A 72,089-nucleotide genomic window follows, 5' to 3' on the forward strand; every position below is an offset into this window, starting at 1 on the left:
CTAAAGCTCTATTCGCAGGTAAGTAAAGTTTGGTAAAAAATCTAAACTATATATAAAAGATATAAGTGAATAAACCAACTGTTAGCAGGTTTTGATTAAATTCATATATCAGAATGAGTCAAAGTAGCTGATTATTGCAGAACATATATAATTAAGTGCAATGAAATCTCCTACTAGCACTAAGCAAATCTAGGACGTCCACATATAACATCACGGTACGTATACATCACAGACTGACATTGGGATGGGTGAATGTGTGGGAATATGTGATATAGACAGATACAACGGTGCTACAGTATGTGTGGGTACTGGGGGTAGTGGGGGAGGGGGGATGGGTTTGTATGATGTCCCGATGGTGTCCAATATGCTTAGTCCAAAAATATCCTGTATAGGGACCCGGGATGGTTGCTGCTAAATCAGTGGTAAACTGCTTGTTTGGAATGTTATTATAGCTGCTGGAGTCCGGCCGCAAAGATTTTGCCCCAAATTACTGTCTCTCGCTGGCCTCATTTTGATCCTATTTCATTCCCCTTTTCACATTACTCCAAAATACACTCCATACCCAATCATACCCTCCTTCTCACTCCCAAAACATTACCACCACCACCACCAGAAGAAACATTCTAATTAACACCACTCACAAACACACACAAGTCATCACCATCACCACTACTAGCAGGAAGAGCGCACCTTACCCCCCTTACCCCCATCCTCCTCATCCTCCTGGTACAATTCCACAGAAGCATCCTTGATTTCTACATCAGCATGTTGACTCGTGCTGCTCATCCCCACATTTGCAGAGGGCACAGAAATGGTGGAAGGAGGATCTTCTTCAAGTACAGTATTGTAAAGGTCAGGCTCACATATGGCAACCACAAACACACTTGGATTCTCCTTTGGGATCTTTGTCTTTTCGGAGTACACAGTTGGTTCCGGTGTCTTACTCGTCTTAACAATTTTAATTTTTTTTTGTACCTCTCCTACAAGCAGAAGGGCCTAAATCATCACAACTAGAACCACCAGTCATAAATAAAGGCCAAGGCCTAATCCTTTCCTTGCCACTTCGTGTAGTGAATAGCATATTGCCAATTTTTTGTTTCTCTGAAGCTAACTTAGCTTTAGATTTTTTTTTTCTTTGACAGGGTAAAAGTTGATTTTGCATGGCCTGACATAAGACCTGGTGCATAGATGACGTAGACGGCCTTGCATCGTCATCATGACTGCTGCCGTCAGCTACAAGACTGGTATGTGGATCCAGCTCTCCTGTCACGTGACTGTCCTCAATACTCACTTCAGTCTTAAAGCAGTGTCGCCATGCAATTATAGCACAGCTAAGTTGCGGCTAACGCACGCAACCACACAAAAAAAATAATTTATTTTTAAAACTGTGGGAGAGCACCCCTGAACAAGCAAGCAGCCCCTTGATAAATGACACAGGTAGCACCCCTGCACAGCTACATTGCTGATAATAAGTGTGGCTAACGAGCACACACACAGAAAAAAACACTTATTGATTAATGATTATTTGATTTATAATTTTTTTTTGGCACTTGGGGGAGAGCACCCCTGAACAAGGCAGCAACCCCTTGATAAATGACATAGGCAGCAGTAGTAGTAGTAGTAGTAGTAGCAGCAGTAGTAGTAGTAATAGTATTAGAAGCTGTAGTAGTAGTAACAGCAGTAGTAATAGTAGCGGCGGTAGTAGAAGCGGTAGTAGTAGTAGTAGTATTAGAAGCTGTAATAGTAGTAGTAGCAGTAGTAGTAATAGTAGCGGCGGTAGTAGAAGCGGTAGTAGTAGTAGTAGTATTAGAAGCTGTAATAGTAGTAGTAGCAGTAGTAGTAGTAGTAGTAGAAGCTGTAGTAGTAGTATCACCAGTAGTAGTAGTAGAAGTATTAGAAGCTGTAGTAGTAATAGTAGTAGCAGTAGTAGTAATAGTATTAGAAGCTGTAGTAGTAGTAGCAGTAGCAGCAGTAGTAGTAATAGTATTAGAAGCTGTAGTAGTAGTAGCAGTAGCAGCAGTAGTAGTAGCAGCAGCAGTAGTAGTATTAGTATTAGAAGCTGTAGTAGTAGTAACAGCAGTAGTAATAGTAGCGGTGACAGTATAAGCAGTAGTAGTAGTAGTAGCAGCAGCAGTAGTTTGTGTAGCATCAGTAGTAGTAATAGTATTAGCATCAGTAGTAGTAGTTTCATCAGTAGTAATAGTGTTAGTAGTAGCAGTAGTATTAGTAGTTTCATCAGTAGTAATAGTAGTATTAGTAGTAGCAGCAGTAGTAATAGTAGCATCAACAGTAATAATAGTAGTAGCAGCAGCAGTAGTTTGTGTAGCAACAATAGTAGAAATAGTATTAGCATCAGTAGTAGTAGTAGTATCATCAATAGTAATAGTAGCAGCAGTAGTAATAGTAGCAGCAACAGTAATAGTAGCAGCAGCAGTATTAGTAATAGTTGCAGCAGCAGTAATAGTAGTAATAGTAGCAGTAATAGTAGTAATAGTAGCAGTAGGATTATATTTTATAATGTATTTAGTTGATAATACCACACCACACATACAAGAGATAAAAGTAATAAGATTTAATATCAAACAATAAATATTTAATAAATACTGTACATTATTCTTAATAAATACAGGACATTTTCATTACAAATAATAAATATACATAAAATGACATTACACACAGTATTAATTTCCAGAAAACAATAAAGGAAGAAAAAGCCTGTCTTTGTTTTCAAACCAAGAGAGAGAGAGAGAGAGAAAGATGGGAGGGAGAAGAGAGGGAGGGAGGGGGAGAGAGAGAGAGGTAGAGAGATGAGATGTGGATAAGGAAGCTAAATAATATTACGAAAGGATAGTGGGGAAGGACAGCAAAAACAACCAGCCTAAAGAGATGGTTCAAATTATTCCAGTCTAGTTTCCCAACGATATCCCTTTTGAAGTGGATCTACAGGGCATTATTTTATGATAGGAGAGGAAAGGAATGATACAATTGGTAAATGCCGATATGAGAAGCAGTGTTGGTTGAGGTAAAATGATGAAGATATCAGTGGAACTATTTCTTGAAGATGCCACCGGTTTAGAGATGTGAGCAGCATATTCATATTTAACCATACACAATATTATAACCAGAAGATAAATTCTGGCAGAAGCATCACATAGTGATAATGAGACCTCTGTCTCACGTGTCCAGCAAGAGTACATGTTACGCCTCTTCTCTCTGAACACTAAGTAATATCCCAAACTCCGTAACCTGAGCATAAATGATTGCACGTGTGACATTCACATGTGTACAGAAAATTCAGTAGTGCATTAAGCATCTTGCAAAGAATGAGTCCATGGTCTTGCAAAGAATGAGTCCATGGTGTTCCCTTGTCATTGACTGCTCATCGACTGATTAACTTTCCTGAGGTGTGAAATCGCTGATCCAGAAAAGTCCTAGAATGGTGTTATGTCGATCGATCTGCCAGTCTGTGATGTTGTGGCTAACCCAGAGTTGTGCCTTTATCCTTTCTGTAGCTTGGATGAATTTCATGCCCGCGGAGAAGGATGAAGGTGGGCTCCTCATGGAGGACTCTTTGGTTTGGATATTTACCATAAGGAGTGGTTTCTCTTCAGAATTCTTCAGGACAGAGAGGGACACTGTCCTTTCTTCTTTGCAGTTGTCATTGTCAATACAGATTAACGCCATCTGAGAATACACGTAGTACAGACCGGATCTTCCCACCACTAGTTCATTATTTTCATACGAAAAATCATTGCCCACATAGCAGTTTTCAACATGTTTTTTGGCCCACTCCACTGTGGTTTTGTTTTCCAGCACAACTATGAACAGAAGACCCAGAACAATTACTTTCAGATATGTTGTTATATAAACTCGGCAGACTTAAAGGGCAACTTGACAAAATAAGGTCCATAACAGCCCTTCCCATGCTGCATCTGTAACCATGGAAGCAAATGTTTCACTGTACTGATTGTTTCCATGGCTACAGGTGTTAATATTGTTAGGGTTAGTTCCCAATACTGTAATTCATTATTCGACACATGCATTTGTGATTCTTTATCTAATGAATGGTATAGGGAACTGAACAGTATCCTGTGTATCTCTAGTGAAATTGGTAAGTTTATAAAACAAAGAATAAAGGAAATGGTCTGAAAAACTATCACATAACTATACAGGGAAAACAAATTTACATTTTTCCTACTCGACACCCCCAGCTAGTCTTATTAAATACTGCACTCTGTAATATATAATATGTATCATCCTTAGCATATGAATTAGCTTACACATAGTAAATAGGGTTCACTTACTAGTATCAATCCCAAGTTGAGAACTGCTTCTCTGTAACAAAAAAATTGAAAAAGAGAATAATTATAATTTAGAAATATCTGTGTTATGACACATACATACACAACCATAACATATAAAAGAGCTAAAGATAGTGCCAAAATAATAACACAATAACACAGAAAAGTGTGAGATCTATCTGACCTACAGTAATACTATTTTGCATGATAAGAACATAATAAGAAAGTTCACTGACCCAGCTTCACTTGCCCGCATAACATGGAATAGTTTGTGGTTAAGTGCCAATAAATCCCATTGCAACCTCTTAGTAACTATGAAATACTACCTAAAGAAATATGTATAACATATTTACTGTAAATAAAATGTGCCAACTGGGATGGCTTAGTTATCTTAAACATAGAACATTATCTGTTTGGAGACCCTGGTTCAATTTCTAGTGCTGGCTCATTTATGATTAAACAAATCTCTTTCTCTTCCCTTTTTTTCTCTAAATTATAAGCTCTAGCCAGCAATGAAACAGTGCCTGAAAGTAGGATATATACGGCTCAAGATAACATATAGAAAAGTGTTGCTTGCTATATACTATAAGAGAGCCATTGTCTCAGACAGTAAATTATATTATACAGTACATTTCAAGACATTAGGGTATATTTACTAAAGTGAGAGTTTTTAGAAGTGGAGATGTTACCCATAGCAACCAATCAGATTCTAGCTATTATCTTCTAGAAGGTGCTAGATAAATGTTAAGTAGAATCTGATTGGTTGTTATGGGAAACATCTCCATTTCTAAAAACTCTCACTTTAGTAAACACACACCCTGGGATCAATTTATTTTCCCTTGTCCTGGACTCAAAAACTAGATTGTAATTTTCAGTCCAGGATGACCCGCATAGAAAACTTAATCATCAATGTAACTATATGAACTATCATTTTCTCAAATAGGTATAGATGAATGTGAGTGTAATATTATACTGAATATGGCTCATAAATCTTTCTCTAGGAAACACTGAACATCCAAGTCGTGCAAATAATAGATGAATGTAACTAATAAATTATGAAGGACACTCACCGGTTGGGCTCCCTGTTTGATAGCTCTGGCACTGTATTCCAAGAGTGGTCTCTCCCAAGCCATGTATAAGACACAAAGTGACCCCACCACCACAGTAAGCAGCACTAAAGAAAACACAAGGCAGTAGTCCAGGCTGCGGCATCTCCTGTGTGTGGCCCCTGGGTTCTCTGGGTCTCCAGATCGGACTGGGGGTGACATGGTCGTCATGATGGCAGAAGAGATGAAAGCACTTGTGAGATGTGAGAAGTCTGTGTCAGGGAGTTCTCTTTTCAGACACTTATATGCACACTTGCATAGAGAGGAAGTTTGGCTGACAGCTGGGGTTTCCAAGACATAGCAAAACCATAAGAGCACAGTGGAGATTTCCACTATGTGGCCGAGAGAGAAAAAGAGAGAGAGAGAGAGAAAGAGAGAGAGAGAGAGAGAGAGAGAGAGAGAGAGAGAGAGAGAAAAACAGGTAGTAGGAGAGTACAGAAAAGAACAGTAATAGAGATGATGATGATGATATATTAATAATATCTATTATAATATTTTGGAAACACTGATAAAACTTGTTGCATATGAAATGAATGGTGCTCCAGCCAATCAGCTCCCAACTATCATCTGATTGAAAAATTACAGTTGGGAGCTGATTGGCTGGTGCACCATTTATCATACACAACAAGTTTTATCACCTTTTACAGCCATCCGTAATAATAATAATAATAATTATTATTATTATTATTATTATTATTATTATCAACATTTATTTATATAATACCAGCACATTCCATTGCAATTTACAGATGGTAATAAAACAAGACTTGGATAAGAGGGCCCTGCTTGCAAGATTACAATCTACAGGGAACAGGAATTTGATGCACAAGGAGAAGTGCTACCTATTGCAAATGGTCTAGCCAGAGTGCAGAGGTTCTTAGTGGGCTGTATGATACATATACAATTTGGTTGTGGTAAGAAAGTTTCGCCTCAACTTGCAATGCAGACATGAAAATGACCACTTGCATTTATTAAAGTTGGGGCACCTGTACCGAAGCTTCTGAAAAAGCTCTGTCCCGGGGAATGCCTGAAAGCATAGTGATAGCCACTGCATTGCCATGTTTGGCATTTTGCCACTGCCTACGTCAGTGGCCCCAGAGATCGGGCATGTTGACTGACTTCAGAATTAGGCTGCTTGTAGTCATTTGAATACACAGCTGGAAAAACAAATGTAAATAAAATAATATGATTGTTAAATCTTGAAATTATGTACGAGTAAAATCATTAAACATTATTACTGTCACATAGAAAGTTTTTGTCCTGTCTTTTCTTTAAGATCCGTAAATTAAATTTTTTTTTATATTTTAACATATATTAATTCAAATAAGACGTGTATAGAAATAGGAAAATAGGTGATTACAATATCTTACACTCCGTAGTTTCCAATGTTGGTAATAAGAGGACTTTTATTCTTGTGTTAAATCTTTTCCTTTGAGCACATTGAGGACACTGAAAATACTTTGGGGTATTGAGGTTTTGCAGGAGTAATGAGAGCACTTTCAATTCTAGAAACGTATCCATAGCTCCTCCCTCTCACACCCCAGTCTGTCAAAAGCACTTCAGTTATTCAGTGATGTTTAACCGAGCCCCGCAGGAGAGTACAGGATGAACACAAGCAACAACCTACCCAAGAACAACTCAAAGAAAAGGATTTAACGTAAGTATACAAATTCTGTTTCTATTCAGTGTGGAACATTGGGACCAACGTTAGGGGTATCCCAAAGCTGCCCATAGGAGTGAGTGCCTTAGTAACAGCAGTGCAAAGTCTTCCAAAACTGTAATTATTGAAGGAAATCACATGAAAGCTATAGAAACTGGTAAATGTATGAGCAGATGATGATAAGTCGGAAGCCCCATGCAGCAACTCAGTTGAAGCCAGTGCTACATAGGAGGCACTCACCAATGTGGTCGAATGATATTTTCAGGAATTGGCCGCCAAGCTCCTCTGTAAACTCAACTATTTGGTAGAATAATCCAACTCGCAATAAACTGCTTGGTGACCAGACAATCTCTTTTGAGTACCTTAGAGGACTAAAAGATCATCTGTTCATCATCATGTCCAGCATTTGTCTAGTATATATAAGTTCTGAAAGCCAAACATATCCAATGAATAAAGAGAGCCATCATCTACTGGAGACGGGATGTAGTCAGCATCCCGGCATGTGGGATGCTGACAAGCAAAATACTGGCTCCAAAATCCCGACAACGTCTGGATCCCAGCACAAGAACCCCAACCGCCGGCATCCTGAAGGTAAGTATCGGGCGATAGGGGGATGGTTAGGGTGCGGGGTTAGGGTTAGGCATTAGTGGGAGGGTTAGGTACTAAGGTGGAGGTTAGATTTAGGTACCAGGCAGGGGTTTAGGGTGCGGGGAGGGGGAGGTTAGGTTTAGGCACTAGGGGGAGGCTAGGGTTAGGCATCACGGAGGGAGAAGTAGGGGTAAGGGATAGTCTTATTTCCTTATGGGTGTTGGGATTCTGACTGTATTCTGACCAGTGGCATCCCGACCACCAGGATCTCATACCCAACCCACTGGAGACACATGACCCTGGTTCTCATGAAAAATGGTAAAAGAAGACTTAAGATGGGTACACACTTGTCCAAACCTCAGGAGATCAAACTCCAGCTCCTGCTGTTTAATCAATCCTTCTGTAGACCTGGTTGCAGATTCTATATACAATCTATGTGCACACACTTGTCCAATTTTTCAGCGGACTTCCAATCTGCATTATTATTATTATTATTATCCTTTATTTATATGGCGCCACAAAGGTTCCGCAGCGCCTTACACAGTACATAAATGAGCACACAAGTGAAACCATTAATAGTAATGCAAAACAATACAGGACAAGGACATGGCTTATACACATAGCTGCATAACACAAGCAGCAGGGCCTCAGCAGCCAAGTGTTAGGTGCCAATTGGGCAGTTAGGAGTAAATGATAATATAAGTAGGGGGAGGAGAAGCACACGAGGGACAAGGGCCCTGCTCATGAGAGCTTACATTCTAAAGGGGAAGGGCAGACAGACAGGGGTGACACAGATGGGGTAGATAGTGAGGAAGGAGCATGGAGCAGTGGGTTAGGATATGTGCTGCGGAATGTGTGCGTTTAAGATGATCTGATGTTATGTCAAAATTAAGTCCTTCATTCATCTATCTCTATGACAGAAAATAGATTTTGTTTATGTGTTATTTACTTGAGAGAAGGGCAAAATAAAGTTGTAGCACTTTCATTTTTGTGTGGTACATTTTAGCATCTAAATACATCCTGCTAAAAATGCAGCTATTATGGGACTGTCCCGCCATCCTAATAGTGAATACTTTAGTCCCAGCTGCTGGGTGCTATGCCATGCTCCTGTGAGTGGGTACATCTCACATGCTGTGGTCCCTCAGGATGTTGCTGTACCTGGGCCCAGAAAGTCTTTTGGCAGCTCTGGAGGTGACAGGCAGAACCAGGAAGGAATGGGGCTTAGTAGTGGGGTAGCAAGGCCATGGAGGGAGGGAGGTGGCTGAGAGTGGAGGAACAGGAAAGGCAGGGGAAAGAAGCAGATGGTTGGATGGGAGACTGATGAGAGAAAAAAGGGGAAACAGCAAGTGAAGGAGACAAGAGGGGGAGGATAGGGATGGATAAAGTAGAGGACTATGTGGACACAGAATAAGGTGGGTGTTTGAAGAAAGGGCATTCATGCTGTGGACAAGGTGATAAGCAAGATGAAAACTGGAGTGGAGGCTGTGTGATATAGAGACAGTGTGGATAAAAGTTGTTAAATGTTCAAAAATACAGGTAAAATAACAGCGCTGCTAATGTATGAGCACAGCTCCAAAAGTGAGTAGTGGGTGCAGGAATTAGTTATTAAAAGAATTATTAAAGTGGATAGCTGTGATGCAATGGAAAAAGGCAATACAGTACAAACAAGAGTTTCTGTAGTATGACGGCAAAAATTACAATGTACAGAGCCGATCCAGTCAGAAGTGTTTTGAACAACAACAGCAATCAACAAGAGCAGCACACAGATAAGGAAGTACTTGCAATGTCCAAGCAGCGAGTGCAGTAAGGAGTTTCCTGTATACAGCAGCTGCTGGTGAATTTGGTAATTCACATAAGTATGTTGCTTCATGTCGTTCAGAAAGTGTTCTGGTTTTGAGGATATTTTCCCTCAATTTTCCTCCAGCTTATCTCCGGCGTAACTCCATTTTAGTTATCAAATTGTAATTACATTTAGAATCTAATACTTTGAATCTAAAACTGACTATTGCAGCCTATGTCTATGTAGCCTAACTGATCACTAAAAACTAAAGCTACAAATATGTGTCTGTGTGCTCACTGATTGGGACCTTCCCCCAGTACTCAACACACATTAAATTGGGATACAATAAAGTCTAAGATAAACAATTTGTGAGAGGGGAGTAGTCCACTACAGATTCACAATAAATTCCTAACTTCCTATATAAAAATTGCTCCTAATATAAAAGTAGTAACAATTTACCTATGATAATTTTCCAAAGCTGTGGTTTTGCAGTCAACATAACAGTATCTTCATCTGCTGAAACAGTCTGCTCACCATACACACTCTTCCAATCTTTGGCAGACCAGCTGCCACTCACTGGGATGAATTGGGAGAATAATTGGACAAACCAGTTTCAGGAGTGTACACATTTCTAAATTGGTCTGGTGATTGGCAATCTAGTTTCTATTTTTCAACAGGTTTAAAAATCTTTTCACAAGACCAAGATTGTATGAAACCAGAGGTCTTGTGAGCGTACATACTCTACCAATGTCTGACAAACCAGTTGGTCTGAAGATGGATTGGATAAGAATTGGACAAGTGCCTGGTCTCATATTTAAAACTCTGGACATCACAAAGGTATGAGTTAGTTTGTTTCAAGTAAATTTACTAAGAATCGTGTTTGACTAAATTGTGTTTGTCGATGGTGTATGCAATCCTGTTTGTGTGAGTGTGTGTTTGATCCATAGTATTTGGACTTGAAACAGTAGACCTGCCTCTCAACAGATGGTTTAGCAGAAGCGCTGCACTTTTCACTCAAACACGGTTCTTAGTAAATTTGAGAGTATGCTTGAAACAAAATCACTAATGTCCATGCGATGTCCAGCGTGTTTAATACGGGGCCAGAGACGGTTCTTAGTAAATATAACCTTTAGTTGCTTTAGCACTTCAGATTTCCAAAAGACAAATGGTATTTAAAAAGACTCCATTTAGTCTTAGGCCTTAAAGAGAGGATGGAACAAAGGCCCTGATTCAGAGCCGGACGCTCTGACCAGAGCGCTCGCTCTGAATTAGGGCCCACCTCCATAAATATGGAGCGTCCTCCTGGACGCTCGTATAGCTGTGGGTCACCACCCACAGCATATACGAGTGTGCAGGGTGATGGTCGCGATGGTCTTGACCATCGTGACCATAGCCACTGCGAGCAAAAGCCTGCGGTTGAGTTTCTCAACCGCAAGGCCAGGAGTGATTTTGGCTCTTTCAGAGCCAAAATCACTCCCACTGACATCACTAGTGATGTCAGTGGGGCCGGCTTCTGACGGTAGGCGTTCCCTTGGGCAGGGCCGAAACTAGGATTTTTGTCACCAGGGGCAAGACAGTAATTTGGCGCCCCCCATGTAATTCCCCCTGCAGTAGTGCCCATATTATAATGCCCCCATAGTAATGCCCATATGTTAATACCCCCATAGTAATGCCCCTGTAGTGCCCACCATACAGTAATGCCCCTGTAGTGCCCATGCTCCCATATTAATGCCCCTGTAGTGCCCATGCTTTCATAGTAATGCCCCTGTAGTGCCCATGCTCTCATAGTAATGCCCCTGTATTGCCCATGCCCCCATAGTAATATCCCTGTAGTGCCCTTACAGTAATGCCCCTGTAGTGCTCATGCCCCCACAGTAATGCCCCTGTGGTAATGCCCCTGTAGTGCCCATGCCCCAATAGTAAAGCCCCTGTAGAGCTCATGCCCCATTAGTAATGCCCCTTATTGCCTATGCCCCCATAGTAATGCCCCTGTGGTAATGCCCCTGCCCCCATAATAATGCCCCTGTAGTGCAGCTTATTAAAAAAAAAAATACTTACCTTGTACCCCGCTCCTGCATCCAGCGTCGCGTCCGGTCCGCCGGCTGCTCCTTGGAACTATGGGGGAGATGTCATGACGTCTCCCCCATAGTGCCCGTGGGGAGAGCCGGAAGCTGGGGTTCAGAAGAGAACTCCAGCCTCCGGCTCTGGCTACACCGCGTCGATGCAGAGAAGGAGCCAGGCGCCCGCTGGTAATAAATATTACCAGCGAATGTCCGGCTTGGAGCCTCTCTGCAGTGCCGGGCTGGAGGTCACTGGCACCATATACAGCGGCTCACCCGGTGCACGTGCACCTCCAGCCTCCCCCTAGTTGCGGCCCTGCCTTGGGAACGCCTCCGTCTGGGAGTCACGCCCCCGGCATGCCCACCAAAGGGGGCGTGCTGTCAATCAACATCGACGGCACGTCCCCTTTGATCAGACACTACGAGCAAAGGAAAGTCCATCGCTTGTCGCGTCTCGCGCATGCGCACAACGGAGCTCCCTCCGTCGTGCGCATGCGCAGTGCATACCATCGACCCACTTGCGAGCGGACAGCCGCTCACGAGTGGGTCTGAATGAGGCCCAAAGTATTCAGCACCATCTTAAAATCCCACAGCAAAAGGTTCCACTGCCAAAGCAGGGCATTTAGACACCCTGCGATGACATTCATTGCCTCAGAGCATATTACATTATGAGGTTTCAGAACAAATGCAGGGAGCAGGAAGATGGGCATTGAGCATACCATAAGGAAGCACCTTGCACCTTTCTATGGAGGAATTTTTCATTTCAGGCACCCCACAAGCTGGATATATGTCCAGTTGGAGCAGCAAAGAGGCAGCCCCTTCAGCCTTGCACTTACATGCTGTCTAACAACAGAATTGCCAAAAGATGTCCATATGCATAGGAATATGAAGACTCTGGGATGAAGACCCTGAGAAAATCAGCTTTGAAGTTGTCTGCATCCAGAATGAACACCTCTATGATGGTGGGAAGATTTTACTCATCCCATTGCACAATTCAGTGGGTCTCTCTCCAGTAGACTCCTTGCAATTTTCTGGTAAATCAAGCTATTCTACTGCCTTTTTGTCACAAGAGATGGAATTCTCTTTCTAATGCTTAGATACTGACTTAGCACAAAGACTCGGCAAGAAAGCCAAAAACATTACCATTACACAACCCTGCAGACTTGTGTTGGTTGTCACCAGCATTCAATTCCATCGTTGAAAGTTCTCTACCCTCAACCACTGAGAAACTGATGAACTGATGGGGACAGACTGGTGAGCTGCCTGACCAGGTGATAAAGAGACTCACACTACTTCTAAATTAATTTGACCTGAAACTCCCAGAAAAGAAACAGTGCATACTGGACCACCTAGAAGGTCAACAATATCTTCCCCAGAACCCTCATGCAAAGATGGGCCAATGTCTGTTTGTCTTTGTGGTCTGGTGTCATGGTCTATTTTCTTCTTCAGTGCAAGTAGGGAAACACTAGATGAGGGAACCTCCTTGAACAATCAAATGTCAAATTTGTTTTCCACCATTTCTTGCCCCTGTTGGTGTTGGACAGTTGGCTTCAATTCACTAGCAGACAATAGATTACGGGTTTCTGTGTTTTGGGTATGTCACTAACTAAACCTATTTAGTGTGCTGTAGACCCTTGGAGAGTTAGGCCCATTGTCTTCCAGCTGCATGATATGTAGCAGTCCCTCAGCAGAGAGTTTCTGCTACAAAATGTATTTATGTCTCTATAACCACTGCAGAGTTGTGATGCTGGATATAATTCCAGCTCTCCTGCTTCTAACAGTCCTTATTGCAAAGTCTGGAGCAGGCAGAACATTGACTTTGGTTCATCTTTGTACAGAATCTATTTGTTTTATTAATTTTGTATTTTGTTTGTGTGTTTTATGCGGTGTGTCTCTTTTAGTCATTTAGTTTAGTTTATATTTTGTGGAGGCTAGTATTACTTGTTGCAGAATTTTTCCTGTTTCCAAAGCAATGTAAACCTATAATGTATACCTATAATGTATATCTTTAATTGTACTGAAAAAGGAAATAGTAGGGTTTTAAAGTTTTTATTGTATTTAATTATTGACTATTTACTACCCTGCTCTTCAGCTCAGGTAACTGGACCTGTGAGATCAAACTCTGGGCCCGATTCAGACCCGCTCGCTAGATGCGTTCGCATGCAACCACCAGCTGCCAAAGTAAGCAAATTCCGCGATCGCATGGCAAGGCATTAGCACGCCCACTATGTATTGGCGTCAGATCGCAGTGTGTATTTAGACGCCCAACAGCCTGTCTTAAGACGCCCACTTTCCCTTAGTAATACACGTCATCTTCAGGAAGTGTATGCAACCATCTGTAACATCGAGTACTATTGGACCCGTATGCAGCACTTGTGGCTGACCATACCCTACCGCAAGCACTACGAGTGCTTCACTGTGTAATTCAACCATGTGAATTATGCACGCCTCTGAAACGGCGTTAAGACGCTCAGACATGCCTGCGTTCACACCATCACTCAGCCGTTTCCATCGACCAACACGTTACCACCCACAAACGGCTTGTCCTGTCAATCAGTCTAATGAGGCAACTGTGTACAAGGGGCGATCGCTTAGCGATCGCATGGACTGGTTTGCGCACGCGCACTGCGTTGTATACGCATGCGCACATGGCAAACATCGGCTGGCTACGTGCGAATGCTTCCTAGCGAACGGGTCTGAATCAGGTCCTCTGTTCCATGGACTTATCTCATCACATAAAAGCCTATCTTTGAGCAACAAGAGCTGACTACCTCAGTTTTTACTTTTCCTCTCTTGGTCCCTGAATAAAAGGGGGCATGATGGATAGTCATCATTGGCACTTTTGGCCTCAAACTTTGTTTCACCTTAGTGCCAAGCACCAGGGTTCGACTGAATGAAAGGGAAGGTGGTTGGGACAACACACAAACATGGAATATGGTCACCAGATGTCCTCTTGTCTCTTTGGTAAGTAAATGGTCATAATCTCCATATGTGCAAAGAAACACACAACAATAGCACACCCACACAGTAGTACTATACTGACCTCTTTACACTAGTGTGTACTACCCACAACAACATGACTACTCATCAAGTACTCGTATATCAGAACCCTAACCCAAGTTGGCCCTGTGAATCACAGCAATACAGGCTGGGTGGTGTAGTGTTCTTCCTCACATGCTACTCTTATACTCCCCGGCAATGCATTAAACCAGGCAATGCAGTAATTACAAAACAATGCAACATTACAGTATAAGACAATAAGCGCAGTATTACCTACAGTATCACAGGAAAATTCAGCGCAAAGGGGCCTACACACTCACCAACTCAGGCCTACTGCCCACATAGCTTTGGTCCTAATGGCCTTTGTAGCTCGGGCCTACTACCATCCTAACAAGGACCAATACAATGCTATAGGGCCTAATGCTTTTTGTCACCCGGGCCTATTGCCCACCTAAAAATGGGCCAACCATGACATGCAGGGCCTAATGCCAAATGCATGCAGCAGCCCGACAATATAGATAATTTTCAAAGGGTCCCCAGTGGGGCCCTGCTCCTGCATTTGTGGAACCAGCCCTTGTTCAACCATGCTATCCACTTGGTCTTTTTCAGAGGTGGGCCAACTCCAACTCCCACCACCTCACGGCTTCCTAGAATCTTCACCTGAGGCAGGCAAATTTTCACCGCCTCAGGGCTTCCGGTATCTTCATCATTTGATCCTCACTTGGGTAGCAGCAGCCTGCTTAAGTTCTGTTGCAGTGGCCACAGTTAGCCCAGGACTTCTGCTATCTTCTTTGCTACTTCTTGATTCTTCAGTCATTAGGAGCTCCTCCCATTCTGCCATCAAACTGAGCCCCTACACTTCGGACTGGCTAATATAAGCCAGCGCCAGGGGGCAGGCAATGATGCCATGTGCTGTGAATGGCCACAGCTCACAGCCAACTTGGATTTACACAGTGGCCATCCCTGATTGGTTCCATTGCAAGAGTAATTGAACTGCCACAATCCTCAAAGATTCAGGCCCACCACCAATTTTTACAGGCATCTGCCACCACTGCACCCATAACTGCTGCCCATTTTTGTGGTATTGGCAGGCAGGGACTGGATCTGTATCTCCAGGATCCAGGCTCACCACCTTGCTCGAGAGCCATGCCAGGTCCCTCCAGATCTGAGTTAGAAGAAATATCTCTGAGATCTCTGCTCATTGGGCCTGGTTCAGAGCCGTACACTATAGCACAGCTGTTGGAGGTGTCTTAAGTAAAAAAAGATGCCCATTGGTGACTTCTCTGATCCACTGCATACAAAAACAGAATCAATCTGTCAGGGCCACTGGCTTGGACACGCCCCCAGTTTCTGGAATACTGTCTGTCGCCGCCCCCTCGCAGACATCGCAAAAACAGATCTGCACATGCCCAGTGCGGCTCATGCCCATTGCACAGGTCTGCAAACATCAGAGATGTAAGTAAACATAGAATATAAAGGCCCATTCTCAGCTCATTCTCCACTCTTTTTTGTATGCATGCAGGACCCAAGATTGCGCATACGCAGAAACACTTTTTTTAAATTTAGCCCTTTGTACTGGACATCAATCTCAATTAAACCATTGGAGCAAGTATTAGAGCATCTCCAGGCTGCAAGATATGGCACCCCACCACACCAATTTGCAATATCATCAGAATTATCTGGCTCTGTTCTCTTGCATGTTTTAAGTCGTAAATTTCAACCACAGTTTATACAAACCTCTTGCCATGAAATACAGATAAGGAGACCTGCCAATGAGCCAATTTTAGTAGCTAATAAATTTACATCCTGGATATACAGTATTATACCATAGATCATAGGTTTCCAAACTCGGTCCTCAAGGCACCCTAACGGTCCAGGGTTTAAGGATATTCATTGTTGAGCACAGATGGTTAAATAAAAAGACTCAGGTACTAATTAAGTCATCTGTGCCTAAGAATTGTTAACCTTAATAGTGTTCACTCTAGCTCCGGCAGGCAAGGAGCTAGAGAGGGCAACATTGTGCGCCCAAAAAGGGGGCGTGTTCATAAAAAGGGGGCATGTCTATAAGACGCATCCCCTTTTCGTCATACTTGGGGGTGTGCCCGGAGCTTACGGACATGCCGGGCAGCCCCCAAGCGCTGCAGAAAGGGAGAATAGATGCCGGGCGCATGTGCCCGGCATCTATTCTCTGGTGGTGACCGGGTTCACCGCATGTTTCTCCACCCACACGACACTGCGTCCCGCGGGTGAGAATGGCACCTGCAGGCTGTGAGGGCAGGGTGCTTTTTGTCCTCCTCCTGGAGGGCAGGGTGCTTTTTGCCCTCCAGAAGGAGGGCAGGGCGCCGCGCCCCACTAAAACAGCCAGCGGGAACGCTACTTAAAACTTGGACCGTTAGGTTGCCTTGAGGACTAAGGGCCCGACTCTGACCCGCTCGCTGGGAATCGTTTGCACGCAGACTGCCGATGTTTGAATTCTGCGCATGTGTACGCATTGCAGTGCGTGTGCGCTAACCAGTCAGAGTAATCGAGAAGAGTTCACTCGATGCGCATAGACAGCCTGGCTGACAGGGGCAGGCCGCTAGAAACGGGGGAGTGGAGGTGTGAATGCAGGTGTGTGAGAGTTTTAACACCATTTCAGAGGCATGCATAATTAACAGGCAGCGTCATAGTACATGTCACATAGTTGTTTTACACACTGAAGCACTTGCAGTGCTTGCAGGAGGGTATGGTCAACCACAAGTACTGCATTCGCTTCCAATGGTACTCGATGTTACCGATGGTTGCAAACACTTCCTGGAGATGACGTGCACAAGTGAGCATCTTAAGACAGGCTAGTGGGCATCTGCATACACAATGCGATCACACGTTAAGACATAGTGTGCATGCTAATGCATTGCCGTGCGATAGCCTGCCTTGCTGTGAGTTGGCACAGATATGCATACACTGGCTGTGTGTGAACGCATCTAGCAAGCGGGTCTGAGTCAAGCCCTACGTTTGGAAACCTAAAGCATAACATTAAACAGTCATATATATTGAAGCACAGATTTAAAAAAAAAAATACTCAAGTAAGCATAATCAACTAATTTTATTATTTATTTTACATATTTAATTTATTCCATATAAAATGTTATTGTATAATTTTGTCTATAGTAATTATGTGGTCAAAATGATTAGCAGTACATTCATTATTAGCTACAACCTACATCATAACACATACACATCATCATGAAAAAAAGGAAACAGCAAGTGGAAAAATGACCGATTTCCTACACCAAGTAAAGGAGGAACTGAAAACAGTTTTTGCTAAGAAATGGTCAAATATGATATTACTCTTATTCATTTTTAATACAAAGGACTTGTATGGCATTTAACTGCTTCAAGGACATTTTATTGCATGATTTTAAAATATTTTTGTCCTGATTATGTTATGGATCCCTAGATATTAGGCAACATCTATTCCTTATAATTACTAGCATTGTGACATGTGATGTGTTTATTATTTGTCTGATAAGATGCCATGTGAAGGGGAAGGATGGCATATTTATGAATATCCCATTATGACTGCAAGCAATTGATCCAAAAGGCAGATAAAGGAAAAATGATGAAGTCTTATACATTCCGTGCTTACCCTTATCACCAACATTGGGTTGGCCTGAGTAGCGCCCCACCAAAAGAATGTTGTGTCTCACAAACAGGATCTTGGCTAAATGGTTTTGACATAAAAAGTCAAGGAAAGGGAGTGGGCAAGATAAAGATAAATTGCTTCATTGTCTATTCCTCCATCTTCTTGCATCTCCCCACAAACAGATTCATGTAAATGAGACTGTTTTCCCCTATTTTGTTTATAAGAAAATTATTTGCCTAAGCCTATCATTGTACTTTATGTTATTCTTATTACTTTTGTACACGTATATTTTAAGCATTGTATCTTATAGTAAACTTAATTTAATTAAGATTGGTCTCTGTGATTCTTCTGGAATCCATTTGGCCTGTAGATTCGACTTACAGTATCCATGCTACATATTTGTACAACAGGTTATTATTTGGGTAATGATAACTGGGACCTAATTATAATTGCATAGGAAGATTGGAAACTTCCTGCTTGCAGTGTGTCACTTCTGAAATCTTTTTTCTTTTTCTGTGCAACTTAGACGCTCTGCCACATGTAGCAATTCCTGCATTATAGCTGCATCTAAAATAACATACATTGTAAAGGGCATTTAGGAATAGTATTATTGTCTCTAAGGAATTAGTATAACATTGCAAATTAAGCATTAATGCTAAGTAGAACAATGCATTGTGTGGCTTACTTGTATATCAGTCCTAAGTCTTTTGCTCTTTTACCAGGTTAGCATTTGAGTCACACACACCAGGTGCATGCAATGCCAACACCAATGTCCAGAGTACCCATGCATTGTACTTTTGTCACATTAGTGGTGTGAATAAGATGTATATTTTGTACAAAAGTGTGTGGTGGGACGCATTGGGTCACGATTTGAGGACAGCTATATGTGGACACATCTGTAGTTATGAGTGCAGCAATACAGTACAGTCCAGAATACAAATGTAAGAGTGGTAGACCCAATCAGCAGACAGACGTCTGCAGGAATGATACAGTTGTGTAACATTACTCCAGGGGTGTGCATTACCAGTTTATCCTGCAATACAGCAAGTTCTATGGCTAGGGGTATGGCAAGTCCACCAGCTTTTAGAAAGGATCCATTTCATTTCTTAGGTGCCCATACATGGACAGATCTGGTAATTCAGTGCAGACACTGGGTAACCTAATCTGTGAACTTTGTGAACACCTGGATAAAGATGAAAATGTTTGCCAGTTAAATGAACAGACATAACCTAAATGTAAAGAGTTCATGTCTTTCCTGGTTTGCCGATGATGCCATACAGATGTGTCCTCATACACTGTTGCCCAAGTCATGGAAAATTGGAAAATTGCCTCTCTCTGTGTGCCAGGTTCCATACGACACAGCCGTAATGAACGTCTTTCTCGCTCAAAATGTGCATCCTGTACGCAAAAAATAAAACAAAAGGCAGCAAAAAAACTACTGTGGCGGCATACTTGCTGACATATGAGTTTTCCTCTCTGGGAGAAGCCCGGGGAGGAGAAGTAGGTGGGAGGGTTTGGGGGTGGAGCTGGATGGTCACCGCATTAAGCCCTGCCCCTTCATGACAATTTGCCATGAACAGCACATATTTAAATAAGGGGCAATGCCAAAATGATGCGGTTCTCATAGAATTGCGTCATTAGGTCACACCCCCTACTCGCGGACCCGCTGGTCAGCAAGAAAATTTTTCTTATTCTGCCCACTACACTTGGAAGTGGCCAGAATGCGGGAGAAGTGCCCTAACCTCTGCGGTGTGGGGGTTACCCAAAAAATCGGGAGCCTCCCACAACTTCCGGGTTAGGCATTTATGTGCCCTGTGGCCAGTTTCCAGGAGATTTGTAGAGCGATGCTAGCGCCGTCACAAGACTCTGGAGAGGTAATTATATAGTAAATGGGTGCAGGGTGAATGGTGTGGGCCCCCATGGACCAAGGGGCCCGTGTGTATTGCAACCTTGCACCCAATACAGATACGTCCCTGACTAGTTGACTACCCCTGCTGTAGCCTCATTACACCACCCTGACAGTGGTCGTCAGTGACATCACATATTACATTATTTCTTGAAAACAGAAAGTGTGCGAAAGTGAAAGAGACGCCACTTTCTGCTTCCATGAGAAATGGTTCTTTCAGCTTTCCGCTCCGGCTGTCTTTGATGTGCTCACATGCTGTGTGGTATCTTTTTTCCTGTTTTCTTTCAAAGTTGAAACTAGCAATTTTTGTTTAGCAGGGTCTTCGTTTTCCAAGAAAAGAATAATGAACAGCGATGTAAACTGGTAAACAACAATAAAAAATAAACCTCACACATGAACCACAAACTCTTTAGTGTTTGTTTAATAAGATTACAAAATCAAAATCATTCGCTCAGTTCTTCTAGACTCACTACCCTACTACTACCCTATCACTTAATATAATGCCACGAACTATCACCCTGTTTTTCAAGTGTCAAAACGTTTCATCTTCATATTGTAAATAGCCCAAAATACCCAATAAAGAATAAAAAATTCCTCCCGTGGTGCTCAGAAATAGTGGCCTGTAGTGACCACGTTACCACGGTGTATTCATAGTCTGTAAGCGTGACCTGTTAAAACAATGAATTAATAGTACAGATGAGTCCACATACACCATATGGTGCCACCACCACACCAGAGACTTTTTCACAAAATATGCATCTTAAACGCATTACAAATACAACAAAGGTACAATGTACCCTGAATAATGACCAGGGCCGCAAATAGGTAAGGGGGGCCTAGGGGTAACGTGCTCCGGGTGCTGGATTTGAGGGGGTGCAGCTGGGTTGGCTCCAGGCACTCGCAGCTCGCACAAACGGTGACACGGCAGCATGATGTCATAGATTACATTGAAAGTCACATCGCTGCACGTCAGAGCCATAACTAGACTTTTTGGTGCCCTGTGCCAGAAAAACCATTGGCGCCCCTCTCATTTTTCAAAGGGACATAATGCACCCAAAAAAGGGCCATGGCTTCATGGGGAAGGGCCAGGGAAGAGATAGGGGAGGCCAGGAGATGCTGGGGAAGAAATAAGAGGAAGCTACAAGAAAGAATGATAGTAAACAGAAATTTGACAGGCCCAAACAGCGCCCCCTGATCTGTGGTGCCCTGTGCGATGGCACTGGCCGCACTACCCTAGATATGGCCCTGCTGTACATTGTCTCCACCCATGCTGAGGCTGGCTGTGGTGGTGAGGGGCTGGGGGACCAGCTGAGGAAGGTGATGGGGGCTGGTGGAGAAAGGTTATGAGTGCTGTCAGCGGAAGGTGAATGGGGCTAGAGGCTGGCTGAGGAAGGTGATGGGGTTGGTTGAGGAAGGTGATGTCACACACTCTGAAGAACAGTGTGTGAGGAGCCTGACACCACCGCCTCTTTAAGGAGGAGCAAGGAGAAGATCCAGGAACGAGAAGGGGTGGGAGACACAGACTGCTGCAGAGACACCAAGGGGGGTGCCAAATTACTGCCTTACCCCGGGTGACAAAAAACCTGGTTTCATTCCTATATTGATGCTGGCATTTCACACTTCTGTGTGTGAATCAGTTGCCTGGGTAAAAACTGCAAAAGCATTCCTTTACGAGCCACCCATGCCAATCCTTGCGCCACCTACAGTATAGTTAGTCTTGATCTGTGACTTTATAGAAAATCCTTTGCAACAAAAGTACTAATCTAGCGTGCCTAGTACACTATGAGCGACTTTGTATGCGGCTACAATGCAAATAAGATCCATAATTTAGGAAAAGTACAAATCGCTACCCATGGCGGATCGTCTAAGTTCCACGAAGCATAGCAAAAATGCTACAGTAGGTGAATGAGGACGCATCTGTATGTAGAGCATACTGCAAGCTAAATAGAGCAATAGAATAAAAAAAAAATGATATCAGATTAGGACATTTAGTGACAAATTAAACTGATAATTACCTGTATATTTCTCAATGACACTATGGGATATATTTACAAAGTGGTAGCTTAGGAAAGCTGCCACTTCTCAGCTTCTCAGTGGTACCAATATTAATTGCAAAACACGTCAGACTTTGAACTTAATATTAGCGGCGCTTTAAATCAAACCCGCCGGAAAGCAGTGGCTTGCAAACTCCTCCACTTCATAAATATAGCCCCAGTTCCATTTTACAATACAGCTATCAACCTGAGGCACAGAGCTGCAAGGGGCTCATCGCTAAACCCACAGTGGAGAAAATGTGCTCCCCCAGGAATGTTTCAAAGAGCCAAGACAATGTACTAATAATCCCCCATGCAACTAAGAGAGTCTGTCTGATCTTTGTCTGTCAGAACATGGGTTTTCATAAGAAATTTCCACTTGCATTTGAATGAGCAGAAGAGTCCACATGTTGGTTTCTACTCATTTCAGAGTGATGAGGGTGATGTCCAAGTTAAACTCCAAATGCGCCAATGAGTGACCAGCCAAGGAACATGGTAAAGAACAAAAAGTAGAGAGGGGGCCCAAGTTAACAGTGCATTGTCCAAAAGCCAAGTCTTAATTCATCACTGCTGACCACAAACGTCTCAGACCATTTCAAAGATCTGCTTTGTGTGTCAGTCCATGGGAGGATGCTCGTCACAAGTATACTCGTCGGAGGTCACTAGGGGATGTTATTGTGTTACACTGTGGACACAGCTTCTTCGTTCCCTGAGAAGAAGATTCAAATGTATTAGTTTAAAGGTTTGAATGGAGGATTAGGAAATAGTTGAGAGTTAGGGATGGGGCCAGTTAAGAAGTCTACAAGTTACCCTCACATAAAATCATTCTGGCATTTTAAATCATGTCTCCAAAACATGTCTTTAGGCTTCATCCAGATTAGGACGATTGTGGATATCTTTACAGGAGCACAGATGGTTATGTCTGATTTTCAGGACAATTAATTTTCTATCTGTGGTCTTCGTTAGGACTGTGGATTGACCAGAGAATTTTAAATTGGAGGTAATGTAAATTTTTGGAAAATCAGATTGTAGGAGGAAAAGAATTGAAAGCCATATAGATCATATCCATATATTATATGTAGTGGAAATCAAAAAGACTAATGTAAAGTGGCATTTCTCACCAGTGCCCGCAACCAGCATCCCTCACAGTGAATGTGCCAACATTGGATGGAAGCCACAGGGACACTGTAGGCATCCTGCAGAAGAATAGAGAACAATAGATCTTTACATAAAAATATATAGTTCATATCTGCAAGTATGACCCATTTATTCACTGGAGCTATAATCTATTCACCAACCATAGGCCAATCCCACCTCTCCGACTGACCACTGATCAACAGGACCACTTTCCAATTTGGACACAAACATGTGGCAAAGTTGGAAGAGGTGCAGCCATTCAGCTCATGGGCTGAGTAGTCACGTCACTTGATCTGATTGTGACCTGATGATGACTGAACACACAGGCCAATGTCGGTGGTCTTCCAGCTGTATGTGCCAACACTCCTGGGAATGATGCAACCGATTATGATCAGATAGCTTTCAGACATCCAATGTGTTTTGAAGTCACAAAGAGTGCGACATAAGGCTAATTGCCCAATATCAGTGTCAGAATCACAACATAAGTGGCCAGCTTAGGGATTGGCACCTAGACTACATGTATTAACATAAAAATATGTATAAAGCACTACACAGCTACATATATTTGGACATTTCTCCTAATTTGTGAATTATTCTAATACTGCAGTACCCATTGTGTAAAATCAAACATATACCCCCAAGCAAAATCATCAAACACTTCATGAATGAATGCTAACGCTGATGGCGAGCCGGGGCCTGATTGCTCAATGACAAAGCTTGAACTCATCAATGTAAAGTATAAGTTATGTTTGGAGAGTAGTGATGTCACTTGTGTAATATTCCTATTGTCTTAGCACTGCCCTCTCCTTCCAGACTACAAGCTACCATGAACAGGGACCTCTCGACCCTGGGTCTCATGCTTGAACACCCTTCGCCAACCTCATTGGCGCTTTTACTGTTTGTATTTGTGATTAAATTTTGTACAAATGGCAGCTGTCACTGTCTGGCGCTGTAGTGTCATGTGGCACCTTACAAATATATGAAGATGATGTTAATGATGATGATGGAACGCAGTGAAGGTAAAATAATGCTAACTATGTTGATCACCTTGAATAAAGCAGCTTGCTTGGTATTACTCTACCTTCATGGACAACTCAGCCCTCCCCCAAGCCCCCATGACGGGACCTTCTCTTTGTACCCAGTAAACCCCATATTGGCGCCATAAGGTAATAATATAATGGCAGTGGAAGTGGACTGTGTAGCCATTGCACGTCTTCCTCTGTGCCTCTAGGATATGTTCCAACTTATAAAGTATATATATATATATATATATATATATATATATATATATATACATATACATATATATATACTGTATATAAAATATATGTTTATATATATATATATATATACAGTCAGGTGCATAAATAATGGGACATTGACAGAATTTTCATATTTTGGCCTCTATTCACCACCACAATGGCTTTGAAATGAAACAAACAAGATGTGCTTTAACTGCAGACTTTCAGATTTAATTTGATGGTAATTACATCCAAATCAGGTGAACGGTGTAGGAATTACAACGGTTTCTATATGTGCCTCCCACTTTTTAAGGGGCCAAAAGTAATGGGACAAACTAAACAATCCTAAATCTAACTTTCACTTTTTAATACTTTGTTGCAAATCCTGTGCAGGCAATTACAGCCTGAAGTCGGGAACACATAGACATCACCAGATGCTGGGTTTCAACCCTGGTGATGCTCTGCCAGGCCTCTACTGCAAATGTCTTCAGTTCCTGCTTGTTCTTGGGGCATTTTCCCTTCAGTTTTGTCTTCATCAAGTGAAATGCATGCTCAATCGGATTCAGGTCAGGGGACTGACTTGGCCATTGCATAACATTCCACTTTTTAGCCTTAAAAAACTCTTTGGTAGCTTTTGCAGTATGCTTCGGGTCATTGTCCATCTGCACTGTGAAGCGCCGTCCAATGAGTTTTGAAGCATTTGACTGAATATGAGCATATAATATTGCCCGAAACACTTCAGAATTCATTCTGCTGCTTTTGTCAGTAGTCACATCATCAATAAATACAAGGGAACCAGTTCCATTGGCAGCCATACATGCCCACGCCATGACACTACCACCACCATGCTTCACTGATGAGGTGGTATGTTTTGGATCATGAGCAGTTCCTTTCCTTCTCCATACTCTTCTCTTCCCATCACTCTGGTACAAGTTGATCTTTGTCTCATCTGTCCATAGGATGTTGTTCCAGAACTGTAATGGCTTTTTTAGATGTTGTTTGGCAAACTCTAATCTGGTCTTCCTGTTTTTCAGGCTCACCAATGGTTTACATCTTGTGGTGAACCCTCTATATTCACTCTTGTGAAGTCTTCTCTTGATTGTTGACTTTGAAAAAAAATATACACCTACCTCCTGGAGAGTGTTCTTCATTTTGCCAACTGTTGTGAAGGGGTTATTCTTCACCAGGGAAATACTTCTTCAGTCATCCACCACAGTTGTTTCTCCGGTGCGTTCTTTCTTTTTAAGAATGTTCCAAACAGTTCATTTGGCCAAACCTAATGTTTTTGCTATCTCTCTGATGGGTTTGTTTTGATTTTTCAGCCTAATGATGGCTTGCTTCACTGATAGTGACAGCTCTTTGGATTTCATATTGAGAGTCGACAGCAACTGATTCCAAATGCAAATGTCACACCTAGAATCAACTCCAGACCTTTTACTTGCTTAATTGATAATGAAATAATGAGGGAATAGCCCACAGCTGTCCATGAAATAGCTTTTGAGTTGATAGTCCCATTACTTTTGGCCCCTTAAAAAGTGGGAGGCACATACAGAAACCGTTGTAATTCCTACACCGTTCACCTGATTTGGATGTAATTACCCTCAAATTAAATCTGAAAGTCTGCAGTTAAAGAACATCTTGTTTGTCTCATTTCAAAGCCATTATGGTGGTGAATAGAGGCCAAAATATGAAAATTCTGTCAATGTCCCAATATTTATGCTGTATATATTTATATATATATATATATATATATATATATATATTTATTTATTTATTTTTTTAAATAAAGGATTAAGGACCCATACCAATTTAGTGAAAATATATGCAAACTGACCAAATGCATATTTAAAAATAAAAATAAAACTAAACAAGCAAAGTAATAGTAAAGTGTACTTCTTTTTACTCCAAAGAGCATTCCAGGGTTTTATCATACAAAACAAATCATGTATGGACACTCACCAAACATATGTGACACGTGTGCGTACTTTTCAGTTTCTCAGTCAGTTCCTGGATTTTCTCTCGTAGAACTTCCAGACTCTGTTCACTGAAGTAACATGAGAGAATATGTATCAGGTTCAGAGGTGTTATATACCTATGTGATATACAGTACAGCACTTTATACCATCCCTAATCCTATGAGAAAGGACCTTCTGTCACTTTTTAGGGCATTGTGACCTATCTAATGATATAATAACAATATCTAGTCCCTGGAGAAGGTGGTGTAACTGGCTTGACCTGCATTAGTATGGACCCTATTTCTAGTTCTCCGATCTGATGGCTAATGGGACTGCACTGTCTACAGTGCAAAATTTAGCATAATTGGTCAATTGGCACCAGTGAGAGAATATCAGCGCAACATAATGCAGTATAATATGTGAGCAAATAACATTTTGCTCACATCAAGCCTGGGAGGTACACTTCAGCCGAGTATAATCTACGGCTGCCCAGAACCTCGACTTGGCATGTTAAGTATTATATTGTTGACAAGAGTTACCATCCCCTTTAAGAACTTTTTATCACTTGTTGGATGTATGTTCTGGCCTTATGCTTTTATATAGTCGATAAATAATGGAGTTATAAATCACATGCGGCAGTGAGTCAATTAACGAGTCAATCCAATTAGGTGCGAATTGCGAGTAGCGAGTTTGTTTCAATTGTAATTAAATTTAGGGTGCCTAAACTAAAGAAAACTTGATTTTGGGGTAATTTCATGCCTTTTTTAAACCCCCAAAAATGACATGTAGTTATTGGATTAATTAAGCTAATTGGAAACTTCCAATTGCCTAATTAGTCATTAAGGGGGGTGATCAACAGCAACTCGCACCTTGCAATCAACTCACACCTTGCAATTCGCACATAATTGGATTGACCCCTAAATATTTATAACCCTTTCCAGTGGGTTTGCAGGTTCTGATCTCCAAGAGACACCTTACTGGCCTGCCTGTTGAAACTTAGGGCCTAATTCAGACCCGTTCACGAGCGCTGAGCACTCGCAAGCGGGTCGATGGTGCCCAAGTACGCGGCCAAGCCGTCGCTATGGGTCTCGCTATGGGTCTCGTTGTTGAGTGACAGCACTCCCCCTTTGGTGGGCGTGACGGGGGCGTGGCTGCCCAGACGGAGGCGTTCCCATGGGAACGCCTACCGGCTGGGTCCGGCCCCACTGACATCACTAGTGATGTCAGAGGGAGTGTTTTTGGCTCTGATGGAGCCAAAAGCACTCCGGGCTTGCGGCAGACGAGACCCTACCACAAGGGTCTCGTCGCAAGCCCGATGGTCGCGATGGTCTTGACCATCGCGACCATCTTTTTGGACGCTCGCATAAGCTGTGGGTGGTCACCCACTGCTATGCCAGCGGCCAGGAGGCCGCTCCATTTACAACTAGGATGGCCCTGATTCAGAGCGAGCGCTCTTGTCAGAGCGTCCGGCTCTGAATCAGGCCCTTAGTCTGTCTCACTGGCCCTTAAGGGTTCCCCTCACATATAGCCTAGGAAGGGGTGTTTAACTGCTATTGAAAGTTAAATAATTCCACCAACCCCCCTCATATTTAGAGTAATATATGGTGCATTATTGTCTAAGGCCTGCTCTAAAAGGGAAAGTTCACAGGTCCCAAGAGTACATTGGTAAATGTATGCTTAAACAGACATCTGTGTACAATTACTTTGTGTGGGAGGAAGCTGAAACCTCTTCATTGTCAGACTCCTCGCTGTGACTGGGGGAGCAGGTCCCAGGAGACCCCCTGCAACCTGCAGACAGGCGGAAAAGAAAAATTGCATTATGACTGGCATCTGCACACTAATTGCAAAATACATGACTACACCTAGTGCTATAGCTAGTGGACCTAATTTAGAGGGTGGACGCTGTTGGTCCTGCGGTTGCGATTTTTTTGTGGAGTCGCATCGGTGGTAATATGCAAATGAAAGTGCGTTGGTCTGTGTAAGCCCAAAGAAGCCCACTTTCAATATTTGTGGACACTGTAACTCCACCGATGCTTCTGAACACCTAACCATTGGCTCACCATTACATCCACCATCATCACTTGCACCAGCCTATGGCTGGCACAACATCTCCTTCTGAACTCCGGCTAAATATGGCCTCGGTGGCTGTGGTGCTGCACAAGGGAACACAGGCACATTCAATCACATAACACTCCCATGATACAGCCTTTTTTTTAGTGTTCATTTCAGGACACTGCCCAGCTACCGCCCAGGAACACCCATGGTTTTTCATCGCCAGTTAAAATGCCAGCAGACTCAGTGTACATTTAGGAGAATGCATGCATTATAGGGGTTTTCAGGACTTTTCACACATGCAAATAATCATTCAACTGCACAAAAATCAGGGCCTGTGACTCATAGCAGTGGCAAATGCAGGATTTCTAGAGGGTGGTTTCCAAATGCTTGATTTTAAAACGAGTGTGGCCAGTCCATGAAGAGGGCATAACTGGCACCTACCCAGCTTTAATACGCATTATACAAAGTGTATTGTGTGTCATAATTCCAGCATATACAGGACCAGCGATCACAGTAACCCATTAGATGCGGCATTAGGGCCATCTTGCCTGAGCTGAATGTTTTTGTTTCAGATGTGGGCACCATTCCAGGGCATGGGAGCAAGTCCGGGAGCCTGGTGGAGCAGCAGAAGAAGATAGAACTGCCATGGACATATATGTACATATTGATCTCCTTATGCATTGGATAGTGTATTATATGGTATTAATAATTAACCCCATTTATGGTAGCAGTGCATTCTTAACAGTGCATGTTTTCCAGATCTCCTATTTGGTGCCCAGGTAAGAGCCACAAGTGTTGTTAATTATTTAAATTGTGATATTGAGAAGAACATGCAGCACTAGTAAAATTCTATATTACTATTTCTATTGTGGTTATGGTGTGGGCTGGAGAGGGGGGTTTCCAGGCAACTAGGAACCCCCCTCCCCCAGCGTTTGCCTATGCATACACTCACCATTGTCTGACATTTATTATTAATGATTGACATTGTTCGGCACATTCTAAGTGGCTATATATTACTTATTTGCCTATTTGTGCATTGGGGATACAGTCAATATCCCGGCGGCCGCGATGCCAGCGCTAAAATTACTGGAGCCGGAAACCTGGCGCTTTTCACACAATCCTGACACCGGCATCCTGACCGGGTTCGGTTTACGGTGTGGGGAGGGGGAGGTTAGGTTCAGGCACTAAAGGGGGGTAGGTTAAGGTTAGGCACCAAAGAGAGAGGGGTCAGGGTTAGGGGAGGGAGAGGAGGAGGGTTAGCATACCGAACAACAAGTGTCGGCATGCTAGCAATGTCTGGACGCCGGTGTCGGGATTCTGACAGCTGGGATCCCTACTGCCTGCATCCCATCCCTAACCCGTGCTTTGTGAACATCAAATTTGCAATTAAACACATTTTAATAAAAACCTATGCAGCTAATTCATATAACACATTGCTGTACAATAAAATAAACATTTTGGGGAGGGTCTCAACACAGTCAGAGGTGATTTCAACCTTCAGTCCTGTACATTAACATAACCCAATAATATTCATCATAGCGTAACATGGCTCAACTGTGCCGCCCCCACCCCCACAACCTGTGATATCATGACTTTGCAGTTTGCACGCATGATGTCATTATGTCGCACAGAGGGGGCGAGGCCAATAGCACCAGTAAGTGAAGCACTGACCGGAGCATCGAAAAGATGTGATAACAAAGAGATCTGTTCTACAACTGTAGTAAGGTGCTATTAAGCAACCAATCAGGCTCTTGTATACATGTTATATTCAGTTGAACTATGAAAGTGACAGTTCACATCTGATTGGTTTCTATGGGCAATCGTTTACCATATGCTTGGCATACTCTGTCAGATAAAAAGTCTGTCAGACCGACAGACATTTTCTCTGACAAGGTGAAACCATCAGATATCATGGTCACACACCCAGTAGATCTACTAAGCTCTGGAAAGTGATAAATTAGAGAGTGATAAACTACCAACCAATCAGCTCCTAACTGTCATTTTTCAAACACAGCCTGTAACATGACAGTTAGGAGCTGATTGGCTGGTAGTTTATCACTCTCCAATTTATCACTTTCCAGAGCTTAGAACATCTCCACTGTGAGATATTTAACCCAATATCTGCATTCCTCCCCTGTGAAGGAACAGGAGAAATGTCGGGGGGTCACTGCCAGATGCGGCCGACCATTTATCGTATCAGTCGGACACGGTGGAAGATTTCTCATGCCCGACCGTCCGATAATCGTTGATCGGTTGCGACCATACACTATGCAGTTATCGGGGCCAGATAAGTGTATATTGTGTGCCCAGCATAAATCTGCTACAATTTAAGTAATTTTAATCAGATCATCACATATGTCACATTATCACATATATCATTATATATTAAACATTTCCCAATCCGTCAAACCTCATAACCTGTCTCAAGTCTCTACCTGGTGCATGGAAAAAAGATTTTGATGGACTCCGCACCTCCTCATCCCAGCGGCTTACTTCCATCACTTCGCTCTCTGCAGGAGCCACCCTCAGAGACTGAGCACCCACGACAATAAGAAATGGAAAGCAAGTGAGCCGTTAATACTGTAGCTAAATGACACAATCCAGACAGACAGATATAGATGAGCTATAGTATAATGCCTAGTATTGCCTGGATCTCACTCATATTCACTGCAGTTGCGCCAAACAGACCCTCTCGGCGTGCCTGGTCCCGTGAGACAGTGAACAGTGTGTTAAACGTTACTCTCCTTTTGCTATATATAGATTTTTTTCCTACCACCCACAGATAATTTGGGAAAGACCCACTCCTATATTAGCTGTATTCACTGGAATAAGATACAATATATACAAGTGTCACATATCAAATTTTTCAGCACCGTCTCCTGGTGCGTCCTAGTGTGGCAGAGTACGCTAGCTGAGTTACGCTGGACCTGGCGAGTGACTTACGCCAAGCATATTGCGCTGCATGGAGTAGGGCTAGATGAGCAAGGACACAGCTCTAATTTCGATACGATACTGATGCGATGCTTAGTACATCCCACCCTTCCTCATCAAAACAGTTTCTGAGATCTGAACTTGGCGGTAAGACCTGAGCCAACACCGAACCGCTCATCACTAATTAGATGTCACCATGGAGTTTTGTGATCACCTGTTTTTATTCAGGTCACATATCCCAGAGGTGACTACTGAAATCTGTAATCATTTAGGGGGTCTGGTATTCTTTACAATACACATTGGGCCTGATTCAAAGTTGGACGATATGCCGATGATTTTGCGGTTGAGCGATTATCGGCCGCCTCTACATGCGTCTGGGACGCATTGCGATTGAATCGAGTATACGTTCTGCACGATCATAGATTTACGCAGGACTGCTAACATCGAATGATCGGTTACCGTTTCTGCATCTTTGTAATCAGATGCTTTCATTTGCGAAGACGCCGGTGGGCATCTCACTACACATCCCGGCAGCTGCGCCATTTGCCTATTTTCGCACAGCATCGGCATATGGCATCGCAGCAATCATGGCATTAGCGTTCAATTAGAGGTGAAAAGCCATAATCGGCAAAAAAATTTCATCTATTGCCGCTTTTCGCCTGGTTGGAACTTATCTCTGTATTCAATTCCAGCCAGATTTTGCTTACGCAGAAACTCAGGGCCCAATTCAGACCCGTTTGCTAGGAAGCGTTTGCTTGTAGCTGCCGATGGTTCGAATTGTGCGCTTACGTACGCATCGCAGCATGCTTGCGCAAACTAGTCCGAGCGATCGGGAAGTGTACGCTCACCGAGCATAGACAGCCCAGTAGAATGATTGACAAGTTAAGCCATTTGTGGGTGGTAAAAAGGGCAGGCCACTAGAAACGGGGAATGGAGGTGTGAACGCAGGCATCTTAACGCCATTTCAGGGGCGTGCATAATTAACAGGCAGCATCATAGTACACGTCAACTGGTTGTATTTCACACTGAAGTGCTCACAGTGCTTGTGGTAGGGTATGGTCAACCTCAAGCACTGCGTTCACTTTCGATGGTACCCGATGTACCGATGGTTTCATACCAGGAGATGACGTGCCCAAGTGGGCGTCTTAAGACAGGCTGGTGGGAATCTACATACACAAAGCGATCGCACGCCAAGACATAGTGGGCGTGCTTATGCCTTGCCGTGTGATCGCCTGCCTTGCTGGGTGTGTGCCGAATTTTCATACGCTGGGAACGAGCGTACGCATCTAGCGAGCGGGTCTGAATAGATCCCTCAATACAATGTAATAGGCAAAAAAGATTTGCCTATGAATAGCAGGTGAAAATTAAGTGCACAATCTTTATTTTAGGGGTGCAAATGTGGGGAAACGACCCAGAACCCTTGGCACAGTCCCCCAAAGGCCAAAGCTTGAAAAAAAAAAACCTAAGAACACTTCAAAAAAGTACTTTTGTTTTAGGGGCAAAAAAGCAAAAAGTGGGGGGACAAGCATAAAAACTAGCGAAATAGACTTCTTGGGGGGCTGCAAGGATGGGTCAGGTGTTTTGGGATTGCAGGTGCATGTAGCAGGTGCGTTTTTAACATTTTTTAAAAGTTCACTTTAGAAACATTTAAAGATACTAGCACCCATTTTCAAATACCCCAAATTTGACAGGAATACTTATTTTCTCCTAAAAATACTGCTTTATGCCATTCTTCACCACTTTTACACAGATGCTAATAAGAGGCTATTTAAACTACTTAAGTACCCCAAACACTTTTATTAGGCGTATTAGGACACATCTACATTGATTCTCTATGTTAGTGCATCTTTTTTGGGGGTACAGACTAATTTCCCCACTTCTGACAGTACTTTCCGCCTGTTCCACATTCGCCGACTTCTGTTTTCGCGCGGTTTGGAATTGAATAGGGCAAAAATCGGGGACGCGCATGAAAAGTTTTCACCTCTGAAACAGGCGAAGGAAGCAGGCGAAACCATTCCGACTTTTCGCCTCTAATTGAATATGGGCTCAAGTCTGAATCAGACGCCTTATCCTCATGAACATCAAAAAGATGATATTAGACATTATTGATAACAAGCGATAACGTCAGTACTCACTGCTTTTAGATAGATCTCTTATTTACAGTTGTTTATATACATATTAGCATTACTTGTGTATTGTAGTAATATTAGCAATGTTTATTATACTGTTTAGAAAAGTAACTGTCATGTATGTATAACATCACACTATAATAACTATTGTAACTAATACCGCTTTTATACCGAAATTCCGGGTCTGACCCGGAGTTTGGAAGAGGGTTCCAATCCAGATCAGACCCGGAATTTCCCAGCTGCCGACCCAGGATATTCCCGAGTCGGGGCTGTTCACACTGGAGCCGGGTGTGCGGAGACCCAGCTTTTCCGGCGTTGAAGTGGGCGCTTGGAGATGATGCCATCTCCAAGCGCCACTGAAGCCGGCCAATCTGCAGGTAACCAGCACGATCCAGGTCACCCTGACCCGGATTGCGCCATTTACTCTACAGGGTTTCACGGGTTATTCACATGTTAATCCCTGCAAGATACCTTTGTTGGATTTCCGGTCACTCGACCCAGTAAATCCAACCCTATCCCCTTTTATACCACGTAGCTACATGGGTTAACCCTGCAATAACCCGGGTTTTAGCTCTGGTGTAAAAGGGGTATTATAGTATCCTTGATGATTAATACTGTGAACAAAACGATCCCATACAGGCCCATTGGGAAACAGTTTACTCACCTCATCCATATTTAATCGGACTCTCTTACACTTTGAAACCCGGGCTGCTTAGGAAACAAAAAAATAAAAAATAAGAGGTATGTAATACAAAGCGAGAGGTAAAAATTTTTAAAAATAAGCTTGGCCTAGAATGGCACAACGGTCTGTGATATAAATGTGGTGTTAATGTCTGGATGCAGATTGCAGAGTGGGATCACCGAATATTCTTCCTGTAACTTTTTCTATTTCTGGATTGCTTTGTGCCATTTTGAGTGTAGAACAGCTATTGGTAAATAAGCTATTTAGCATATATATATATATATATATATATATATATATCATTAATGCACCCGGTCATCTCACCTCCCATACGCTCCTCTCTGTTCCACCGAACTTGTTGGAAGACCTAAGGAATAGAGACAGAGACATCAGAAGACTTATACAGAATTTGAAATGCTATTTTATTCTGAAGTTCCGAAAATGCTTCTAAACAATCAAAACTATCTACATGCCAAATAAAAAAAAGAAACCAACTTAGATGCTACAGTATAATTATCAGTATCAGCCCTCCAAGAAACCCAGGGGAAAAGCAATGCATGTTGTAGACTTGCAAATAATATATATTGTTATATATTGTTGTTATATATTGTTATGAATACACAATAAACTACAATATGGACTTCTTTAGTCTCCAATTTGTTGTATATATGCTATAGGGGCCCATATAGATTTATACCAATCAGAGGATCCTTTGCACAATCTGGCCTAATGATAAGGTGACAGGATGATTAATAGCAGGCACAGCCTTTAGGTAAACTTGGCTGCTGTCTGGGCCCCAGAGAGCACCGAGAGGCCCAGAACACCTAAATCTAAATATATACTGTATATATTTTTTTATAAATAAAAATTTTTTATTCAGTCCATCAAAGTAAAAGAAAAAAACATTCTTCCTTTGTGGATTTTTTTTCCCCTACAAAGTTAAATTTAAAACACCTGTTGGATTTTCTTTTTCAACATTAAACATCTATCTACCTGCTATGGTTGTGGCTTTTAGATACACTCTGTAGTAGATTAGGCATGAAATACCTGGTAGCGCTCAGTTAAACACCGAACACATCAAGGTAATGAAAATAACCATTTAATAAAACTACATATGATAGATACTAATAACTCCTGGGAATAGGATAATCATATAGTGCAGCAATAGAATGTAGCAGCATATGTTTATAATCCAAAGTATCAAGTATCAATGTATCATAACTGTAGCAAAGATCCAGCTAAGCAGCCCTTAGTAGAGGCTGCTTTTTGTTTTCAAATGCTTCCTGATTTAAATAGCTCCTTTATTGCTTGCCCTTCCGTGCAGCGTAACTCACCTGGTGCCTGTCCAGCTTCGGCCCATCCTCTGAAGTCATTGTTGGCGACTCACTGCGAGAGTCCCGTCCTGGCAGCGGAGACTAGAGGGGGGAAATGGGCAAACCGTGGTACAATAAATTAAATGATGACTAAAGTTCTGCAGACTGTTGTTTAGTTAGTGGGAATGTTATAACTTATCATAGAGAACAGAGGGCCTGATTCATAGCCGCTCGTAAGCGGCCGCTCGTTCGCTCCGAGCGATGTTCGCACATCTGCGCATGCGTATGGGTCGTAATGCGCATGCGCCAACCAGTCAGTGCGGTCGGAAATCGTGCGCTCGTAAAACAGCGAGTGCCTGCTAATTTGAGTGACAGGATGAGGCATTTGTGGGTGGTAACAGGGGAAGGTGCTTGAAAACGGGGAGTGGAGATCCGAACGCAGGCGTGCCAAACGGTCAAAACGGGCGTTTAATGGGTGTGCATAATTAACAAAGCAGCGTCATCGACCACGTCACTTGGTTGTCTTTTAGCCTGAACTGCTCGCAGTGATAGCGGTAGGAAAATCCTACAAAAAAGAATTGTGAGCAGTTCATACGCCTTTTGATGTACTCGATTAATCTAATAAATAACGGAGATGACGTATGATGCGAGCGGCCAAGGGGCGTCTTGACAAAATAGCGAGCGCATGTTTCGGACGCTCGCTCAGACATAGAGGCGTCAACAGACCGCAAAGAGCAAGCGCTCAATTTAAATATCCGGCCCCTTTTTCTGAACGAGCGTACGCAAATAGCGTCCGGCTCTGAATGAGGTCCAGAGTACAAAAAGTAACAATGTGCTACAAGCCACATCAAGCAATTATATATGATTAATAAACACCCTCATTATATAGCATTAGTAAGAGGACCAGGCTGGGTCACCTGAGTTTGCGCCCAGCCCCACCCCTCTCTGTCTGGGCCCGTCCCTCTGTCCACTGCTCCACCCACTCTCTGTTGCTCTGTCCTGCCCCCTGTGCCACTTACTACCATACCTGCCCCCACTACTTATTCTGTACCAGACCTAGGCCCCCTTCGCTTCCACCATCCCGCGGCTTCCTCCATCTGGGCTAGGTCTGTCCTGTCTCCCTAGCAGTGGGAGCTGTTGGGGTGCAGACCCCGGCTCCCAATGCCCACACATGTTGGTGAGAGGACAGACCTTACACAACTATTATATAGATATTTGTATTTTGCAGCACTGTGGGCGGGATGATTCATGCATCGCATATTGCATGCGATATATCCTGCCACTTATTGCATGTATAGCAGCGTTTATAAATGCCTATGTATGAATAATTGCGATTATAAACACAAAGGACAGCTGTGCTTTATGTTCTGAGGACTTCCAGGTTTATGACCCGGGAGTCCTACTGCACATGTGCAAGCCATGTGGGGATCAGGAAGGGATCCCTTAGATCCCTGTCAGGAGAAATCTGCATAAAGAAGCTTATAGGCTTCTATAGACAATGCCATCTATAGATAGCATTGCCTATCAGGTACAAGATCCGGAAAGATTTGCTACATATGGGCAATGTGGTGGGAGTTTTAATCTCATTTTACCCTTAGTACATCCTGCCCCGTATATTTTCATTGTCCAGTTTCCCTTTTCATCCCCACGACCTTTACTTTATTGATCTTACCTGTGTAGGATTCCGAGTTGATTCCGGAGTAACGTCGGGTTCACTACAACAAATCACATAAAAAGTTATTGTGTTAAATATGACCTGTCCATAAGTAAGATAGTTTCTAGTTATATATTATCTTTCATTTTCAGTTGATGGGCATATGGCTATAAATGCATAAAAATGTATTCACATTTCTATATGTATTTATAAAAGAAATAGTGTAAGCTACGTGAATGATCCTAGTTGTCTGCCAGCTGGCAGAAAAATGGAAGTGAGACACATAGAAGAGAAATTCCCACCCAATGTCTGGCAGACACATAGGAGAGAGCCTCCCACCCAATGCCTGGAAGACACATAGAATAGAGACTCCCAGCCAATGCCTGGCAGACACATAGAAGAGAGCCTCACACCCACTGCCTGACAGACATATAGAATAGAGACTCCCACCCAATGCCTGGCAGACACATAGGAGAGAGCTTCCCACCCACTGCATGGCAGACACATAGAAGAGAGGCTCCCACCCAATGCCTGGCAGACACATAGAAGAGAGCCTCACACCCACTGCCTGGCAGACATATAGAATAGAGACTCCCACCCAATGCCTGGCAGACACATAGGAGAGAGCTTCCCACCCACTGCATGGCATACACATAGAAGAGAGACTTCTACCCAATGCCTGGCAGACACATAGGAGAGAGCCTCTCACCCAATGCCTGGCAGACTTTGCTCAATACTTTGTTGATGCACCTTTGGCAGCAATTACAGCCTCAAGTCTTTTTGAATATGATGCCACAAGCTTGGCACACCTATCCTTGGGCAGTTTCGCCCATTCCTCTTCGCAGCACCTCTCAAGCTCCATCAGGTTGGATGGGAAGCGTCGGTGCACAGCCATTTTCAAATCTCTCCAGAGATGTTCAATTGGATTCAAGTCTGGGCTCTGGCTGGGCCACTCAAGGACATTCACAGAGTTGTCTTGAAGCCACTCCTTTGATATCTTGGCTGTCTGCTTAGGGTCGTTGTCCTGCTGAAGGATGAACCGTCGCCCCAGTCTGAGGTCAAGAGCGCTCTGGAGCAGGTTTTCATCAAGGATGTCTCTGTATATTGCTGCATTCATCTTTCCCTCTATCCTGACTAGTCTCCCTGTTCCTGCCACTGAAAAACATCCCCGCAGCATGATGCTACCACCTCCATGCTTCACTGTAGGGATGTTATTGGCCTGGTGATGAGCAGTGCCTGGTTTCCTCCATACATAACGCTTGGCATTCACGCCAAGAGTTCAATATTTGTTCCATCAGACCAGATAATTTTGTTTCTCATGGTCTGAGAGTCCTGCATTTGGCAAACTCCAGGTGGGCTGCCATGTACTTTTTACTAAGGAGTGGCTTCCGTCTGGCCACTCTACTATACAGGCCTGACTGGTGGATTACTGCAGACATGGTTGTCTTCTGGAAGGTTCTCCTCTCTCCACAGAAGAATGCTTTAGCTCTGACAGAGTGACCATCAGGTTCTTGGTCACCTCCATGACTAGGGCCCTTCTCCCCCGATCGCTCAGTTTAGACGGCCGGCCAACTCTAGGAAGAGCCCTGGTTATACCGAACTTCTTCCATTTATGGATGATGGAGGCCACTGTGCTCACTGGGACCTTCAAAGCAGCAGATATTTTTCTGTACCCTTCTTCAGATTTGTGCCTCTAGACAATCCTGTCTCAGAGGTCTACAGACAATTCCTTGGACTTCATGCTTGGTTTGTGCTCTGACATGCACTGTTAAGTGTTGGACCTTATATAGACAGGTGTATGCCTTTCAAAATCATGTCCAATCAACGGAATTTACCACAGGTGGACTCCAATTAAGCTGTTGGAACATCTCAAGGATGATCAGCGGAAACAGGATGCACCTGAGCTCAGTTTTGAGCTTCATGGCAAAGGCTGTGAATACTTATGTACATGTGATTTCTTCATTTTTTTTTTTTTTTATTAAATTTGCAAAAATCTCAACAAAACTTTTTACATGTTGTCATTATGGGGTATTGTGTGTAGAATTTTGAGTACAAAAATGAATTTATTCCATTTTGGAATAAGGCTGTAACATAACAAAATACTTTCCAGATGCACTGTAGATACTCCCAGGCAATGTCTGGCAGACACATAGAAGAGAGCCTCCCACCCAATACCTGGCTAAGTGGTGACATATAAAATGAGCTAGCAGACTTTTTCCTGGATTTTACTAAGGGGGACCATCTGTGGGTCCCTATAAGTCCCTACAATGCCCTCATGTGGTCAATGCATTTGCTGCATAGCTGTGTAAGCAGGGCTGCAACATTACTTTATTTGTCTTTTCCATTTTTTTTCTTTCATGTTATACTCTCACTACTACTTGCTGCAAACCCCATTTTTTTTCTAGATTTGTCATTTTCCCCATTACCTGTATATGTGGAGAATTCAGAATAACAGAAGACTGACATAAGCCTGGAGTAACTTAAACCTTCATTTAGATTGGTTTGGGAAGTCTGTTCCACCTTCACATGATTGGTTTGGGAAGTCTGGTCCACCCTCACGTGGGTGGCAGACCTACCTGTCTGGGTGGAATAGTAATGGTGGAAGGTTAAGTTGGATTTCCTAGTTTTAAGGGCACCCATAGAGATGTCACCACAGTTCCAACATATAGCCAGTGACTGTCTCAGGTAGGCGGTACTGCTGCAGGTGCTGGAACAGCGGTCAATGCAGGTGATAGGTCGCAGGTCTCTGTAGCTAAGGGGAGACGTTCCGTCTCCCTCTATGTCACTCATACACAGTAAGCAAGGTGGCACAGAGGATGTTCAATAATAGTACAGGTGACCATCTTGTTAAAGGAATGGAGCATCATCCCCAGAGGAGCCATATTGGAGGCTGTGCTGTAGTGCTCTTCACTTCTAACACTTTCCTTCGTGCCTTTATTTCTTATTGTTCCACACACACATACAAGATGCGCCTCAGCTGTTATTAGATTTAGTGTGATGTCATCCATTCTATTTGTTAAAACGCACCAAGTGGAGGGAAGAGCACAGTTACAGCTAAGACTGATGTGCAGTCAGCCAACCAGCAGGGGATTCCTTGTGATGATAGCTGACAGTATCATCAACGTGTATGTGCATTGGAGGATTGACCCACAGGGATTCAGGGGAAATCCCCGGTGGGTCCCACTGCATGAGGGCCCTACTCCCTCCTCTAGGGGTCATTAACTTGGTGGATCAGGATCATGGATGAACTTGGATGCTTGGCTTGTTTCTATGGAGACTACACCAAGATTAGCTCTCCTGCCAATCATGTCATCTTTACATGTCCTTTCTAATGGTTAGCCATGTCCCTCTGTGGTGGTTGGCCACACCCTCTTTGGTGCCTAGCCACACCCCTTTACCTAGGACCCCCACCACTGCATTCCCTGGTGGGCACTTCATACACCAGTCTGACACTGTGTGCACCTGCCCTTGACCTACCACAAATGATATGTCCTCCACAGGCTTGAAGGCAAGCGGATGGAAATGTTAAAGTAATGGACACCTACAGTATGCCTCTAGTCACTTCTACGGGCATGCATAGAGCTATTTTACATAAATGACAATGTGTAGACTGGCATATATTTTTATCACAAAATTATGCAATGTTTTATGTCAGTGGTGGGGAACCTTTTTTCTGCCGAGGGCCATTTTGATATATATATAACATTATTTGCGGGCCCGGTGCAGGCCACGCCCCCTCCGTGTGATGTCACAAGGGACGATACCACAATCGCCGGTGATTATAGCAATGCTGTAAGGGCAGCAGTGTAACCATCTGAAGCGTCCTAAGGATGCTACAGGCGGCACTGCTGCATAGATTCTGACTGCCGAGTGCCATTCTAGTCAGATGAGGCTAGCAGAAAAAAGCTCTGAGGGCCAGACCAAATTTTGGTTATAAATACTATACCTACTAGAAATTGACTCTATGAAAAAAAAAACGGTGATCGCGGGGCTATTGTAAGTGGGTCACATGTATGCACTTACTCCCAGCAATTGCCGTCGCACTGATCATTATTTCAACTCCCAAATGTCTTAAATGTTTGTGGTTCCATTCCAAATGGAAGTGATGAAAATGAAGCCTTGCAATGAGCATTGCAGAAATCCTTTTGGAAAACAGACGGGGACCCTATTTCTGTACCTATTAAAGACTACCGAAGATTTACGAAACATCTTCTGTATATAAAAACATCCTGTGTATATGACTATAGCATTTAGATGTGGTGGAACTTTTATTATCTATTATTACATAAGACAGGATTTATCTGGACCGCAGAAGAAAGTATTGTCAATTATTTAAATCACTGCCCATTCTCAGCACTTATGTTCGGTGCTGCTGGTAGATGTGTAACTGAAATGCTCGATTAGTTTTCCCCACAAATGGGGAAATGATGACACTTCTAAAAATGAATCAACAATGCAATATCATTCCACAGGGTATTAATGCAATTTACATTCCGCTTTATGCAAAACGTAGAGTCTATAAATAGAGCTGGCATGATGAAGACATCTGTACATTAAATAGAGCTGGGATGATGAAGACATCTGTACATTAAGTAAAGCTGGGATGATGAAAACGTCTGTACATTAAATAGAGCTGGGATGATGAAAACGTCTGTACATTAAATAGAGCTGGGATGATGAAAACGTCTGTACATTAAATAGAGCTGGGATGATGAAAACGTCTGTACATTCTGGTCTTTAGTGTGGTTGAGAAGTAAAAGGAAGAAACCCAGATGAAAAAAAAAAATCACTTGAGCCAACAATTTGGCAGTGCCATGTTGAAAAGTCTCCCTCTACCTGGAAAATAGGTGATTATCACATATAACAGCTATGAAAACATTATTAACTGGTAGTAGTTACCGGTCACAGATGTAGGCTAATCCCTACTGCGAGATGTAGTGATAATCTTGCCCATGGCTGCATAATGTTAGGGACAAGAGAGAGAGGTCTTCCTCACCTCGCCTGCTGGACTCCAAATTTACTGTACATGTCACTACCCTTCCAAATGATCCGACTAACTGGATATGTCTGTGCACAACATCTTTCAATGATATATCGAGTGTACATACCCGGGCCAATGCCCTCGCGACGGGCGATATATCGCCAAGTGTAAAAGGTGAATCAGTCTATTCGTTATATGTCAGGCAGGTGGGAAAGTCTGTGCATTACCTGTCAGAAAGGTGAGCCAGATGCTCCATTTCACGCAATAGATGCTGGGACAGCTCTTCTTTCTGGAGATGTTTGTTACACAGGGGACACAGCAGAGGCAAGGAGAGAGAATGTTTTTTATCTGTGAGAAACATAAAATAAAAAATAAAAAAAGGTATATATTTTATGCATTCTGCAACATTCATCCCCTTTTACTTTGTAGGGTTAATACTGTATGCAAAGTTCATCATAAAAACCTTTGTAATGGTCTCTAATAAACTTAAACATATTATTACGTATTAATGATATTATACGATTCCATTCACTTTTTTTTTACAAATGAATCAACTTTTCTTTATTATTATACCGATTAGTGGGCTTACCACATTTAATAATACATATAGCCCTCAGGATACTGTAGGTATGTGGTGGGAGGGTAGATGGAATAGCAAGCTATTACAAGGCAGGATAGCGCTGGTGCAAATACAGGATTTCTAGAGGGGGGTATCTAAATGATAAATTTTAAAGCAAGTGTGGCCAGTCCATGAAGATGGCATAATCAGTACTTAACCAGCTATTATATACGTCATACGAAGGTATGAAATAATTCGGACATATACTGGACCGGCAATCACAGTAAGCCATTATATGCGGCAGTAGGGCCATCCTGCCTGAGCTGAATGTTCTTATTTCAGATGTGGACTCCGGGCCTGATTCAGAGCCGGACGCTATTTGCGGACGCTCGTTCCGAAAAAGCGGCTGGCTATTTAAATTGAGCGCTCGCTCTTTGCGGTCTGTTGACGCCTCTATGTCTGAGCGAGCGAACGAAACATGCGCTCGCTATTTTGTAAAGACGCCCCTTGGCCGCTCGCATCATACGTCATCTCCGCTATTTATTAGATTAATCGAGTACATCGAAAGGCGTATGAACTGCTCGCTATTCTTGTGGTAGCATTTTCCTACCGCAATCATGCGAGCAGTTCAGGCTAAAAGACAACCAACTGACGTGGTCAATGACGCTGCTTTGTTAATTATGCACACCCTTAAAACGCCCGTTTTGACCGTTTGGCACGCCTGCGTTCGGATCTCCACTCCCCGTTTTCAAGCACCTTCCCTGTTACCACCCACAAACGCCTCATCCTGTCACTCAAATTAGCAGGCATTCGCTATTTTGCAAGCACACGATTTCCGACCGCACTGACTGGTTGGCGCATGCGCATTACAACCCATATGCATGTGCAGATGTGCGAATGAGCGGCCGCTTACGAGCGGCTCTGAATCAGGCCCTCCATTCTAGATCATTTGAGCAAGTTTAGGAAGCTGGGGTAGCAGCACAAGAACCTTGTACTTCCCTGGACATATCTGTCCAGATTGGTCTCCTTTTGCACTGGATAGTATATTATTATACAGTATTAATAATTGACCCTATAGATGGTCTATATTAGTGTACCACTAACAGTTCGTGATTTCCAGGTCTCCTAGTTGGTGCACAAGTGCATTCATCACTGGCTCACACATTTTAAAAGATCAACAGATGGTACTAATTATTTAATTTGTGGGGGGATCTTAAAAACATGCAACTTTAGTATTACATGCTATTTATATTATGGTCATCATGGGGTTGCCCGGTGGAGGTGGGTTTCCAGGTAACCGGAAACCCCCCCCTGTGCTTGCCTCTGGGTGCAAATACAGTATGTGCTGATAAAAAGTGGCTGCTCTCTGAAGCTGGCTGTGTAGGGTCAGTGCGGTCACATAGATGTGGCCGAATATGAATACAGGCGGAAGTCTGCACCTATGCGCTTTGCGTGCCACCTTACCTCAGGCCCTGCCTCAGGCCCAGCGTGTCAGCAAATCATTTTCTACCATATATTTCTATAACGGCCTCTCTAAGGATTCTTTACCATGCCCCACAGCAGTCAGGCTCACAGCTCTACAGCTTCCTCTTGTTACCGCATCTTGTTACCGCATCTACTTTCCAAAATACCTTGTGGCGCTGTGGTGTTGATCCCGAGTTGCACGCTGCTGTGGCCGTTTTAGCACCCTTTGCCGTATTTGCGCCTGCAACGTCATGCTCATGTGAATATCAGCGCTTTCCCTGGTGCACAGCCGCGTGTCTGAATGCCGAAGGGCTGGGTCGCCCATTTTCAGCGTCTTCAGTCGCAACCACCGGAGTACTTTCTAGAGTCCTGCGGCTATGTGCACATACACAGTGGGGCACCTGCGCTGTGCGACTTATTAGAGATCTAGACGCAAGCACAGCTGCATAAAGTCGCCCCCATAAGTGAGCATTGTCATTGCAACTGCCTCAGAGTCGGCCCCTGTCTCGGTTATGGGAGAGTTCCTAAATATTGAGGTCCATCAATTGCAAAAATTTAGGAGGGCTGTATCAAGCCTTCTAAAAAATGGAGAAGTGGACTAGTGCCCATAGCAAACTGCTTCTGTCTATCATAGTTTACAGGGGTACAGGATGCCGGCACAGGATCGCGGCGGTCAGAATCCCGACTCCGGCATCCTCACAGGGTTAGGATACCGACAGCTGTTGGTCGGTATCCTAATCCTCCTCTTTTCCCTACCAGAACCCTCACTTCCCGGTGCCTGAACCTAACCTCCCCCTAGTGCCTAAACCTAACCTCCCCTTCTCTGCACCCTAAACCTAGACCTCCCCCCTTAATGCCTAACCATAACTCTCCCCCTAGTGCCTAACCCAAACCCCTGATGCAAACACTTCCCTTAACCCAGCTACTTACCTTCGGGATTCCGGCGGTCAGGATATTGACTGCATCCCATATATTATACATTATAGAATGTACATGATAAAAGCTACAGTAGTTCCTGTAAGACAAGTGGGTGGACGACTAAACTTATTAATGGGCAAATGTATTTCCTTTTGTGTTGCACAAGTAGCAGCTATTGGTACACATAGGCGGCTGTCACATAACTAATTTCCTGACATTTTTTCTCCCCTTACTAACAAAGAAAAAACATGTTTAGAAGATCAGCTTTTTACATTTTGTGCAAAGATTTTCTTACTATGGTCCTGATCAGTGTTATACACAATGGCGCATATTGAACGATTTTCAGTAATCTGTGCATGTGTCACACGGCGCATGTTTCAACTTCAAGGCACATTACTGTAGTCGCCCACAGTGGCTATTTACTTGCAGTGTGATTGACAGTGAGACAGCATTTTGGGACAGGTAACGGGGAACGGCGGCAAAGAAAGCAGACGTGTCACAAACATTTTGGAGGCGTGTCACATCCTGCGTCTGCGATCACCGTACGCAAGAAAAATTACTCCGGTGTCTCAGTTCCCACGACCGTTCTGCATAGGGTTACTCTGAGGACCGATAATCCAAGGATCTATGCTGTGACTTTGTACACAAATGCTTGGACTTGCAAAGATGCAGGTGGGCGTCTCAAAACTTTCCTCAGCGTCTGCACCATTTGCCTAATTTTGCATAGTAGATGCATACACCGACGCAGCAGCGGCGACATTTGCGTATAAACTCTGAATCAAGCCCTATATAATTTAGATATAGTAAGATCAGCGCAAGATATGTGTCTCACATCCACACGCATTACTTGCTCCCAAGCCCGGTAATAGGGGGGTGGGGGAGAGCGTGGTATAGAGTCATGGGGGCATGCTGTCAATCACAGGTCTGTGACCTTGTGTCACCCCCATCTAAATATGCCAGTCAAGCAGGGCACCGGGTGGTGGAGCTGCTCGGCCAAGCCTTCAAACTCCACGGCTGGCCCATCAGGCCATCGGCCCTTTAGGCATTTGCCAAAATTACCAGATGACCAGCCCCGCCTTGCTGCCAGCTCCTGGTTAAGTCAAATTTTGGTAGAGTCCAAGTGAAGCTGAACTGGCCTCCCAGGTTAGTAACAGCTTGAGACGTGTGAGACAAGGTTATGTGATGGTCTCCAAAGCATGCGTGGTCTTTCAGGGCAGATGCCTTGGGAAGGGCAGAGGGCTCCAAGTTGGGAAGCACAACCTGGCATGACCTGCACCCCATGCACCCCGTACTGTTCTGTCCCTGTGGGCAATGTTTGCTGCAGAGGCCTGACACTTGGTGAGAGTAGCACAGACAAGTTGGATAAGGTTACGTGTTGCTGTTGTCTACGGGGCAGGCCGGCACTACAGGCACATAAGAACAGGAGAGAGGCTGCTCTGTTACACTGCATGAGAAAAGTGTCTCTAGCTCCTTAGAGTACAGAAAGTACAATGCAGGGCCTGAGAGACTCGGTACAATGGAGAATGGCTCTCTGTGTGAGGTGCCGGGTATTGTTATGAAGGACAGGCTGAGTAATGATGTCTCCACCACACACACTCATTCAGCGTGAATTGCAAATTTTCTGCCTAGCTGGAGGCGGCATTCATTGGATCACCTAACACCCTGTTTATATCCCCCCAGCCCCCTCCTTTATGCTATTAGTGTCAGAAGCAATTAGCACTGCATGGGGGGTATGACCTTCCCTGACACAGGTCCCCAGCCCTGAGTATGCCCCACTGCCATTGTACATTCTATCTATCTATCTATCTATCTATCTATCTATCTATCTATCTCATATCTATCTATCTATCTATCAATCTATCTATCTCATATCTATCTATCTATCAATCTATCTATCTCATATCTATCTATCTATCTATCTATCTATCTCATATCTATCTATCTATCTATCTATCTATCTATCTATCTATCTATCTATCTATCTATCTATCTCATATCTATCTATCTATCTCATATCTATCTATCTATCTATCTCATATCTATCTATCTATCTATCTCATATCTATATATCTATCTATCTATCTCATATCTATCTATCTATCTATCTATCTTTCTATCTATCTCATATCTATCTATCTCGCTATCTAACTATATATCTCATATCTATCTATCTATCTATCTACCTATCTATCTATCAAATATCTATCTGTCTGTCTAATACCTATTTGTCTATCTATCTATCTATCTATCTATCTATTTATCTATCTCATATCTATAGATCTCACTATTCTTCTTTCTTTCTTTCTTTCTTTCTTTCTTTCTTTCTTTCTTTCTTTCTTTCTTTCTTTCTTTCTTTCTTTCTATCTATCTATCTATCTATCTATCCAGCCGTCTGTCTGTCAGTCTTTCTTTCTTTCTATGGCATTGTTTAATGATAAATTGCATTTCCATGTACTCCAAAACCAAAGCAATAAAATGTATTGAGCTATTTAAAATATTCACAATAATCCCCAATGGGTTGGGTACGTATCCCATCGGTTGGGATACCGGTGGTCAAAATACCGACAGCGTCACCCCGACAGTCAGAATACTGACACAATTAGGTGACTGTATTAAACCCTAACCCTTAAATCCAGATGGCTAAAGCAAATTGACTAAAGTACGAATTAAGTCACCTGTGCTCAATCATGGATATCCTTAATACCTTGACTGTAATGGCTGAGTTTTGGGAAACCCTGCCCTATATATAAATGATGGAATTAGTATCAGGGTGCTGAAACTAGGAAAATAACTCTGACAAGCAGGAGAGCTCTACTAACGTCTCTCCAATGGTGCCTGGGAAGTACAGTAATTTGTCTGATATACTTTAGTTTAGGAGAATAGTAGGCTCAGTCCTACAGTATCTGTCTGTCCATCTCCATCCTCCCCAGGCTGCAGGTGTGTGTAATTATCACAGTTATGGGCTTCCTGCAGGCGGTCACTAAATCTCCATGAGAAAGGGAGGGGTGTCCAGTGACCGGCTGGAAAGGGGGAGGTTTGGGTCTAGTAAAGGGGATGACAGACTGGTGTGCACCTCCCCCTCCTCTATTTGTTTTCCTTTCTTATCCCCCCCAGCAATCCCCCCTTCTCACTTTCTCCAGAGAGCCCTGTCCTTTTCCTTCCCTATTCATGGGTCCCCTAATCTCGCTCTCTGTCCTTTGTCCCCTCTCTCCTGGGAGCCTTTGTGTAGCATCTGGCCAACTGGTGACTTCTTATCCCTCTCCCCTCCCAATATATTGATAGAGACCCCTATGCTTTCCGCACTCTCTCCAGTGACACAGAACACATTCAACACGTCAACAATACATTCATTAGGGACCGCTCAGTGTTTAAGCCCCCACAGACTGCACCTTTTTCTATCACTCAAACGTATGTATGTTTGTGTATAAATATATATGTATGTATATATATATATATATATTATTATCGTTTATTTATATGGCGCCACAAGTGTTCCACAGCGCCTTACAAAGTACATAAATAGATTGATTTACAGTGACTTACAGTACAGTACAGTACAATACATTACAGGACATGGATAATATACATTGCTACATTCGCAACCATAACACCCAGATAAGCAACAATGCAAAGCAACCAAGTGTTAGGTGCCCTGGTAGTGAGTAAGAAGTAGATGAACATAGAGTAAGGAGAAGCACAAGAGGGTAGAGGGCCCTGTTCATAGGAGCTTACATTCTATATATATCCTTTTGTAGACAACCTGCAGCACAGAATTTTAAAGAATTTAAACGTAACCTGTCATCTTTGAGATTCATTAAAATTTTTGATCAGGCACCAAAACCACTAAGTGGGGGTGATAGAGGTAAGGCTTTATTAGGGATGGTGGATACGTCGCCTTAATACAATATCACCAAAAGGACTGAATGAAAATTTTTGCCTTCATTGTTTCATATAATTATGGGACACTTGATTTTTTTTGTGCTTATTTGTCTTTGTGATATCTATGGGTTAGTATTATATGCATATAGTTTTTTTGCACTGTGGGAACTATCCTCCTTTGATATAGTACACTCTGTCCAACAAAACCGCTGATTTGTTCTATTTTGCACTGTAAATATGCACAAGAGGTGATTGTTTTGATTGTTTACTTGTTGCCAGGTAACCTCTTGGGAGACAGGAAGCAACCAGGGGGCGCACGTCGCCCGATGGTGATGTCATCGAGGGTGGACCTGACCCGGGAGGACGCAGACAGCACAGCATGGCGAAGGTATAAAAGTAAGGTAGGTTAGATTTCCCCTTCGTGGTAAGGACCTGGAAGTGACGTGGAGTGAGGGTGGAAGTGCGGTTCCATGCCCATAAAAGCCACAAACTTATATTCCCCCTCTATGTGAACGTGAGTAGTAGGGAATGACGTTGGACAGTAACTGATGATGTCAGGGTCCTCTCTGTGAAGGGCATCTAGATGCTGCCATAAAGGTAATCACTATTTTAATGATTATTTGATTCTGACAAAAGTTGTTAATACAACTGAAACGTTAATCAGCCATAAGAAGTCTTGGGGCAGATGTATTAAGCTCTGGGAAGTGAAAAAGTGATAAACTACCAACCAATCAGCTCCTAACTGTCATTTTTCAAACACAGCCTGTAACATGACAGTTAGGAGCTGAGTGGCTGGTCGTTTATCACTCTCCACTTTACTACTTCACAGATAATACATCTGGCCCCTTGTCTCCTTATTTATTTTGATTAAATCAAGTCCTGTGAGTGCCGCCTCTACAAAAGGATATACTGTACGTCTCTGCAGCAACTGGTTTGTTACACTGGGGGAGGCACCCAGGCAGATATACTATAGCAGACCCTCCAACACGACCCGTTCCATTAGGTACAAAATGTTCTGCTCCTGTACTTCCCTCTTAATTTATGATTGCATACACCTGTGCTGAAACACCTGTATCATCAATTACCTAGTTCAACACAGGTGACTGCAATCATACATTAGGTGGTAAGTCCAGGAGCAGAGTGTTTTGTACCTAATGGAACGGGTCATGTTGGAGGGTAGGCTATAGAGGATAACATGTTTAGAAGCCGAGTTCTGGCATCAGCAATGCAGTTTTCACTGGGCAAAGTAACAATTTGCCCCCGGCCATCTGTATATAATAAAATGAATATATGATATTATATAAATATCTGCAGATTCTATGTTACGCTGTGAGATCCAGAAAAGATGCGACAGAATTAGAGATGTGCGCGGCACCTGTGTTTTGGTACAACCGCTCTCACGTGTTCTGGGTGGTATTCATTTTTGTGTTTGGATTGCTTTAAAAATGATAAAAACAGCTAAAACCATGTCATTTGGCCCTGTTTTACAAGCAATATAAAACCGAGATTCGTTTTTCAAATCCGAGTTCCGGCATTCCAGCAGACCCGAGCCAGGACTCGGAACCCCTAATTTCGGGCGTGTTCCTTTTTCAGGAGAACGTCTCTACTCAGAATAGGACAGATGTACGCGTAAACTGTGCTATATGTTCAAGCTCGCTATTTGTGTCTGCGCAAAGAGATGAGTCCGATTTAGAACCAGCTACAGTATTTTCAAATATACACGATAGAAAGTGTACTGTATATATACAGTATGGCCCTCATTCAGAGCCGCTCGCTATTTGCGGTCGTTCGTTCAAAAACAAGGGGTGGCTATTCAAATGATCCGTTCGCTCATTGCGGTCTGTTCACGCCTCTAAGTCTGAACGAGCGTGCAAAACTTGCGGTTGTAATTTTGACAAAAACGCCCCCTTGCCGCTCGCACCATACGTCATGTCCGCTATTTATTTGATTAATCGAGTACATCGTACAGCGTATGAACTGCTCGCTATTCTTGTGGTTGGTTTTTTCAACCGCTATTTTGCGAGCAGTTCTGAGTAAAAAAGAACCAAGTGACGTGGTCAATGACGCTGCTGTATTAATTATGCACTCCCTTAAAACGCCCGTTTTGACCTTTAAGCACGCCTGCGATCTGATCTCCACTCCTCGTTTTCAAGCACCTTCCCCTGTTACCACCCACATACGCCTCCTCCTGTCACTCAAATTAGCAGGCACTCGCTATTTAGCGAACAAACGATTTTCGGCCGCACTGACTGGTTCGCGCATGCGTATTACAAACCGTACGCATGCGCAGATGTGCGAACATCGCTCGGAACGAGCGAACGGCCACTTACGAGCGGCTCTGAATGAAGCCCTATATAGGCACATTTACATTTCAATTGTACATAATGATATACAACATAAACAATGATATATTGATGGGTCTCCTGTAATTGATGCAGTGACACGTGTGAAGAAAGCACAGAGATAGGGATTGATCTTTGGCCTGCTGTAGAGGACTATAATTTTGACCCCTGAAGCTATTACTCATCCCTGCATATATTTTTGCTATACAGCAACTAAGCAAAAAAACAAGCCAAATGTCACTCACAGACGTCTCTTCCTAAAGATTTCTAAAGTATACGCTTAAACCTTCTTATTGACACAATATCCTTGGGGTTCTCTAAACATGATTTTGAAAATGATTAATGCTAGAATGTTTACAACACAGTCATTTCATTTCATAGAATTACAGTCATCGGTAGCTGAAAATAAAATTGTGTGAAAGGCTTGTTGACTTTATAAAGGATAGTACATGGCACATCCTCCCAGTAATGTTCACAGTCACAGAAGCACTTTTTTGTTAAGGAAATAGCATTAGTGAATTGTGGTTGTAACATAATAATATTTGAATGAACCATTCACATGCAATAATTGATAAACGCGTCGTTATTTTGACCATGCCCACATTTAACAAGTATATTTCTAAACTGGCGTTCAAGTCAGCAATACATTTGTTAATTTTAGTTCCCCATATGTATTAAAGTGGTATTAAAGTGGTCGGTAGCGGATATCGCCGGCACTGCAAGCCCCATTGAATTCTATGAGGCTGCGATGTGCCCATATGCGGGAGGATCCACAAAGCGTAACTTTCCAGAGCTTGTGCCTGATGGCGTTGCCTATGGAAGCCTATAGGCTTCTTTCCGCAGAAATCCTCGGGTCCTTCTCCTTTACCTCAGCGACTTGCACATGAACCCAGAAGATCTATCATCCTAAGGGACAGTCCTTATCAGAAGAGCTGTCCTGGCAGGTAAATAGTTATGTATACAGCATTAATAAATGTGATAAGGGGAGGGATGTATAGCATAGTATATGCAATACATGATACCTGGCGCCTTAGAAGCTTTAGTAAATGTACACCCAAGGCTCCATTTAAGTCTAGTTTTTGGCACATTTATCATTTGTAATGTCCAGTCATTGTTCATCTTTTTTATTAAATGTGATTTATTTTGTTTTTTAATTATTTTTTTTTTTTATATTTTTCTTTCAAGACTCCAATGTTTTACTGATTACCTTTAAGCATTTTTCTTGTTTTATACGGCTCATCTGAACAACACAAACAAACACAGCGTCCTGATCTGTTCATTCATCAGACATCCATCCATTACCTTTTTTGTTGGAGCTTGCTCTGGGTTTTGGGGAACTCCTGTGAGATGTTGGGGGGATGACATGGGATCCATCCAAGCCCGACTCCATGGACAAGTAGTGTATCTGAGGAGGCTCTGGTTCTCCTTTTAGCCTTTTGGGGTTCATGAATCCAGCCTGGAGTCTTTCCACGCTTTCTGGAAGGCGAAAGGCAGCGAAAGGGTGCAGCGCACCATACCCCAAAACCCCTACCCCTCCACGGTCTAGACGGGGGTGCCCATATTGATGGGACAGGGAAAGCAGCTGGGGAGGGCATGGTGAATTTAAATGCTCCTGCGGTGGGTATAGTAGAGGGTATGCTGGGCTCAGGTAGGTCATCTGTGGGGGCTTGTCCATGGTCATCGGGACAGTATAAAGGGGGGGTTGCTGAACTACGCCAAGTGGACCTTCCGAGGATGTCGCCATAACCAGCAGGGCTTGAGACGTCAGAGAGTTAATCAGGCCAGGGGTGTTCTCCATTGGTACAATCTGCTGTAGATCTGAGGATCCTAACGGAGAAAGAGAGCACATATTACAGTAATTATGATGGGGTGATAGATGGGATAATAAATTAATCCCAGAGGTATTACATACTGAGAAAAGGGAGAACATAAAGTTAATGTTATGCTAGGTAATATACATTAGAACACAACCATGCTTCGCTGGAGGCTTTCTCTCTATGGGGTCTATATACCAAGCTTTGGAGAGAGAAAAAGTACCAACCAATCAGCTCCTAGCTGTCATCACAGTTAGGAGCTGATCGGTTGGTAGTTTTTCTCTACACACATTATCTCTCTCCAAGGCTATGTACATCTCCCCATATGAATGATACAATTTATAATGATAAACTGCTATCTCTAAAGTCTTCTAATTTACTGAATGAAATCTGCACATATGTAGGATAATTCAGAGTTTAATAAATGTCACACAAGTAGGACCTCAACACTGGAGACTGTGTAACGCCTCTGACCCATTTCACACTATAAAGTGCACTAAATTTATATTTACAGTTCCAATTGCCCACCTTCCTCATATTATTTTGTTGGAGGGTAGATGGGACCCTCCTCTGAGACCCACAATACCCCCTGTATTTACAGCTGCTGCATCATTTGTCCTCTGCTAATAGAAGCACAAAAAGGTGGTTAACAGAGGCCTGGCTATATTTCCTTGGTAAATACAGCGACTGGCGGTGGCCTCAATGAACGGACCCTTCCCAAAATACTGTACTATTACTGTCATTGTTAAACTGAAAACACCTTTAATCTTAGAGGCAGAGGTGTTTCTTTGCTATACCATGGGGGATAACACAGCTCTGCATTGGGTACACCTGTATCCAGGGCAGCTTTACGTCATATGAAGAATACCTTTTGTCTGATGATGACAGAGACATGGATGAAAATTACAGAATGAAATATAGAAAAAAAAGCTGCAGGAGGCAATAAATCAAAGTAATCAAGTATGTGCTTAAATCCACATTGTTGAAGTCTGTGCAAAAGCCACCTATTTCTGATCAGTTCCACCAGAGGGTCATTTAAAAGCTGTTATCCACTAATGATGATTACACCTGCGCTCCAGCTAGATGATATAGAAATCATGCATTGTTTCCATGAGTAGCAGATTTCACATTTCACCTCTTTGGGTTAGTTTATAAAAGTCCCGAATCACCTTCCTAAGTTGTTATAATGCTTCCTTCTACAGCCCAATCCAAGCCACATAAAAGTATCTTCACTAAGAGGCTACAAGCTCAACAATGGATTTTTCCAAAGCCAAGTGCGTAGCCTAGGTGATCCACTCTTTCACACCCTGCTAGACTTTGCCAGCCTAGGGGTGCACACCCAGAAGGGGCCACACTGATAACTGAGGTAGCTCTCCGCAAGTCCTGCTCTCTGCTAACAGTTCTTCTCTTTCTATATTCAAGCAACCATCTGACCCCCAAACCAACATCGCTGTGCGACTGGAACAGATGACCCCACCACAGCAATCTAGCTGGATCAATATGCAATTTGTGGCACTTAACCTCATGTACAGCATTAAACCTCTACAGTGTACTGTATTTTACAATACGCTATATGGTAAGCTTGACAGCAGTCCTTGAAGCTCTAGGTCTGTTTAATACATACCTGCCTACACTCCTGGAAGTTGCGGGATTTTTGGGGTAACCCCCTGCACCCCCAGAAGTGTAGGCAGATCTCACGCATTGTGCCCACTTCCTAGATTTAATGGGGAATTTGTGGGTCCGCAAGGAAGAACGGGGCCAAATGATGTCATTTAGCCCCGCCCCCTCCTCGCAGACCAGCAAAACGCTGACTTTTCTGGGAAAGGGGCAGGGAATAATTATATCAACAGTCCGGCCCCCCAAGTTGACCTGCAGCAGCAGCTCTTCCGGAAAGGATTTATACAAAGTCGGTAAGTATGGTTTAATAGCACCCAGTTTTGTTTTATTATTGTGTTTAATTACAATGGTAAGGCACTTTGGAGTAAACTAAAGGCTAATAATAGTAATACTAATAATATTTGCAAATTCGAACAAGTGTTTGGATTCTACAAATTGCGCAGTGAAAGAAAATTACAGCTATTACTTATGCTAATTGATGCGGATATTCAGTGACTTAAGCTGGATACACACCGTAGGATGGTGCGACCCAGCAACGCAAAAATGTGATGCAACTACTATATAATGCGAGTGCTGTACACACTGCGCAATCCGCTGTACTGTGACGTGATGTATCGTTACATGCTGCATGTAACTGCACTATGTCATTCATTTGCTGCACAGAACAACAGATGGGGCGATACAAATGAAAGATCATCATAAACGATGGATCGGGGAGTACACACAGGACCTCATTCAGAGCCGGACGCTATTTGCGGACGGTCGTTCTGAAAAAGGGGCCTGATATTTAAATTGAGCGCTCGCTCTTTGCGGTCTGTTGACGCCTCTATGTCTGAGCGAGCGTCCGAAACATGCGCTCGCTATTTTGTAAAGACGCCCCTTGGCCGCTCGCATCATACGTCATCTCCGCTATTTATTAGATTAATCGAGTACATCGAAATGCGTATGAACTGCTCGCTATTCTTGTGGTAGCATTTTCCTACCGCAATCATGCGAGCAGTTCAGGCTAAGAGACAACCAAGTGACGTGGTCGATGATGCTGCTTTGTTAATTATGCACACCGTTAAAACGCCCGTTTTGACCGTTTGGCACGCCTGCGTTCTGATCTCCACTCCCCGTTTTCAAGCACCTTCCCCTGTTACCACCCACAAACGCCTCATCCTGTCACTCAAATTAGCAGGCATTCGCTATTTTGCGAGCACACGATTTCCGACCGCACTGACTGGTTGGCACATGCGCATTACGACCCATACGCATGTGCAGATGTGCGAACATCACTCGGAGCGAACGAGCGGCCGCTTACGAGCGGCTCTGAATCAGGCCCACTGTACGATGTGTATGATATATCATTCTGATCCGCCTCATGGGGCGTGATGTACTAAGTTCAAAAATGAGAGCTGTCCTTTGCGATTTTCTCAAAACTCAGTCCTCAGGACCCCAAACAGTGCATGTTTTCTAGGTCTTCTCACAGAAACACAAGTGAAATAATTAGCTCCACCTGTGGAACTTTTAAAATGTGTCAGTGAGTAATGGATATACCTGTGCACCTGCTGGGTGACCTGCAAAACGTGACAAGTGTGGGGTCCTGAGGACCGAGTTTGAGAACCTCTGATCTAGGTACATAGCAGCGATACTATCACGTGCACCCTCCTCTCACTCCGGCGGCCCGCAGCCGACTGACGCGGCTGGCCGGCCACCGCAGAATCAATGGACTCTGGGCGCTAGAGTGTGCCCGGAGTCTATTGCGCATGCGCAAAATGACGGAAAAATGGCCGCGGCGGCCATTTTTTGGCGTTTGAGCAGCGCTGGGAGACCCGATGCGGGACCTCGGAGAGGTAAGTTTACTTAATATGGGTGCAGGAAATGTGGTCCCGGCCCCCCCGGGACCTGGGGGCCCGTGTGCACCACACACCCAGCACCCATTATAGATATGCCCCTTTGTACATAGTTTAAGGTTCCCTGATTAGAATTAAATGTTTTTATACTAAAGTAAAGCTAAAATCTTCATCTCATTTCTGTTTGCTCAGCTTCTCTCAGGACGACTAAACAGCAACCACTGGGACAGAAAAGTGACACGCACAGAATGTGCGCTGCTGCTGCATCATGGGTTATAATAAGGAGGTGCAGCCGATACCACATTTCCATGCTCTTTCCACACCAGTATCTATCTGGGGTGACAAACATGCACTAAAATATGTAGTGAAACCCAAAACTGAAGAGTCAGCTTTCCCTGGCGGAAGATGTGATAGTGAAAACTTAGTCTCAGTCCTGCTTAACAAACTCACAGCAGCGTTTCAGGTGTCACACAGCTCTTGTTGTGTCATTACAGTGCAGGCATGAAGTACACACAGCGGGAATAGGCATTTTATGCACTGTGCAAAAATACAGTGATTATTCATTCACTAGGAACCCAAAGCTGCAAACAATTTGCGGCCATGCCCTGATCTGATCCTGACCCTGTTCTATGAATTCCCATATCCATCCAAACTATTCCCAATTGAGACAAAGTCATGTGGGCGGTATGAGCAAAAGACAGAGAGTTCTGGGGGTCTCTGGGATGACCAAATGCATAGTAGTCATTGAAGCTGAGGTTGAGAATTTCCGCTGGAGGGGTCCAGATAATGTGACACAAATCCTCAACGCACTAGTTTATAATCTGCACCGGAATACTTTGCAGATCTACTCAGTGGCTGATTCAGAGTCTGATACAGCTGCGCCCACGTCTGCGTCTTTTGCCGTTATTGCTTCTGCGGCTATATGCAAATTCCCTGGTATATAGCAATGCTTCCAAATGTGTAAGGACTGAGGCGCCCACTTTGAGCGTCCTCAGACACTGAAATACCACTTGGTGGGTGTTCAGACGGGATGCAGTCAGGAAGCCGACGGTCTAAATGCCGACTGCCGGCTTCCAGACTGCCAAATCCCGGCAAGGTACTAATGACAGGCATCGAAATCCCGACGCCTGTCATTAGACATACGCCAGGAGCCCAACGCTTGGCATACCGAATGAAGGTAAACCGGGCGCCTGGTGCGGACAGCCGCGTGGGGGGGAGGGTTAGGTATTAGGGCTCCCGGGGGGACTTATGGTTAGACACCCCCCCAGGATGGTTAAGGTTAGGCTAGGGGAAGGGGTTACAGTTAGGCACCCTGGGCGGGGGGGTTTAGGGTAAGGCACCCCCCCCTCCCGGGAGACTTAGGTTTTGGCTGGTTAGGGTTAGGCACTTGGGGGGAGGTTACGGTTAGGCACCCCTAAGAGAGGGTTAGGGTTAGGTGGGAAAATAGGTTTAGTTATACTTACCTTATAAGCCCTGCTGGGCTTCCGCTGTCGGAATTTGCCTACTACACCCGTTCAGACACCACCATTGGACTCATCATTGAAACTTGCACCAGGCCTTTGGTAGGTGCAGAATATACATCTCCATATGACCTCCTACATAAACAATCACTATCAGCGATGACCTCCCTGTGACCGCCCAGGAACGCACAATATATTTTCAATACTTTTGAGAGACCGCGTGTCTAGCGTGCCCTTCAATCGCAACAGTGACCCTGTGCACACGGACTCTGGACGCATGCACGGTGCAACTTAGAAGCATGCGCAGAAGATAAAAACATCGCTCAACTGCGTCCGACATCGATAGTGCATCCGAATCTGCCTCTTGTGCCCTGTGCAGTTCACACAGCTCATATAATACACCAGAGAAATTGTGTGTTCTGCTACAGGAGGGTAACCCCTAATACCTGACTGGTGTCAGTACTGTTCGTCAATTGCCTGCAATGATGATGACATTCAGTAGACCCGAATGTCTGCCATCAGATCTGCACTTAGAACATTAAATCTATATTTTATTCTATCCTTTAATAGGCGTGTAAGCTGCTCATTCGTTTCCCACGTCAGTAAACGTTGCAACACTGGATTATGAAATAGGAGCGTTCAACCCTGCATTTTGTGACTCAACATAAGACGAAATTGGTTACTTAATTTGTTTCCATGGATCAGGGCAAAGCTGAAATTTTCTTATTTCCTTTACAACAGGGATAAAAAAAAACATCTTACAACAACAACAAGATCTTTCTCCTATTACGCCGTATAGCGACGTGAAAGGTTTCCCGGAAGTGAACCTTTTCTTTCATTACAATGACGTTGGCTCTATTTACAATTTTATATATAGTAAAGACTTCTCATACAAATCATATATATCGTCCCTGGGCATAAGGCCGCTTAGGCGAATGCCTAGGGCTCCATTTCCCCAGGGGGCGCCCAGCAGGCAGGCGTGGCAGCCGATGCTGGGAGAGGACATGTCTGCTAGCGGTTCCTCTGTACGTCTCTACACCATGGCAGCGCCAGCAAGGAGACGGATGGAGGAGCCATAGCGTTGCAAAATCTCACCCAATCTACACATGAATTAGATTTTGGGTTGGAAAAGCTTTTTTCACGGAGGTGTATGGTCTCACAGATCTGCTTCAGAAGTGAGCGTACACAATTAGTAAAGACTGGTGAAATCGAATCCTTCCCAGCACCCCCGTGGCGCGTGTGCCACTTGACACATGCGCAGGAGGACTTCTGGATCATATCCCGGAAATACTTCTATCTCAAAGGACAGCTTTTACCCATACTGGTCCAGTCTCTCAGAATGGCCGAGAGGCTCCAGAAAATTGGGTGGAGCCCCTGGCCACCCAGAAGAGTAGGCTAGTCTCCCAGAGCCGGCCGCCACCAGCCTGCACCCCCCATTGCTTCTAGGGCAAATGTAGACAGTCCGGGGGGCTGATGACATGATTTGTCGTCATAGCTACGCCCCCTGATTTACAGTGCCTGTAATATCAGCTCTGTACAGCGGGGGGGGGGGGGGACGAGGCCACAATGGTGCAATTGAGCCACTATGCCCCCACGCACTGCCCACATATTGCCATGCCATGCACCCCTGTTGTGAGGAGGAAGACGACTGGAATGCCCCCTCCCAGATCGGGGCGGCCAGAGAGTCGGTAAGTCTGCTCTTACCAGGAAAGCTGTTGTTTGCGATTTTATTCATGCATATCGGCGTTAATTACGCCGGCATGCATGCGATGAGTGGCGGGATGCATCGCATGAAAAATGCTTAATGCATCGCGCCCACTGAGAGAGACAGAGAGAGATACCTAAATATGAGATATACAGATAGACATATAGATAGATATGAGATAGACAGATAGATAGATAGATAGATAGATAGATAGATAGATAGATAGATAGATATGAGATAGATAGATAGATATGAGATAGATATGAGATAGATAGATAGATAGATAGATATGAGATAGATATGAGATAGATAGATAGATAGATATGAGATAGATAGATAGATAGATAGATAGATAGATAGATAGATAGATAGATAGATATGAGATAGATAGATAGATAGATAGATAGATAGATATGAGATAGATAGATCAATAGATAGATAGATATGAGTTAGATAGATATGAGATAGATAGATAGATAGATAGATAGATAGATAGGTAGATATGAGATAGATAGATAGATAGATAGATAGATAGATAGATAGATAGATAGATAGATAGATATGAGATAGATAGATAGATATGAGATAGATAGATATGAGATAGATAGATAGATAGATAGATATGAGATAGATAGATAGATAGATAGATAGATATGAGATAGATAGATAGATAGATAGATAGATAGATAGATAGATAGATAGATAGATATGAGATAGATAGATAGATAGATAGATAGATAGATAGATATGAGTTAAATAGATAGATAGATAGATAGATAGATAGATAGATTGGAAGATAGATATGAGCTAAATAGATAGATAGATATGAGATAGATAGATAGATGATAGATATGAGATAGATATGAGCTAGATAGATAGATAGATAGGTAGATATGAGATAGATAGATAGATAGATATGAGATAGATAGATCAATAGATAGATAGATATGAGATCGATAGATATGAGATAGATAGATAGATAGATAGATAGATAGATAGGTAGATATGAGATAGATAGATAGATAGATTGATATGAGATAGATAGATAGATAGATAGATAGATATGAGATAGATAGATATGAGATAGATAGATAGATAGATATGAGATAGATAGATAGATATGAGATAGATAGATAGATAGATAGATAGATAGATATGAGATAGATAGATAGATATGAGTTAAATAGATAGATAGATAGATAGATAGATAGATAGATAGGTAGATAGATAGATTGGTAGATAGATATGAGCTAAATAGATAGATAGATATGAGATAGATAGATGATAGATATGAGATAGATATGAGCTAGATAGATAGATAGATATGAGATAGATAGGTAGATAGATATGAGCTAGATAGATAGATAGATAGATAGATAGATAGATAGATAGATAGGTAGATAGATTGGTAGATAGATATGAGCTAGATAGATAGATAGATTGATAGATAGATATGAGATAGATAGGTAGATAGATATGAGCTTGATAGATAGATAGACAGATAGGTAGATAGATTGGTAGATAGATAGATATGAGCTAAATAGATAGATAGATAGATAGATAGATAGATAGATAGATAGCTATGAGATAGATAGATAGATATGAGCTAGATAGATAGATAGATATATATGAGATAGACAGATATGAGCTAAATAGATAGATATGAGAGATAGATCGATAGATAGATATGAGATAGATAGATATTAGATAGATTGATAGATCGATAGATTTGAGATAGATAGAAATGAGATACATAGATAGAAATGAGATAGATAGATAGATAGATAGATAGATATGAGATAGATAGATAGATAGATATGAGCTAAATAGATATATAGATAGATAGATATGAGATAGATAGATAGATAGATAGATATGAGCTAGATAGATAGATAGATAGATAGGTAGATAGATAGATTGGTAGATAGATAGATATGAGATATATAGATATGAGCTAAATAGATAGATATGAGAGATAGATAGATAGATAGATAGATAGATAGATAGATAGATAGATAGATAGATAGATAGATATGAGATAGATAGATAGATAGATATATATTAGATAGATTGATAGATCGATAGATTTGAGATAGATAGAAATTAGATTGATAGATAGAAATGAGATACATAGATAGAAATTAGATAGATAGATAAATATGAGATAGATAGATAGATAGATAGATAGATAGATATGAAATAGATAGATAGATAGATACATATGAGATAGATAGATAGATAGATAGATAGATAGATAGATAGATAGATAGATAGATAGATAGATATGAGATAGATAGATATGAGATAGATAGATAGATAGATAGATAGATAGATATGAGATAGATAGATAGATAGATAGATAGATAGATAGATAGATAGATAGGTATATAGATAGATAGATAGAATAAAGTGGTTATAGCTTATCTAATAACCTTTCTGAAGATTTTAACTGACAGGTGTAAATTCTCAAAACAGAGTCTGAGCTCTCCAATCACTTTGCATTACGCCACTATATTAGAAATTGGTGGACATTGATTATAATTACTTTGTCACTGTAATATCGGCGTCCTTCATGCTGCAGAGCAGCTTTATCTGTTGGGAGTCATGGCTTTAGCCCCCGAAGGAGCAGAAAACTACAATGTTTGCAAATCGTTATATACAAATTAGAGGATATTCATTATAGAAAGTCTTGTAATTAGAGTGAATAGAATAAAAGGACTCAGGAAGAAAACAAGTACATATTATAGGGAAGCCCAATCGTGTCCACTCAGATCCCTTCACATTTCCACAAGATGAGATGAAACTGCCTCTAAATCTGCCCGTTGTGATTCACAGCTCCCCAGCCATAAGTTCCCCAATCACAGAATGTGTTACCCTCAGTGACTGTGGTTATAACTCCGCAAGCTGTAGAAGTTATGACATGTCTGTGGTTTATTAAGTATAACAGGGGGCCCCACTGTCTTTTACCATTGTCACCAGTTATACATCTCTGTTCATAACAGTCACTATTTCTGCGTAATCTGACTTTATAGCTTTCAAACTCCATCCTTTTGTATAATTACCGGGTCCAGAGGAAGCTGCTAAAACACATCCGATGAGGTGGGTGACAAAGTATAGTAATTATAACATATTTACATTACACGCAACTTTTTGTATCCCTAAAATGTATTTTTAAACACCTCTTTTGCCGAAAATCAATACATTTTATATATATATATATATATATATATTAAATAAAAATAAACTAGCTATCTAAAATGACCTGAACTGGACAAAAACTCACTTGCCTGATGCATATGGGGCCTGATGCCTTATAGGGACGAACGTCACATCTCCTGGCCCTGATGCTGCGCCGTTGTACTTACGTTGATTTTGAATTGCGCAGCATGAAAGCTAAGATACATTATACTTGAGAGTGTATCTATCTGATAAATGACAATACTGAATTCATGATGATGCTCGATATTATGCTATGGCTAATAAATAGAATGTACAAAAAAAAAACATTGGGCACTAGTAGAAAAGTTACTAGTGAATAACTGAAATGTAGTATATTGGAAGTAAAAAAATAAAAAAAAATTAGCAAACCTACGCAAATCAATTTGTACAGTACGGCTACCCAAATTGTGGGTCTTGACCCCATAACTAGATCGAGAAGGGCGAGAATGACAAACTGTTCTTGTCAATAAATCGGGAATCTAAATAAAAGAGAAGCTTCCAGCACTCACCTCCACCGGTCGATAGGATTCCTTCTTTTTGTTATGTAACCCTCTTTCTTCTAGAGGGGAGGCCAATCCAATGAGCTTTTTCTGATCTATCACTAATTTGTTTTTGTAGCGCTGTGTCTTTTTTTAAGTCCCCTTAGGCCTCTCTAACTAAGCTTTTTTCTTGAATTATTATTACGCACGCTCTCCATTTTCTGGTCTGTTTCACCGCCTTCCACTCTATGGAACTGCCTGGGTCTCTTTACTGTATCTCTGTGCTGGCCGTTCTGCTCCTGGTGTCCTCTGCTCTCTCCCCAGGATATTAAGATCCCATCATATGTGGCCTCCCTGCTCCTCCTTGGTCTTTTCTCTGGCCATTTGCATCTCTATGACACCTGCTTCCTGCCCCTTGTGAAGCCTTTCACTCCTGAGAGGGGTCACTGACAAATTATCAGCATTAATTCATTGCTCAGTTAACAAAGGCTTTAACGGCCACACTCAGAGAATTGCCTGGTACAGGGGATTATCCCCGGGGAAGAGGCTTTCCCAGCTCACCATTGTCACCAGCTCATGAGGCTATGATTGCACAACATAGTCCCCCAGTTGCTAAGTTTCGGGTAGAGATGCGTATCTCGCCACAAAGTGTGTTTGCATTGATTCTGCTGAAATTGATTTTAAAAAAAATTCCAGCTGGATCAGAATTTTTTGAATCTCGTCCGATCCTTGAGAATCAACAAATTATCACAACTCTTGGCTTTGAGTTGGTGAATTGATGATTGCAATTGTGTAATGACGCTAATGACCAGTACAGAAAAAAATTACAGTACAAACTGTGAATGGACAAGGCAGCTTAAATAATCAGTAAACTTTAAATTATATATATATATTTTATTTATTTTTTTTTTTTTTTTTTTATATGTCCTTTTTGTTATATTTCCTCCCCCTCTTCCCACTACATGGTAATGCAGAACAAAGGGGTCTATTTACTAAGCTTTGGAAGGAGATAAAGTGGACGGAGATAAAGTACGAGCCAACCTGCTCCTAACTGTCATTTTTCAAACCCAGAAATAGAGAAGAAAAAATTGAAATGCCTAAAGTGGTGCACTGGGGTATCTAAAATATAACTTTTATTATTTATATTTAATATTGTCAATATAAATAATAAAAGATATATTTTAGAAACCCCAGTGCACCACTTTAAATGTTTTCTTCTCTGTTTCTTTGGTTCAATACCCATTGCCTGTGGTAGCACCCCCCCCCCCCCAGCAGGTTATAATCAATATTGGGGGCTACCACTGTCCCTTATTGAGGGGTACAATGTTTTTCTGGTGCGACTAGATAACTCATATTTATTTTTCAAACACAGCCTGTGACATGGCAGTTAGAAGCTCTTTGGTTGGTACTTTGGTCCTGATTCAGAGTTGGGAATAGAGTGAGATATCTCTCTCAACTGTGAACCTGAACAAACCATGTTGCAATGTAAGGGGTGTAAATACATAAATTTTTTTACATGTAGGGTAAATACTGGCTGCTTTTCCATGTAGCCCACAAATACTGCACAGCTTTATTATTAGTTACTCTACAATTTAGATGTCAGTTTGGAAACACTCCTCCCAAATCTAAATCTCTCTGCGCATTTTAAATCTGCCCCCCCTGCAGTGCAGCATGGTTTCACCAAGATGACCAGCTGAGAGAGATATCTCTCTCTATTCCCAAGTCTGAATCAGGCCCATTTTCTTTTTCCACTTTATCTCCATCCATGGCTTAGTAAATAGACCCCAAATTAAAAAAAAAAATCTAGTAATAAACAAAAACCTACAAAAGTGTTTAAACAAAAACTTGTTTTTGCTGCCCTACTAAGCCGTGCGACCCCAGACATGGGCCAAGTTTCCCTATATGCATAATACAGGTGTGGGTACAGTGGCTGTGACTGACAACCCATTGAAGAATTATGGACCTCATTCAGAGTCGGTCGTTGCGGCCGCACGGTCATACACAGCCGATGTTCGCTAAACTGCTAAACTGCGCATGCGTAAAGTTCGCAATGCGCGTGCGCAAACTAGCTGCTACGATCAGAAATTTCTCTCTCCTTGAACACAGTCAGGTCGGTAGTTTGAGTGACAGGATGAGGCGTTTGTGGGTGGTAACAGGGGAAGGTGCTTGAAAACGGGGGAGTGGAGATCCGAACGCAGGCGTGCCTGATTATGCGAACGGCGTTTAATGGGAGTGCATAATCAACAAAGTAGTGTCATAGCACACGTAACATGGGAGGTTTTTACACTGACATGATCGTAGAGCTTAAGAGAGGGTATGGTAGCCTTAAGCTCTACGACCAGATCCGATGGTCGCGATTAATCCTTATATCCCAGGAGATGACATGTGTGGTGAACGAGAAGGGGGCGTGATGTAGTCTTACGACCGCTTCTTACCCTCGGTCGTTCAGCTAACGATCTCATCTTAGGACCGCAACTTGTGATCGCTTCATTTGCATATCTGGCCCCTTTCCCCTATGACTGTGCGGCCGCAGCGACCGACTCTGAATGAGGTCCTATGTCTTTAACAAACAAATGGGGACATTTGCAGAAGGGGCTCCAAAATCATCAGGGTATCAGATATTTGTTAGATAACTGTCAGCTTAGCTACATTCTGAGTATTTGCTACTGGTAATGCCGTCTTTCCCACACAATTTCCTGCAAAGCAGTTCTCAATAAACGGCAGAATAAAATAAGGGTAATTCCAATACCGGAGAAATAAATTTCCACTATTTTAATATATGTTATTTTAACTAATTAATTTTGCCAAACAAAGCAAATAGCAGCTCCCACTTCTGCTAATACTGGAGGCGAAAACAAGAGACTGAACATATGGGGCCTGATTCAGAGCCGGACGCTCTGACCAGAGCGCTCGCTCTGAATCGGGGCCCTCCTCCATTAAAATGGAGCGTCCTCCTGGACGCTCGTATAGCTATGGGTCACCACCCACAGAATATACGAGCGTCCAAGAAGATGGTCGCGATGGTCTTGACCATCGCGACCATCGGACTTGCGATGGAGACCCTGCGGTCGGGTTTCCCAGCCACAAGCCCTGGAGTGATTTTGGCTCTATCAGAGCCAAAATCACTCCCACTGACATCACTAGTGATGTCAGTGGGGCCGGCTTCAGACGGTAGGCGTTCCCATGGGAACGCCTCCGTCTGGCAGGTACGCCCCCGGCACGCCCACCAAAGGGGGCGTGCTGTCAATCAACATCGACAGCACGCCCCCTTTGGTGCGAGACCCGGAGCGATTGGAAGCCCGTCGCTCACCGGGTCTCGCGCATGCGCACAACGGAGCTCCCTCCGTCGTGCGCATGCGCAGTGGGGAACATCGATCCACTTGCAAGCGTACTGCCGCTTGCGAGTGGGTCTGAACGACCCCCATGGACAGCTCCGGACATGGATGTTTGAATTTGTTTTGTTTTTTCCTACAAAAAATTATTGTTATTAACTGGTCTATTTACTAAAGGGAGAAAGAGCATTTTTCCAACAAAAACGGCTTTTTCCGCGAGAGCTGGGGCTTCACCCTATTTATTAATAGTGTAAGGCATGTGATAGATATCTCCGGATATCCACGATGATACATCCCATGTACTGTATAGTCCAAGTTTCCCGTCCATGGTGCATGTGTGAACTGGCAAAGTGGTAAGATTGCTCTCACCGCTGCAAACCATTATCGATTGAGAATAGTTTGTTGAGGGTGTCCAAGATTGGGTGGCGATGGATCCTGCCACCCTTCTCATGCATGCTGGAGTTAGCAACGCTGGCATGCATGGCGAAAATGCAAAGGACCGCTCTCACGGTAAGAGCGGCCCTTTGTGATGGAGGGATTTCCGAGTCTATGACCCAGAAGCCCCTCTGGCATCCTTCTGCACATGTGCAGAAGGACACACATGCTGCGGAGGGTGCTGGGATTGGATCCCTCTTACAGTACTCTCCCGATAGAAGCCCATAGGCTTCTATAGGGTAACATCAAGCAGGAGATGGCGTAACCCACCGCATCCATGCCCTGTAGTGCGTCACATTCCGGGGATTTTTGCATATGAGAAATGCTGTCAAACCAGCATTTTAGGGGTGTGACCGTATTTCTCCCTTTACTGCATCCCATCCCAGATGGGACATAGTAAAGCATCATATGAAACAGAGAATGGAGAAAAAATGGACCTCTGAGTAAAGGAAGACGGGAAAGAGAGAATGATAAAGAGGGGCCCAGCTGGGGGTTACAGAGGATGAAGACATTTGGGAGTAAAGTAAAGGAGACTTATCAGATCTGGAGGGCAGAGTCAAAGATGGTAGGCTACAACTAGAGCAGATCCGTTGCTAGGCAAAATCCAATGGTGATTGGGTACCAGGAGGGCCAGATTAAAGTCAGTGGGGGCACCAGGGCAACTAACTTGTGTGTACCCATAACAATAACATTTCCCAAATTATATACTAGCAAGGGTATTTAAAAAAATATAGTATGTAAATTCTACCAGCACCACAAAGGTGTTTAAAAAAACAGTAGTGCCCCCCAGTTTGCATTATGCTACACAGAGTCCCCAGTTCACATTATGCCACAGTGACTCCAGTAACATTATGCTTGTTGCAGCAAAATTTTTGCAACCTGCTCCTTGCCCCTCCATGGGGGGAGTCTGTCACTGGTGATGCAACTATTTGTGTGGGACCTCTGGGTGACTGTCCCAGCCACCCACTTGTTAATGCCAACAGTCGTTAGAAGGTGCATGGTCTAGAATCTCCTGTTGGGGTGGGATACATCTCCAAGCCTTCAAATCCACTTCGGTACTTGCAGCTATGTGAAGAGGTTGGTTCAGTCAGAGGGGTGATGGTGCATGGTCAAGGGAGTTAGACTACAAAAGGTTTATAACCAGATGAGAGAACAGGAAGTTGGAGGCGAGCAGCACAGAAGCAATGTCACTCTCCATAGGTGCTGCTGACAAGACTATCCCTGGCCAGTGATTAATATCTCCAGTACTTTAAGGTTAGAGTAGGCTGGGCCCCAAGGGGAGACTGGAGCTGGCTGACCAATGAGGTTAGCAGACAAGGGGCCTTGCAGGGCTGATTGCCTAACTGGTTGTAGGCCTCAGGATCACCTTAAAGTCATGATGGTAGAAGACCTTCCATTAGTACTTCTGGAAGGAGTGTTTGTAGGACTAAGTGGGTGAGCATGGCAGCAGAAAATGTGTGACATGTGTCTTGATGGCCATGGATTTTACATGGAGACATTGGGCGAGATGCAGCAAATCAAGAAATGTGGGCAAACTCTCGAAAGTGTAGTTTTCGGGTGTTTGACAGCATTTCTCATGCACCAAGCCCCAGAATATGATGCCTTCCAGGGCTTGAATACGGTGGGGGTAACGCCATCTTTTGGCTTCTTCCCCCCCCTGGGAGGGATTCAATCAGATAACTCCCAGCACCCCCCATGGCGCACGTCCTTCTGCGCATGCGCAGAATGACACCAGAGGGGCTTAGGGTCATAGACATGGAAGTCCGAGAGAGCTGTCCTTTGTGGTCTCCCTCATTCATACCGGTGTAACTAATGCCAGCATGCAGGCGAATAGTAGTGGGATGCATCGCACCCTGAATGTGATGCGTCGCGCATCACGCCCATGGCCAAAAAGCTCTTTCTGGCCATTACTGTCAAATTTGTGTGCAATATGTATTATAATAGACATCCAAGTCAGGGTCTAGCAATGTGAATCAACCTTTTGGGATGTAGTCATAATGTTGACATTTACAATGTTGACATTCATAATGCGGGCAAACTCTCGAAAGTTGTTGGAATGTCGTCATTGACCACGTCGGCATGTGCAGAGATGTTCGGTTCGGTTCTCCAGAAATCCGAAACCACCCAAATTTTGTGCATCCGGACAGATCCGAGTCGCGGTTGTGATCTCCTGAGGAGATCTGGACGGTTGTGATCTTCCCACAGTTCGGAATTTTGGATTTTATATCCGAATGTCAGGTTTTGAACTGCAAAAATTACATGATTTTGCAAAACCAAAACGAAAACATGAAGATGAATCCAGATCCAAAACACTTGAAGGTGGTTTTGCAAAACCAAATGGAAGGAACAGGGAAATGTCTCCTCCCCCGGGGGAGTAGTGCAGATGTCGGGGCTAATACAGTGTGAGATATCTTACAGTGTATGCCGCGGACATCTGAAGTCTGGCAGGCATTTTATCTGGACGTGTATGCCCAACTGAAGCGTGTCGACATTATGACCAAGTCAACATTCACATGTCACTGTGAATGTCGAAAAAATATACAACACCCCATTTTTTTACAAAAATATGACAGTGAATATTGTCCAACGGGATCGGTATGAATTCAAATCCCGATGCCGGAAGACCGGCAGCAGTGAAGATACCGATAGGTAAGTAAACTAACCCTCTCCCCCCCCTAACCCTAACCCTCCCTTAGGGGTGCCTAGCCCTAACCTCCCCTCTTAGTGCCTAACCCACAGTAAGTGCTTAAACCTAACCCCCCCATCCCCGCAGCCTAAACCTAACCTTCACAGGGGGGTACCTAACCCTAACCTCCCCGGGGGTGCCTAACCCTAACCCCCCCTTCACCTAGCCTAACCCTAACCCTCCCGTCCCGGGGGGGTGCCTATCCCTAAGTCCCTCCCTTGAGTCCCTAACCTAACCCTCCCCCCCCGCACGGCTTACCTTAGTTCAGTATGCCGGGCGTTGGGCTCCCGGCGTAGGGATAATGATAGGCGTCGGCATTTCGACTGTTGGCTTCCTGAATGCATACCTGTCTAACGACTGACAAATATTTTAGGTAAACAAAGCAGTACTAACATTTTAAGAAGATAGTTAATGACTCCCTTATATGAAACATAGCTTAATTACACTTTATAAGGGGGTACTTTTGTATCATTCAATAAAGAAGGAATGTTTTGCCAAAAAATGTAGTGGATGCTTAGGCTAGAACAACTTCCCTTTCACTCTGTAAATTCTTGGAATCCTGGTAATCACCTGCTAACGATCAATTAGGACAAACAACAACAGAATGTATTTAACGCACCAATATAGATAAGAACCAAAGGAAGCATGATGAATTCAGCCTATCAATTTTACATACTAATGATTACAACCAGTGATGTTCCCGATACATTACCTAGTGAAATTGTATGGATGCCTTCACCATCTGTAATCAGTGCACTAATAAGTAATTGTGATGGTTAAGCTGGCCACACATCTAAAGATTATCTGTCCAAACAGCCAACTAGTTGATTGGTTGGAATGAAAATCTGGTAACGTATGGGAGTAACTGATGATCAGCAATTTGCTCCTAAATGCCAAAAACAACAGATGAAAATGGTCGTTCAGACAAGTTTTGTTAAATGTTTGATCTAAATAATTTGTTCAAACAACAATTTTTGTCCATTTTCTGGCAGTTGGGAGCAAATTGCTGATTGTCATTTGCTTTCATACGTTACCAGATTTTCATTCCAATCAACTAGTTGGCTGGTTGGACAGATAATCTTTAAGCTGCATACACACACAACGATTTTGTTACCAATGATTTTATGAACAATTTTTTGTCAGATTATCTGTCAGATTTTTAAAGTGTAATGAACGATTGTTTTGAACTACAAACGATTTTTGCATATTCCCTTACTGAAAATCGTTGAGTTGACAAGTCTGACTAAACTACTAACTACAAACTACAAACGCGCATGAACGATAATCGTTCATCGTTTGACTCAGAAAGTGAACGATTTTTTGAAACGATTATCGTTTAACGATATCGTTTAACGATAATCGGTCAAAAATTTGTTGTGTGTGTATGCAGCTTTAGATGTGTGGCCAGCTTAAGTGGGTGTGTTGGACTTTTGCTGAAGTAATCTACCAGCTGTATGATTTATGCTGCTCGGCTAACCTTTGTATACAGTACATGTGGGGTGGTGAAGGTATAAATGAACACAGTATTCATATGTAGTTTGTAGAATACCAAATCTACAGTACACACCTGCAGTCTGTAAAACATGTTACTGCGGTGCTGCCTGCTATCACTTTGGGCCCTGCCTTTAATTTTGTTATAAATTATTGCTTTTTTCGCCCTCTTTTAGGGAAAAAATGTATCTACTATATTATTCTTGTTTAAATCATAAAAAAAAATATCAGGGCATACCAGGGTACTTTACTACATTGGTGCACTAAATAGGTTCAATATTATAGAGTTGTAGAGAGGGGATGGTTATGGGATCCCTCCCACGCAGCCTAAAAGCAGCCTAACCCTTCCCCTAACCATCATATTTACCATTGGGATGCCAGCGGTCAGGATTTTGGCGCCCGGATTGCGACTGTTGTCTGGATTCCAGCACTGGTATTGTGAGCAGCAGCATCCAGACCGCTGGGATTGTTTCTACATCCCATAGAGAGGTTTGCAAATTTAAGTGTAAATGTACATGGATGCAAGATAACTAGGCTCACTCATATTTAGAACATACTTGCCTTCTTGCCTACTAGATCTAGGGGGCGGCCGGGAAGAAGAAGGATATTTCTGAAAGAGACTTATGGCATGCATGACACAGGGTGGCACGTGGGCCGATTTCGGGAGGCACCCGGTGATGGAAGGAAAAGATCTCTGAAATACATTCTGTTCCTCCA

At 43.1% G+C, this 72,089-nt stretch overlaps 2 protein-coding genes across 2 annotated transcripts; both read right to left on the minus strand.

Moving 5' to 3' along the window:
* Positions 1-3,313: 3,313 nt before the first annotated feature.
* On the minus strand, positions 3,314-5,578 carry TNFSF9 (TNF superfamily member 9). The gene is made up of 3 exons (XM_088446068.1): positions 5,372-5,578; positions 4,305-4,335; positions 3,314-3,818 (listed from the first exon to the last, which is right to left on the minus strand). Exons 1-3 carry the CDS (start codon positions 5,576-5,578, stop codon positions 3,391-3,393), a joined length of 666 nt encoding a protein of 221 aa, XP_088302194.1. The 3' UTR covers positions 3,314-3,390.
* Positions 5,579-22,682: 17,104 nt separating this feature from the next.
* On the minus strand, positions 22,683-53,097 carry LOC148507501 (E3 ubiquitin-protein ligase Rnf220-like). Its single transcript, XM_088446069.1, has 11 exons — positions 52,602-53,097; positions 42,365-42,485; positions 37,175-37,217; positions 35,524-35,604; positions 34,514-34,556; positions 34,172-34,215; positions 30,883-30,979; positions 28,096-28,180; positions 26,397-26,481; positions 23,181-23,255; positions 22,683-22,768 (listed from the first exon to the last, which is right to left on the minus strand). The coding sequence occupies exons 1-11, from the start codon at positions 53,095-53,097 to the stop codon at positions 22,697-22,699; spliced, it is 1,242 nt and encodes a 413-aa protein (XP_088302195.1). The 3' UTR covers positions 22,683-22,696.
* Between the last annotated feature and the right edge of the window lie 18,992 nt (positions 53,098-72,089).

The sequence above is a fragment of the Taudactylus pleione genome, unplaced genomic scaffold (genome assembly GCF_031769625.1).
Source record: "Taudactylus pleione unplaced genomic scaffold, aTauple2 ptg000393l, whole genome shotgun sequence".
Lineage (NCBI taxonomy): Eukaryota > Metazoa > Chordata > Amphibia > Anura > Myobatrachidae > Taudactylus > Taudactylus pleione.

Coding starts and splice junctions, on each gene's coding strand:
- TNFSF9 (XM_088446068.1), bottom strand. CDS start 5,578: ATGACGACCATGTCACCCCCAGTCCGATCTGGAGACCCAGAGAACCCA. Junction 4,336..5,371: donor TCAAACAGGGAGCCCAACCG/GTGAGTGTCCTT, acceptor TTTTTGTTACAG/AGAAGCAGTTCTCAACTTGG. Junction 3,819..4,304: donor TCAACTTGGGATTGATACTA/GTAAGTGAACCC, acceptor TTCTGTTCATAG/TTGTGCTGGAAAACAAAACC.
- LOC148507501 (XM_088446069.1), bottom strand. CDS start 53,097: ATGGAGAACACCCCTGGCCTGATTAACTCTCTGACGTCTCAAGCCCTG. Junction 42,486..52,601: donor AGCAAGCTCCAACAAAAAAG/GTAATGGATGGA, acceptor TGTTTCTCACAG/ATAAAAAACATTCTCTCTCC. Junction 34,216..34,513: donor CAGAGAGGAGCGTATGGGAG/GTGAGATGACCG, acceptor TTTCCTAAGCAG/CCCGGGTTTCAAAGTGTAAG.